The sequence below is a fragment of the Leopardus geoffroyi genome, chromosome C3, assembly GCF_018350155.1.
Source record: "Leopardus geoffroyi isolate Oge1 chromosome C3, O.geoffroyi_Oge1_pat1.0, whole genome shotgun sequence".
Classification (NCBI taxonomy): Eukaryota; Metazoa; Chordata; class Mammalia; order Carnivora; family Felidae; genus Leopardus; species Leopardus geoffroyi.
In genome coordinates this window covers 71959637-72025392 of record NC_059338.1, presented here as the reverse complement: position 1 = coordinate 72025392, position 65756 = coordinate 71959637, and the positions used below count along the sequence as shown (strand labels likewise).

The following is a 65756-nucleotide window of genomic DNA, read 5'->3' as shown; positions in this document are numbered from 1 at the left end:
CCTGCCTTCTGCCACCCCCCTCCTCCTCCTACTGCGTCTCCCCGCCTCTCTTGCAGCTAAAGCTCCATGTTGTATGGGGATTAAGTAAGGTCACAAGGGGTGAGCCGGCACCCAGCCCCATGCAGCAGGACAGTGCACTTTGGCTGTGCCAGCCCCCCACCCCCAAGCCTCCGGGGCACTTCCCAGAGCGGCCCCCTCCCGAGGCACTTCTCGTTTGCAGCCATCCAAGGTCTGTCGCTCCTGTGGGACCAGGAGCCCTAGGAGCACCACAGGCCCAGGGAGGTCGCCCTCCACCTTGGACAAGGCAGTCACACCCTTCTCTGGCTTCACCGCTTGGTGTGAGGTGGGCAGAGGCTTAGCCTGGCGCCTCGCCCTGGGGTGGCTAAGAAATGGCCACAGGTGGGGAGGGCGGCCCCTGCCCTGGGCAGGCTCTGCCTTCCGGAAGCAGACGGGAGGACAGAGGGAGTGGCGGGGTGCAGCCCTGTGGTGCTTGCTGGCCGCGGGGAACCCGTCCGTGTTGACAGTGGGCAGTGGAGCCTCCGCCTTGCCAGCCGAAGCGATATAAAGCCACCCCGAGGTCCACGCCACCGCTGCCCGCTGATGACCATGAAGGCTGTCGTCCTCACCCTGCTGGCCATCGGCCTGGCCCTGCAGCCAAGTGAGACCTCCCCCAGCCCGGGGCAGGGCCACGGGAACAGGGCTGGGGTGGGGGCAATCCAGGGAGACCGGGGGGCCCTCAGAGACAGCACCCACCCGGAAGGACAGAGAGAGAGGAGGTGGAGGAGGGGGACAGGGAGCAGGGAGGTCAGGTGGAAGGAAGCGGAAGCGGCGGCAGGAAGAAGGGACTTTTGTCCTTGCCCGCGTCCCCCTCTGGGGCGGCTCGCAGTGCAGCCAGGATGGACTAATGGCTCACCCAGAGCGGGCAGGGCACGCGGGGGCTCTTCTCCTGACCGCCGTGTGCAGGGCCTGGCGCTCGGAGGGCAGACGGACAAGGGAGGCACTGAGAGCCTGCAGAGTAGAGAGGAAGCACAGGGGCAAAAAGCCTCAAGTTAGGAAGTGCCACAGAGGCAGGAGGGAAGAGTGAACCGGGAGAGGGCTGAGGTTTGTCCTCAGAGGACCCAGGTCCCCTCCCCAGGCCCAGCCCTGGGGTCCACTGTGGGCAGCAAGGACAGGAGACACCCGGCGAGGGGGGGGGGCAGGTGTGGGCCTTCGCTGCTCTGGTCTGGACTCCAGGCCTAGCTCGGTCTCTTCCCATCCTGGGTAATCGCCAAACCTCTCAGAGTCTCAGCTTCCTCTGCTAGAGAGTGGGGATCATGACAATGGCCCGACAGGCTGCTGGAGGTCAGCTGGTGTGTGTGGTGCCCGAGCATAGGGCTGGCAGCACGGGGCCTGCTTGCAATTGGGTGACTTGGATCCCAGCTCCACCATTGTTTTGATCGGAGGAAACATCGTGTGACAGCTGGGGCCGCTACTCCCAGGGACAGAGCAGGACCCAGCCCGGGGCCCATGCCGATCACACAGCACCAGGGAGGCCTGGGAGGCTGGGTGGGGTTTGCACAGGCTGTTAGGGACAGCGACGGAAGGACATGAGCAGGTCCGTCCACCCTGCGCCCACCTGCCCCGTGCCCAGCTGGGCTGGCTGCCAAGTGGGGTGAGCCAGCTCCCACGCAGGGGTGCGTCACCCCCTTCCCTCTTGGACCATAGGCTTTTTAACAGAGCTTTAAAACCCGGAGGGGTGGGCTGGGGCACTACTGGTGGATTCCAGACGCCATGACAAGAAGCGGGCACCGGAGCCTCCCCGGGTGAGCTTTGATGGGCGTAGTGCCCTCCCCGTGAGGATGTCCCAGTTTGCGGCAGGCTCTTGTGCCCTTGCACGTTCCCAGCAGCCTGGAAAGTGTGACAGACGAGAAAACGAGGCTCCTTCCCGCTCTGTGGGAGGGCAGCCTCTGAGCACGCCCCCACCCCCCAGGCGGTGCCCTGCAGTGCTACTCCTGTGAGGCCCAGGTGAGCAACCAGAACTGCCTGCACGTGAAGAATTGCACCCACTCTGATACCCAGTGCTGGACCGAGCGCATCCGTGAGTGGCCCTGCTGCCCCCCGAGTCCTCCGCGTGACCTTGCCCAGATTCCCCCCCACCCTCCCACCCTGCCCCGGGCTGGGTGTGGCTCTGCCCTGCCTTTTGCCATCTCCTTCCCTGCCTTGGTAGGGACTCAAAGCACCTGGGTTTAGGTCTCTGCCACTGAACTGCTCATCCTCTGTGCACCTGGCCACTTGTTCATCTATCCACCCATGGATACAGCTGCTCTGTCTCCCATCTGTTCATCCCCCCCCCCACCTATCCCTTATCTGTCTGTCCACCCATCACCCTTCATCTGTCCATCTACCATCCATCCATCCACCCACCCATCCATCCATCCCTGCATTCATCCATCCATCCATCATCCATCCATCCATCCTCTTGTATCTCCTACCCATCCATCATCCATCCATCCATCCATCCATCCCCCTGTATCTCCTATCCATCCATCATCCATCCATCCATCCATCCATCCATCCATCCATCCCCCTGTATCACCTACACATCCATCATCCATCCATCCATCCATCCATCCATCCATCCATCATCCATCCCCCTGTATCACCTACACATCCATCATTAATCCATTCATCCATCCATCCATCCATCATCCATCCATCCATCCATCCACCCCCCTGTATCACCTACACATCCATCATTCATCCATTCATCCATCCATCCATCCATCATCCATCCATCCATCCATCCACCCCCCTGTATCACCTACACATCCATCATTCATCCATTCATCCATCCATCCATCATCCATCCATCCATCCATCATTCATCCATCCATCCATCCTTCATCCATCCATCCATCCATCCATCCACCCCCCTGTATCACCTACACATCCATCACCATCCATCCATCCATCCATCCATCCATCCATCCATCCCCCTGTATCACCTACACATCCATCATCCATCCATCCATCCATCCATCCATCCATCCATCCACCCATCCCCCTGTATCACCTACCCATCCATCATCCATCCATCCATCCATCCATCCATCCATCCATCCCCCTGTATCTCCTATCCATCCATCATCCATCCATCCATCCATCCATCCATCCATCCATCCATCCCCCTGTATCACCTACACATCCATCGTCCATCCATCCATCCATCCATCATCCATCCCCCTGTATCACCTACACATCCATCATTCATCCATTCATCCATCCATCCATCCATCATCCATCCATCCATCCATCCATCCACCCCCCTGTATCACCTACCCATCCATCATCCATCCATCCATCCATCCATCCATCCATCCATCCTTCATTCATCCATCCATCAATCCATCCATCCATCCCTGCATTCACCCATTCATTAGGCATGTCTAGTGCCCAGCAGAAGGTCTGGCTGCCTTGGGCATGTGGATACAGATGAGCCCAAGTGCCTGCCCTCGCACTGCTGGCAGTCTTGAGGCAGTCACCCGGGATGACTCTAGAGTTTCAGAGTCAGGACAGGAAGAGGGCTGTGGGAGCTGGGACAAGGCCGGGTGGGCGAACACCCAGGACCCAGCCCTAGCTGAGCGGCCCCCATTCCCAGGTGCTGTTGGCTTCCTGACCGTCATTAGCAAGGGCTGCACCTCGCACTGTGTGGATGACTCCCAGAACTACTACTTGGGCAAGAAGAACATCACGTGTTGCTCCAGTGACCTGTGCAATGCCAACGGGGCCCATGCCCTGCAGCCAGCTCTTGTCACCCTGGCACTGCTCACTGCTCTCGGTGGCCTGCTGCTCTGGGGCCCTAGCCGGATGTAGGAGGCAGGAGGACCCCACTGTGTCCCAGGGGCCCCAGGGCACTCTTCATACACACCTGGTCCAGTCGAGGCCCCTCCTGGATCCTAACTCGGGTCGGGCCATGCCCCTCTGCCCTTTCTAGCCTTCCATGGCTTCCTAGGACCCCTGCCCAGCTCCCACTGCCCAGCAGGCTGGGCTGTATTGATGCGCGACAGCCTGCACACGGCCCACACAACCCCCACATTCCAACCCACTCCTTAATCCTCGCTTAGGCATACTCTTCCTCCAGGAAGCCTTCCCTGACCACTCCCTCCACCTCTACCTGCTGAGCCATGTCCCACTCATAGGGTCACCTGTAACCAGCAAGGAACAGGCACTCAGGAGGGCCCCACAAAGGCTGAGATGAAATTGTACTGAGTAGAATTAGGGGCAGGGAGTGAGAGGTCCTGGGACCCCCAAGAGATGGGGTGTGGAGGGGGTTCAGCTCCCAATGTCCCTGGGAGTCCTGGAGCAGTAACCCCTGCACCCAGTAGGCCCTTAATAAAGTCCCATTGACTTAGCTGCAGACAGCTCTGTTCTCGCGCGCCCCCGGGTGGGAGTCAGGGTTGGGGTCCAGGGCTGTGCTGGATGCCACCTGGATCCACATCCGTGGGCTGTGGCCACGTCCGTAGCCAGCCACATGGGGTGGAGCCCAAGCCTGGGAAGAAACAATGTCAGACACCGGGAAGGGAGGACACAGCTGCAGAAGGTAGGGCGGCATCCCTGGGGACCCCGTCTCTTGCTGTGTGGCCTCACTCAGATCACTCGACCTCTCTGAGCCTCAGATACTTACCTGGGACCCCCCTCTGCTGCGAGCGTTGAGGATCCACAGGACTCAGCGGTTTCTGGGTGGGAGGGGCTGCTACTGTGTGAGGCCCCCTCGGCGTCCCCGCCCTGTCCTTTCCCTCTGTCTGTTTCCTAAATGTTTTATTTTGTCCGCTGTAAGTTCTCCACACCCACGGTGAAAAATTCAAACTATGCAAAAGGGTCCCCAGCGAAGCTGCCCCCTGCCTCCTGACCTCAGGTCCCTCCTGTCCGGGAGCGGGGTTCCTTTCACAGTGCTTGTGAGCCTAGGGTCCCCGCCTCACCTTTTCAATTCCTGAGAAAGCCCCTTGGGAAACACAGGGGCTGCCTCCCTGCCCCTGGGGCTCCAGCGCCAGGACCTGTCGGCCACGTGGGGTGGGCTGTGTGAGCGGAGCCAGGGCGGGAACCTGCACAGGGGGGCGCTTCTGGCCAAGATCCCTACTGAGTGGTGGGTGAGGCAGGATTAGAGCCAGGCTTCTGGAGCTCTGGGGTGGGCTGGGGCAGGGCCACACTGACTAACAAGTCCAGGCCGGAGGCCCAGAGTCTCCCTGTGCACGTCCCAAGTGACCTCCAGTGCTGGTCCTCCCCGCTTCTTCCTCGCCTCCGGGGCCCAGCTCAGATCCGGCTCCGCGCAGGCTCTGGCCTCTCCCACACCCGCCCCTCTGGGGCCCCAGGCACGCTCAGCACATAGACCTGGCTTGGCTCCGGTCCAGGGTCCAGGATCCAGGGTCCAGGGTCCAGGGTCCAGGGTCCAGGGCTGGGGCTTTGTTTCCTGAGAGGGCACCATAGAACTGGGTCGGGGCGGGGGCAGGGCTCCTCAGGCAGAGCTTCAGGCCCATGAGGGTCTGGCCCGGGCTGGAGTTTGGGCTTGTCCACCTTGGCCAGGTGACTGTAGAGGACACTGGTGCATCTGTCCTGCCAGTGGTTGTGGAGCGCCTACTACGTTCCAGGCGCTGTTCCAGACACGCCAGAATCAGCGGTCTCCCACGCTGGGATGCATTTTCCCCAACCTCCCTCCATGCCCTAGAGACACCCCTGCTCACCGAGCTTACCGGACGGGGGGGGGGTGGGGTCAGGTGAACAGGGTAAATACAGAAATATGTGCCATGTTAGCAGGTGGAGCTCGAAAAGGAATAAAGAAAGCACAGAGAGGATCTCAAACACCAGTGTGACCGGGGCCACGGTAGGGCCTGGAAGTCCGGAGGGACAGGCCTCCGTCCACCGAGCAGGGAAGGGAGCCCACGGCGACCCACATGTCAGCCACACCCTCAGGCAGGGGTCCTCCTCCGGGGTGAGGCTCCGGGAAGTGAGGCAGTGCCCCAGACCCCCAGACCCTGTCCCGGGCTTCTGGGTTTGAAATATTTGGGCCAGGGTGAGGGGAGAGGGACGGCAGGCCCTGAGAAGTGGGAGACCTCGCTGGGTCCTCCATTCCCCGGACCGGGGACTCCTCTGACCTCCTGAGCCATTCCCAAGTTCGTGTGGCCTCAAACTGAGAGCCCGAGGGGGCCAGCCTTGCCCCTCCCTCTCTCCAGGACAGAGGGAAGGGCAGGAGTCCCTCCGCACACGCAGCGCGTTGGGGCCTCCTCCTGCTCCCCTGGGTGGGGACGGCAGGGGGTCCACCTGCAGAGGCCCAGGGCCCCTCAGCTGCGGGCCCACGGCAGGGTCTGGTCGGGACCCCCACCTCCCTCTCCCCACACCGCCTCATCTTCGTAAACTAGGGAACGGCAAGAAAGAAGAGCGTACAAGACTCGGCTCCCCAAACCCTAGGATAACGTGGGTCACCGTTTTCCGTCTTCGTGACGCGTCGCGTGCAAACACGCGCAGATGCACACTGTGAATCTGTGCCCGGGTCATGCTTCACACGCTCCCCGACAAACTGCTTTCTAAACATGTTATCTTTCCATAGTAAGGAACAGAGACCCTCACGGCTGCACCTGTGGCTGAGGTGGTCCCCTGGACAGACAGACTTACGTTAGCTTTTAAGATGCCATTTCCCAAGGGGCGCCCGGGGGGCTCAGTCGGTTAAGCGTCCGACTTCCGCTCAGGTCATGATCTCGCGGTTCGTGGGTTCGAGCCCCGCGTTGGGCTCTGTGCCGACAGCTCGGAGCCTGGAGCCTGCTTTGGATTCTGTGTCTCCCTCTCTCTCTGCCCCTCCCCTGCTTGCCCTCTGTCTCTTTCTCTCTCTTTCTCAAAATTAGATAAAAAACATAAAAAAAAAAAAAGGTGCCATTTCCCGAGCACTCTCCGTGTTAGGGACACTGTCCGAGCCTTCTGCGGCTGTCACAGTAGGAGATAATATAGCACACATCCCCGTTACCAGAGGCCAGGTGCGTTCTCATGGGTCTCCCGTGCAATCACTCATCGATTCTCACCACCACCCGGTGAGGCAGGGCACAGAGACGTGAAGGAACTGACCTGAGGCCACACAGCTGGCGCCTAGCCATCCTCCCCTGTGCACTCGGTCACCTAGGTCAGGCCTCCAAGGGCGCTCCCTGAGCGGTCATCTCTGACCCTAGCAGCACACTCAGCCCCAGGCTGGAGGTGGTCTGGCGCAGCCCTCCCTTCCCCGGAACGCAAGTCCCAGGCCCGTCTGCCTGGCCCCTCTCGGGCTGGGATTGACGCCCCCAGACCAGGTTGCTGATGTCTCCACCCTCAACCACTCGGGTGTCTGTAAAGACAGTACTGGGTGGGCAGGGCGCGGTGTCTGTCAGCGGCCTGGGTGCTGCTCTGTGAGCCCTGCTCCTCCCTGGCTGGACTTGGGGTGCAGCAGGGGCTCTACTGGAGGGGGCGCAGGGGTCACATGTCAGACCCTCTGGCAGCGGGGGAGTGGGGCCCCACCTTTGTCAGCTGTCTCCCAGCCCCTCCTCCCTCTTTGCCTCTCAGATACGAAGCCAGAGCAGAGGGGTTCCAGGTCTGATGCCCAGGAGTCCCTGACCTGCCCTAGACCCCCAACAGTCTGCCATGACCACCACAGCACGCCCGCATCTGGTGCTGATGCAGCCAGACGTGGGCGGCTAAGAAGAAGTTGGTTCCTGGGGAGCCCCTGGCCAGCATCGATTGTGCTGGCCCTGGGTTTGGGCCATCAAAGTGACCTCCTGGCCTCGGGGTCCAGCGGGGAGATGGCAGTCCCTGCTGACATAATCGAGCGTGCGTAAAGGCACAGTGAGACCAGGGTTCTGGGCATCTAGACTGTCTGGGGGTCAGGGAAGGGGAAGATGGAAGGGGAGGGTCCCTGGCAGAGGGAGCCCCGGCTGTCAGAGGATGGGGGCAGGGGTCTTGTAAGCATCCCCCACCCCCCCGTTCTATTGTTTACCAACCTTCACTGACATTTCCAGAACAGGCTTCTAGAAGCAGGCCCCCGCTGTGGGGTGGGACAAGGGGGGTGACCAGGCTGCATTCACAGAGCAGCTGCCAAGGGGGCTCGAAGGACACCTTCATCCCGAGAAGCTGTCCCGCCTCAGGGACAGATGGTGTGGAGCTGAGCCAGGGCAGGGACAAGGCTGAACAATGCGTGGGGAAGGCCTTTCCTACCCCCAGGCTTTCCTGGGGCAGCTGGGTCCGCCCTGAGAATGAACTTCCTGTCCCCGGAGTATCCAAGTAGATCCAAGGACCCAGGAAAACCCAGATCCCATTCTGCCCAACTACTGGCCCCAGAAGCAAAGCCAGAAATGCAAAGAATTCTGCCCCGATGGTGCCCCAGGGAAGGGAAGCCACCTGCCATTGTGGCGCTGGCGGTCGACCGGAGCCCAGCCGGGTGTGGACTGGACCAAAGCCCTCTCGGTGTGGCCGCTGGGGGTGCTGTTCTCAGAGCCGCCTCCACCTCTCCAGGGCCCCAGCGCGGACTTAAGGAGGTGGCCTCCCAGGTCACTGGCAAGCTGGGGGCGGGCTTTGGAAAGCTGGATGGACCTCTTCCGGGCTTTCCTGCCCAGTGTTGCCGAGAAGGGGACAGAGAGGACGCTGGAGTGCCTGCTGCACACTGCTGGGTCCACATCCCATGTGCTCGTGACACCTAATGAGGCCCCTGTCGAGCCCTTTACATTTGCAGAGTCTTCTCCCCCCATTGCGGGCGTTATATGCTCCCTTTCTGAACGGGCCAAGGATGGGAATGCTTGGGAATGAGTTTGAGATTCCAAGGCCCTGGGGGTGGGAGTGGTGCTGGTGGGGGTAATGAGGTTACCAGCTGGGACTGAAAAGGCTTAGGGGCCAGAGTGTGATGCGCCCTGAATCGGCCGCATGCGCGCTGGGGCTGGGGCGCCCTGCAAAGGTGGAGAGCGGATGTTTTGGAGCGTCGGAGGGAGGGTCGGTTTCCAGGACAGTCTTGAAGCAGTGCCGCTGCGGACGGCTGCGTCCACTTCTTTTGCAAAGTCCTGCAACTTGGGCCGGGAGGTACTGGAGCCTTTGCCTCTGCTCAGATCAGGGACCGAATCTTCGACGGCTGGGGAGAGACAAGAGGGCTCGCAGCGAGCTGGGGGGCGAGACGCCCCAGCTCGCCCTCTCCTGCGCCTGCATCGCGGGCCGCGACCGCCAGATGCCGCTGTGGAGCGGCGCGCAGCGAAAGCGAAAGCGGGGCGGGAGGCGCGCGGACTTGGTGGGGGACGGACCACTGAGGGCGCCGGGGGGGGGGGGATGCTGGCGCGGGGAGGGCGGGGCCCTGGCCTGCGGCACCAGCCGCCTCCGGCGCGTCCCTCCCCAGCCGGCTTCGCGAGGTGGTTCGCTCCGGTAGCTCGGCTCTCGCCGGTTCCGGCGAGCGGGCGAGGCGGGGCGCGGGCACCGGCGCGGCGGACTCCAGCGCAGCGCGCCCCGGTCGGCACCGGCGCCGCGGGTTCCGCCGCACCCCGCGCCTGCCGCCGCGATGCTGGGGCTGCTCGTGGCGCCGCTGGTCCTGGCGCTCGTCTACTTCGCGCTGCTGGACGGTTGGTACCTGGTGCGCGTGCCGTTCGCCGTGTTGCGCGCGCGCCTGCTGCAGCCGCGCGTCCGCGACCTGCTGGCCGAGCAACGCTACGCGGGCCGCGTGCTGCCCTCGGACTTGGACCTGCTGCTGCACATGAACAACGCGCGCTACTTGCGCGAGGCCGACGTGGCGCGCGCCGCGCACCTGACCCGGTGCGGGGTGCTGGGGGCGCTGCGCGCGCTCGGGGCCCGCGCTGTGCTGGCCGCCTCGTGCGCGCGCTATCGCCGCTCGCTGCGCCTGTTCGAGCCCTTCGAGGTGCGCACCCGCCTGCTGGGCTGGGACGACCGAGCGTTTTACCTGGAGGCGCGCTTCATCAGCCTGCGCGATGGCTTCGTGTGCGCGCTCCTGCGCTCCCGCCAGCATGTGCTGGGCACCTCGCCGGAGCGCGTCGTGCAGCACCTGTGCAAACACAGGGTGAGCACCTTCTTCCCCCCTCCCCGGGCCCGGGTGCACACCCTCCGCGGGGCCCTGAGGGTTCCTGGTCCCTGCCTCCTCCTCTAGGGAAGGCCACCCCCTTAGGGTGCTCCTGTCCCGCTGAGTGCCACACTCCAGCCCTTACTTTTGGACCCAGGGCCTCACTTCACTGATGGCCATTCTCCCTGGGAGCTCTCCCAGGGTCCCTGAATCCACTCCTCATACACGTTCTTAGCGTGCTCCCCGCCTGCCACTTCTTAAGCTCGCCTCTCAGGACTCCATGTCACCCCATGCGTACCCGCCCCCCCCCCCCCCCCCCCCCCCCCCCCCCCCCGCTTTTCCGTCAACAGGGAAGCCCTGACCAGGCCTCTCCCGGGGATCTAAGTCCTGATGCTGCTGTGTGGCTCAGAGTGTGTAGCCACCTTCTCTGGTCCTTGGTTCTCAACAGGCGGGATGGTGTCTGTGAGAGGTTACTTGGAGTTCCCAAGGACCCGAGGACACCCCCTCCCCCGCCCTTTGCACACAGCTTGGAGCTGAGGGCTTGGGTCACCACCACCTGGGTTTGGGGTTGGGGGACTGAACTCACAGAGCTGCAAGCCCTTCTGCCTTTTCCAGTTGGCGAGAGGGCCGCAGTGCCCGTGTGGGGCTAAAGGACCTCCCCAGGGCCTGCTCCTTCCAGCACAGCCCAGCCTGGCTACCGCGGCGTGGCAACGGGGCCCTGGGGACGGCAGCCCTGGGGACGGCAGCGCGCCACCACCGGAATGGTTTCCAGGGCAGGCTCTGGCCTGAGGCGGCGTCCCGAAAACTTGCCTCAGGAGCTTCCGTGCCAAAGCCAGGGCCTGCCCCAACCCCTGGGTGCTCTAAACGAGGGTGCTGCCCTCTCTGGCTTTGAACAGGTGCCTCCTGAACAAGGGGGGACACGGTCTCATGTTAATCGTGAGAGCGTGGTCTTTCCCCCATACCGGAGGTGGGGAAACTGAGGCTCACAGAGGCCATGGGCATAGCTCCCTGGTTTTCTGTCTCTGGACACCCCCCAAAGGTCCTGGGTATCCCCCACCCCATAGGGACAGAGATGCTCCGTACGCCCTTTCACATGTAAGGAGGCCGGCGTGGGGAGTCTCTGGTCACGAAGGCTTTAAGTCGAGGGACTGAGAGTTGGGACTAAAAGAGGGAGTCTCTCCTACAACAGAGGGTGCCGGGTGGCCGGTGGGGGCTGGAAGTGACTTCCAAGGGAGCCGATAGCGAGGCTCAGCAGGTGTGCCCGAGGATGCCCAGCCACAGATGGGAGGGCCAGGGCATGGCCAGGAGGAACCCAGGTGCCTAGGCTAGGTGAGGTGGGCCCCAGGCAGAGCCTACACGGGTCAGTCTGAGCCCAGTGTCTGGGCTGAAATGCTCCAAGTCCGGTTTCACCACCGCTGGCTGGGAGGAGAGTGATCCCAAAAGCCTGGACATTGAGCAGAGCTCCCCTCACTCCGGGGGAGGCCAGGGCTGCCACTCTACTTGTCCCCTTTCCCCTGGGAACACCCCAGGCCCACCCCCGAGACCTGTGACCTCTCAGGCCTGGCCCGGCAGCCTCTTGCCTCCCCATGATGGCTGGCTGCATGGGAGTGGAGGGGGGGCGGGGGGATCGCAGCAGTGGGCCCAGAGCTTCTGGTCCAGCTTCTCGTGGTACGCTGGAGAAGAGAGGTTCACGGCAGCCCCCGTCCAGCACTTTCCCAGCAGAGGGTGGCTGACAGCCACCCTTCCACTCCCCTGCTCCAGACTCCTGAGGCCTCTGGCTGCTCCAGGTCACCCGTCACCCCTCTCCAGCCAGCTGGCCTCAGAGGGCTTTGCCTGGGTTCTGGGAACACACGGACGGCTCCGGTGTGGCCCTGTTGGGGAGACAGGCCTGAGGAAGGAGGATGGTGTCTCGAGACAGGAGGATGAATGGCACTGGGGGCCTCAGGGAGGGCCACCTGTAAGGGGAGGCGGAGGACACGTTCCAGGGGGAACAGCGTGAGCAGAGGCCCAGAGGTGTGAAGGCCATGCCCTGGCTGGCCACCCCTCCCTGCACCCCTGCTCGTTCCCGGGGCAGTGGGGCCGTGGGAATGTCACCCCTCCCTGCGCCCCTCCTCGTCCCTGGGGCAGTGGGGCCGTGGGAATGTCACCCCTCCCTGCACCCCTGCTTGTCCCCCGGACAGCGGGGCCACGGGAATGTCCCCCTGTCGCCCTGCAGGTGGAGCCCCCTGAGCTGCCAGAGGACCTACGGCACTGGATTGCCTACAACGAGGCCAGCAGCCAGCTGCTCAGGGCTGAGAGCGGCCTCAGTGATGTCGTCAAGGACCAATGACCACCACACCCTGCCCACCAGCCTCAATGTCGGGGCGCTTGCCTGCCGGTCCCTGCCTGCCAGGGCCAGAGGGTGCGGGATGGACCCGCCAGGCCCACGTCTCCCAGCTGGAGCGGTCCACGACCAGCCCTGTAGGCCCAGCACCGCCCCCGCCCCCCCCACCGCCCCAGCCCGCTCAGGCCTCCCCCTCCGCCCATTACTGATGTCCCCCTCCCCCATACTGTGCTGGGCACGGGATGGGGGTGACTCAGATGCCCTGACATAGCTCTGCCCTCAGGGTGGAGGTGACGGGAGAAGTGGGAGGCCCAGGACCCTTGGCGCGTGGGCTGTGGGGGGTGGGAGTTCGGCCCCACCCTGTGGGTGAAGCCAGTCTGGGGCCCCATGGTGTAGGTCAGAGCTGCCGGGGCCCCAGAGCTGCCTCCTTCCACCCTGTCCCGGAACCCCGCCGCCAGCTGGAGCCAGGAGCGCAAGGATGCCCCCCGATTCCTTGCCTGCCCCCCACGCTGATCTCTGCCTTACAGCTGCAACGGGAAAGCTGCAATGTTTCTGTTTTATTTAAAGAAACCCCAAGATTAAAGGGTTTTTAATGTCAGTGTGCTGGGGGAAGACCTCATTTCTGAAGCCCCCACCCCCCAGGGAAGCAGCGGGCCCCCACAGGTGTTTTCTGGTGTGAGGGCTGGCTAGGCTTCTCGGGGTCCCACGAACTTAAGGACTAGGTGGGCAGGGCAGGACTGGCCCCTCTTGCACAGAGCATGGAACTGAGGCCAGGAAGGATTTGCCCCATTCCCCCTGCAGACCCTGGTGCTCTCCTTGTCCCCGGCTCTTGGGGTTTGCTGTCCCGTGTCCCAGTCTGCGGATGGCTGGTGCAGATTTCTGGTTTGGTCCCAGGGTCCAGTCCGTGATCCTCCAGAGTTTGGGAGGCTAGGCCTCAGACTCGGGTTGCTGGGGCGGGGAAGTGGGACAGCAGGTGGGGCAGAAGGTCAGTGGACCTTAATGGGTGGGACAGTACAGGGGCCCTTCTGCAAGCCCCTCAAAGAGGACAGGAAGTGTGGCCACCGGGATAGAAGACAGTTGAGTGATGGCATGGGCCACGTTGTGCTCTGACCACTTGCTCAGGAGGGCCCCCGTCCGGGGGCCCAGAAAAGAACAGGTATTTGGAAAAGTTGGGTTTGCAACACGGCATTTGGAGATGGGGGAGTGATGCGGCCCGGCTGAGATCATGTGGCTGGCGAGGCCGGGCCTCCCACCTGCTTGAGCAGCCGGCCTGCAGCCCGCGAGGGTGTTTGGGCTTCTGCAGGGAGTGAAGGGCCGGGGACATCCTGGGGCAGAGGAACTTGGGGGGGTCCATACAGGTGTCAGGACAGATTCCCCACGGGGACTGTGGACGGGAAGCTGTGCACAGTGGGTCTGGGTCCCAGCAGGTCCATCCGGTGGTGGTGAGTTGCCAGCTGGCATCCCGGGGCAGGGCAGGGGCTGGGGAGGCAGGACGGGTCTGTGTGTCTGTGTGAGATGTTCAAGGTGGTGGGGCATCTGGGCTGGACGTCCCTGTGTCCCGGGGGCGCGGTAGTTTCTTTGTCCGCTCAAGGGAGATACACCCCAGCCAGATGGGGGCAGAGGGGAGGGGAGGCTCCCTCTCGCTCTTTCTGTTTGGAGAAGGTCTGACCACAGAGGGGTCCTTGCTGACCAGGGGACACGCGTCCAGGGCACAGGGCTGGCCAAGGTGGGGCTTGGGCTGCCCCACCCTCCCCACCTAGGAACTGGGTGACCTTGGGGGGGGTATCTCTCCTCTTTCTGCGTTCTTTGTGACCCCACACACCACCTCCTCAATCCTCAGGCCCCAAGTGTCAGCAGCTGGTGCGGCCACCCCAGGGCCAGCCCTCCCGGGGCCCCACCTGTGGCCTCCCCAGCTCCTGGGGGTCCGGGGCGGGACACAGGGATGTGCAGATCTGACCTCAGGTGTCCTCAGGGCTACAGACAGAGCAAGGGCTTTCCTTGGGCTCAGGTCATTTGGCAGCTCCCGCCAGGGGAGGGCAGGGTAGCCCCGTGCTTAGGTGGTGATGGGGCAGGGGTGCCCTCTGTTTGCCAGGCTGGCACTGTGTGAGGACCCCGTGGGTGCACCTGGCCAGCCACCTGCTTCCTCCAGGGGTGGGGTGGCTGTGGAGCCGGGTGCGCAGGCTCACCCCCCACCCTCCCCGCACCTTGAAGAGCTCAGAAGCTGTATCCCTGCTGCCCCACTGGAAGCTGAGGCCAAGAAAAGGCTGTAGTGATGTCTCGCTTTGTCCCCGTGGTCCCCGAGGGGTCCGGGCCCCTTGCCTCCAAATCCCGGGCCTGGTAGAGACTCTCTGGAAGCCTGGCCATAATGCGGAGTCTGGAAAGTGCCCAAGCCAGAGGGCAGAGAGGGGAATTGGAGCCTGGAGAGGGGCAGTGACGCCCTGGGGTCATTCAGGCCCCAAGGCTGCCGATGTGCAGTGTACTGGATGTGTCTCCTGCCTCCACCTCCGCACAGTGCTGCCGAGCCAGGCCGTGGCCCGCGGGTTGGGGGCAGGCCTCAGGAGGGGGAAGCAGGGGTCTGAGGTTCGGCGGCGGCCGAGGCTGCTGCTGCCCGGCTGGCTGGCTGGGGGCGTGGCAGGGAGCCCAGCACTGGCCCTGGGTGTCTGGGATGAGCTGGCACGTCTTCAGTGCTCCATGGGCATGGTCTCTCACTCAAGCTGTCCCCCGGGGCCAAGGTCATGGTACACCCAATGTCGGGGGGCGGGGTGACTGAAGCGCGTGGAGGTGTGTGGGCGTCAGCTGGCCCAGAGGCACCCCACGTGCACTTCAGAAGGCCTGGACCGATCGGGCAGGCAGCCTGTGCCCCCCTGTGCCCTCTGCCCAGCATCCCCTGCTGCGGCTGCAGCACCCCCGTGCCGAACATGTGGAGCGAGACGTACCCACCCTTGACCTCAGCTTCCCTTCCACCCAGGGGGCAGGGGTGGGGGCGATGCCCCCCAGGGTCTCGGGGGAGGTTCTGGGGGTGGGGACAGATCTGCCTTGGGCTAGGGAGCCTGTCCTGGTCTCCGGGGCCGTGGGACTGGTTTGCAGGAAGGCCGGCCCAGGATGCGTTTCTCCTCCCAAGCCTCCGTTTCCCCTTCTGTGAAATGAGGCCAAACGGCCCTGGATGAGAAAAGGTCCAGGTGCCCAGAATGGGCCCGACTCAGCTCAGCTCCCCCGTAGGCCAGCTCCGGGGGCTCTCGGCACCCGGGAAGGAAAGAGGTCGTTTCTGCCCTGACTTTGTTTATTTTCTGCAAGTGTGGGGGGTGGCGGGCAGGGAGGCCCCTGGCAAGGCTCTCACCCCTTGAGTCCCATGATTAACCGGAAGCTTCTGGAAGCGTGCGGCTACGGGTGGCCTCTGGTGGTGGCAGGCCCTTCAGGGAAGGCGTGGGGCCCCCAGCGGGGCCAGGGCCCTGACACCGAGCCTGGTGGCCTGCACGGAGTTGCACAGATCGCGGAAACAGCAGTAGACAGCGCGGGTGCTCCCCATGCTGTCGGGGTCGGTGGCAAAGCAGGAGTTGGAGCAGGACCGGGTCACCAGGGGCATCTGGTTGAAGGGGTACTCTGCCAGGGCGGGCAGGTGTCAGCGCCTGCTCCGCCACGGCCCGGTGCCCTCCCCGGCTGCCCCGACCTCCACGCCCTTGACCCTGCGGCCCCCAAACTGATGGCTGGGCCTGGAAGCCGTCCGTGCTCCTGTCCCGGCCCTGAGGTGGGAGCCTGGGGCCCCGGGGCCGAGGCCGCCCTCGTGCGGCACCACAGAGGCAGGCCGTGGGGGCTCCGCCTCGGGGCCCCACCCCCAGTCCTGAGGGCCTTCTGGGGGAAGGTGACCGCTGCGGCCCCCCGGCCTGTTGGGGGCCAGACTCACCGGCCTCCATCAGCACCAGCGTAGTCATACAGGCCGTGGCCTCCGGCTTGCAGCGAGTAATGTTCTTGCACAAAGGAATGGCCGTGGGCTGCTCACATGTAAAGCATCTGAAGGCCTCACCTGGGCGAGGGATGGAGCAGACGTCGTCGCCTGGCCTTGAGACCCATCATGGAGGAGGCCACGTATGGCCTAACCCCTGGGCCGTACCCCAGGTGCCCCCTGGCGTGTCTCCCTCGCCATCCCTGTTGGGGGACGCAGCTCGCCTCGCCGCGACCCTGCAAGGCCCGGGGCTCCGACCCGTGGACTTGAATGCTGCACTCCTCTGTTGTGCCTTAGTTTTCCCGCCCGGAGAGTAGGGCTTCGAAGCCCGTCCCGAGCGAAAGCTCTAGGATCCAGGAGGCTCATTTAGGGGGAGGGAGATGAGCCCAGTGGGGGGTGTCGGAGGCCCCCCTCCCCGCAGAGGAGGCACCCACTCACCAGCGTGCAGGCAGGAAGCTGCAAGCAGCAGCAGAAGCTGGAGCAGAGCCCCGCACCGGGCCATCCGCCCCATCTGCCGTGCTCGGCAGCGGGGAGCGGCCGCCTCCGTGGGCACTTATACCCTGCCCTCTCTGTGGTTCCTGCCAGGTGGTGGCGGGAGTGTGTGAGTCAGCAGGGTGGTGCGGGACAGGGCGGAGGTGGGAGGCAGCACAGCGGGTGGGCGGGCCAATCATTCACAGGCCGTGGGGACCGGGACCCCTCTTTGCTCTAGCCACCTGGTGCTGGCCCACAAGCACCACACAGGTGCTGAGCCCCCTGTGGTCCAGACTCAGGTGTATGTCACGCCCAACCAGGGCCAAGGCCAGTGTCCTTTACACCCAGGTGTCCCTCTCCCTGGCGTAGGTGCCCACCAGACCAGAGGTCCGGAGGGAGTGGGGAGTCAGGCCGCGTGCAGAGGAGGGTGAGTGCCTGCCTGGTAAGGTGTAGGGACCGTGTCAGGTCGGATGGTCTGGGCCCCCCAGGCTCCTCCCAGGGCTGATGGGTGTGGGGCTCCAGAGAGGCCCCTCAATCACTGCCAGCCCCTTCCCTGCAAATGACCTTTAGACCTAGCCTGGGCTTCCCTCAGTTTTAGGCCCCAGACAGCAGGGCTCTGCCCACCCCTCAGCGCCCCCGCCCCCGCTTGGCCTGCCAGCCTCCTTCACTGCCCACTCCCCACCGCAAATCTTCCCATACCCACTCCTTTGCCTGTGCTCGGCCTCTCGGCGGGCACCCTCTCTGGTCTCCCAATCCCAGCCCCATATCTTCCATATGCTCTAAGGCCCACTGAGCTGCCTCGTCCATAGGTCTTCCTGGTGTTCCAGCCTCTCTGGTTTCTCAGTCCTCTGAGGACCTGATGGATGGATGGACAGGTGGATGGATGGGTGAATAGATGGCTGGGTAGACGGGTGGGTGGGTGGGTGGATGTGTAGATGGTTGAGTGAGTGGATGGATGGATGGATGGATGTGTAGGCGGATGAGTGGATGGACAGGTGGATGGATGGGTGGGTAGATGGATGGGTGGGTGGGTGGATGTGTAGATGGTTGAGTGAGTCGATGGATGGATGGATGTGTAGACAGATGAGTGGATGGATAAGTAGATGGATGGATGAGTAGATGGGTGGGTAGATGGATGGATGGGTGGATGTGTAGACGGATGAGTGAATGGGCAGGTGGATGGATGGATGAGGAGATGGGTGGGTAGATGGATGGATGGGTGGATGTGTAGATAGATGGATGGGTGGGTGATGTTTGAAGGAGTGGATGGGGGGGCGCCTGGGTGGCGCAGTCGGTTAAGCGTCCGACTTCAGCCAGGTCACGATCTCGCGGTCCGTGAGTTCGAGCCCCGCGTCAGGCTCTGGGCTGATGGCTCAGAGTCTGGAGCCTGTTTCCAATTCTGTGTCTCCCTCTCTCTCTGCCCCTCCCCCGTTCATGCTCTGTCTCTCTCTGTCCCAAAAATAAATAAACGTTGGGAAAAAAAAATTGAAATATACATACCTAAAAGTGCACAAAACTTAAATATTAAAAAAAAAAATGAAGGAGTGGATGGGTAGAGGACAATGTGTGAATGGAGTGAGGGAGATAGGGGAGGGCAGTAGGTGAGTGGATGGATGGGTGAGTAGATGGGTGGGTGGATGTGTGGATGGATGGGTGAGTAGATGGGAGGGTAGATGGATGGATGGGTGGATGTGTAGACGGATGAGTGAATGGGCAGGTGGATGGATGGATGAGTAGATGGGTGGGTAGATGGATGGATGGGTGGATGTGTAGACGGATGAGTGAATGGGCAGGTGGATGGATGGGTGAGTAGATGGGTGGGTAGATGGATGGATGGGTGGATGTGTAGACGGATGAGTGAATGGGTGGGGGGGTGGGCGATGTTTGAAGGAGTGGATGGGTAGAAGGCAGTGCGTGAGTGGAGGGAGGGCGATGGGGGGAGGCAGGAGGTGAGTAGATGGGGGAGTACCCGGCAGATGAAGGAGTGTGACTGTGTAGCAGGCAGAGTGGTGGAGGGTGGGTGGGCCCTACTGTAGGGTACGGAGTTACATCCCAGTCTCCAGAAGGGACAGCATGCTGGGAGGAGCTTTGGCTGGCACTCAGGAGGCCCGGGTTTTGGTCTTGGATTTGCTGCTGACTCCGTGTGTGGCCTTGGGGTGACTCCCTTGCCCCGCTGTACTTTGCATTCCTGTTTGTAGGATGGGCCCAAGGACCCAGGGCAGTTTCGAGGGCAGGCATGAGCTGGCCTTGTGGCCGAGGAAACAAAGGGAGGGCGTTACTTGGAAGGAAGAGACCACGGTTGCTGCAAACCACCAATTGGGCCACACTTGGCAGGTGCAGGCACAGGCAGCAGCAGGGGCAGCCCTTCCCCAGGGCTTGGTCCACAGTCGCGCCCAGGATGTTGCGAGAGGAGCCAGGGAGTGTCTGGCGTGGAGCCTGGCAGCTCGAGTGGGTCCCGGCTCCACCTGTGTGACCATAAGCCCCTCTGACCCCCTTTCTTTCACCTGTAAACCAGGCGGAGCGTCGTCGGCCTCGAGGGCAGCCGTAAAGACGAGGGAGTGGTGGTGGATGTGGCATGGCAGAGCCCCTGCCCAGGCAGGGAAAGCCTGGGAGATGTGGATGGCAGAGAGGGTGCTCTGCTGTCCGCAGAGGCGGGAGAGGGAGGTGGGGCACAGCCAGGACAGGGGCGCACAGCTTTCCCGTGTTTGGCTGGAAGGCTGTGTGTGTGCGTGCACACGTGTGCGTGTGTGTGTGTGTGTGTGTGTGTGTGTATCGAGTCTCAGCCCAGGCTGTAAGTCTCAAGTCCCCACCACTCTCCTTACTTTTGTGAGACACGCGAGAAAAGCCAGGTGAGGGGTGTGTTGAATAGATGTGGACAGCGCCTCCTTCGTGACAAAGTCGGAGCTCAGAGTTAACCCCCAAAGGGAGGCATCTGGTCAGCTCTTGGCCGTTCTTGACCTCCGAGTTCCCTGCTGTTCCTGGAGTCTGCCTGGGCTCTCTGGAGGATGGTGGTCATGCTACGTGGCCAGTCTGTGCTGGCCACTTGGGTGGGGCTTGCTGGGCTTTGGGCGTCCTGTCCCCCAGGAGCTGGCTCAGGACCACAGAGCCCCTGAGACTGCATGTCATATCACAAGAAGCAGAGGTCTGGGAGTCCTGGGGTCCTGGGGATTTGGGGCCTTCAGGCCCTGCGTCTCCTCTCTCAGAGGCCCGGGGTGTCCTTCACCCCAGGACAGACCTGCTTCAGGTCCTGGCTGCTGCCGTCCCCCATCCAAGAGCAGGAAGCCCCGGGAGGGGTGATGGCTGCTTGTGAGGGCTCTCTGGGCTCGGGGCCACGGGCCCGCGGGGAGCGCGCTGGCACACTAGACGGAGGCCTTCCCGGCCCCATCTCAGCGTGGCGGGACGCTGGTGCTGTGTCCCCTCGCAGGACTGAGCCAGGTCACCAGGGGCCCAGGAGAGGCCAGTGGAACCGGTGACTGAGGGCCCTCCCCTCCCCTTCTCACCTCCCTCAGGTGTCCCTGGGGGCAGGTCAGCACTGGGGCCTGCCTTCCTCAGGCACGGGGCCCTTGCCGTGTGTGCCCCAGGACCACACGTGTGCGCACAAACGTGTGTGTGTACGTGAGAGCATCGAGTCCCAACACAGGTGCAGGCCTGGGGGTCCCTGGGGACCAGAGGCCTGGCGGACAGGTGACTCCTGGGAAGATGTCTGGAGGATTCTGTGCTGGCCCGAGGCCACGGCGGAATGAAGGTCCCCTCCGCATTGGAGTTGGGCCACCCTGGGCACCCAGGGAGCGGGGCCTGGCGAGCCTGGAGAAGGCAGAACGTGCCTGGTGGCCCTCTCTGCCACCCAACATAGGGGACCATGCCAGCACGGGCAGGGAAGGGCCCTGCCTGGGGGCCAGGTGAGCGGGCGGTGGGTGCTTCGTGGACTGATACCCGATCCCAGGTTACTCTTCCTGCCCGGGGCTTCCTTCCGCCTGGCCTGCCCTCCTCTACCCAACCAATGTCTCAGTCATCCAAAGCCTGGCCTTAAGGGCCCCTCCTCCAAGAAGCCATCAGTGACCCAGCCCTGGCAGGCAGGTGCTGCCCTGCCTGCGGGGTCCCCCTCTCTGCCCCACCCCAGTCAGGCCTCCTCCCCCACAGGGTTTGCGTGGGTGTCACAGGCCTAGTGACCGTCCTCGCTTACCATGTCATGGGACTTGGAGAGGAGGCCCCTAGAGACAGCCCAGAGGCAGACCGGGAGGGGAGGGGAGGGGAGGGGCTGGGGAGGGACCGCGGGGGACACAGGACGAGGCTGACGGAGCCGGAGACGCAGCTGTAGGCCCCCCGGCCCCCCGTGGGCAGGGCACCCAAAAGCAGACACAGGACGCCCGGTGCAGGGGTGGTGCTTCTTCAAGAGCGGTTGGGGCTGGCTTGCAGGGGTGTGGGGGGGGGGGGGGGGCGAGGGCTCTAGGGTCCAAAGCTCCAGAGCAGGAGGAGCGCCAGCACGAAGGCCAGGCTGCGGCGGCCGTCCAGGGCGGGTGCCCCGCCCACGTTGCACAGGTCGTTGTTACAGCAGGACACGGGCCGCGTCTGGCCGATGCCGTCCACGTCCGAGGGCACGCACTTGCTGGAGCAGGACTTGGTCACCGTGGAGTCCCCCAGGAAGGGGTACACTGTGGGCCACGTTGGGTGCCCGGTCAGCTCCCGAACCCCAGGGCCCCCAGGCCTGGCCCCGTGACCCGGGGTGGGGGTGGGGGTGGGGGTGGGGGTCACTGCTGCACCTCAGTCCCCCTCCTCTTTCCTTCCGCCACCGTGGGGGTCCTACGTGCCAGGGACACAGCGGCTGACACGGGGATTCCCGGCTGGATGAGGCAGTTCCTCTCCAGGTGCCTCGAGCAAGGCTGAAGGTGCGTTTCCGTTAAAGGAAAGAGGGGTGGCAGGGGCGGGGTGGGGGGGCGAAGTCCTTCCACCAAAAGCCCTTTTTGCAAACGGCTGGGGCCGTGGCTGCGCGCTGTGCACGGGGCCCCCACAGCTGGCCAGGGGTGACACCCGGGAGGCAGCTCTGACCCTGGGACCCCAGCCCTGCCCCGCCCAGCACCCGCTGACCTATCTCCAAGGAGTAGAGGGTGGTCTTGCACATGGTTTCGTTGACACCGCAGGTGGCGATGGTGACACAGCTGGACACACTGGTGGGCTCGTGACAGGTGTAGCATCTCAGGGCCCCCACTGGGTGAGAAGCGGCAAAGGACTCGTCAGGCAGGCCCTGCCCCTCCCCAGCCCTCTGTCCTGGAGGCCCGGGTTCAAGGGGGATGACGCTACCCGGGGGGTGCCCGCCCACCGAAACTCTGGGAGGATTCAGGAGGTTTGGGCAGGAGGTTGGGGACAAAGTGCCCCCCCAGGGGAGGCGGGCTGAGGTGGGGACCAGGCAGCTCTGGAGGCGTTGAGGGGGGGCCTGCGGGGTCAGGGAGGGCCTTGGTGCGGCAGGACACCCCCTCGGGGTCCTCATCAGCAGAGAGCAGCACCTGACCGAGGGGTGCAGTGGGGCCTTGGGAACAAGTGAGGAGGGGTGCGGGCTGCGTGCATCCACAGGGATCGGCTTAGCAGAGGCGGGGAGAGCCATGGCCCCAGGGGCCAGGCAGGTCAGGCAGGGGGGGGCCCCCGGGTGTGCTGCCCTCCCCTCCTCTGCCGGGTCCCGTCCCACTGCAGGAGCCCAGCTGGGCCTGGCCGCCCAGCCCAGTGAGGCTGCGGGGCCCTCTCCCCCACCATGTGGCCCTCTGTCTTCAGGTTGACCTCAGTTTCCCCTCCGCCCAGCTCCTTTCCTGGTTGGGTGTGGGGGCCCCGAGGGCTGGGGTGTCTCCCCTAGCTGGTCTCTCGGACCTCCCAGATCCTTCCTGGTCTTCCCAAGACGCCTCCCAAGGCCCGCCTCCACCGTGGCCCCGGAACCAGGGAGCATGATTCTGACGGTGCCCTCTGCGGCCCGAGGCCCCCAGTGACAGGCAGGTCCCCAGCTGGCACCCGGGGCCTCTGCTGCCGCCCCAGCCCACCCAGCCAGTCCCAGCCCTGGGCGCAGACCCTTTGGTACTGCACCCACATCTCCCTCGCTTGGGCTGAGGGCCCTGCCCTTCCCTCCGCACTCGCCCCCCTCCCCGCCCCGCCTCACCTCTGCTCGGGCCCCTCTGCCTGCACCCCTCACCGAGCTCGCCGCTGCAGGCCGCCAGCACCAGCACCAGCAGCACCGGCCGTGCCCCCCTCATGGTCCAGTCCTCACGCCGCAGCCACTGCTCCCTCACCCTCGGCCTGCCCTCGGGGACAGCAGACACCGGCGCAGCCACCCGACCGGTCAGCCGAGCAGATTAGTGCGATTGGGTTTCCTGTTGGCGGCTGGGGGTGGAGACCCACCCCCCGCCCCCTGGGGCCCCTCCCACCGCCACCCGACACCCCACTCCTCCCGCCCTCCCTGTCCCCTTCCCCACTCCCGTACCTCCCACAGCCTGGGGCCCCTCCCTGCCCCTGATGACCCCTCCCTGCCGTTTGGGGGCCCTCACCTCCTTGTGACTCCCTTACCTGGGCCTCCCCATCTTCTCCTTCCTCCCCCATTCCTGCCTCTGCCCGGCACCCTTTCTGCCTTGGGTCCCCATGCCTATCTCCAGGGCAGAGTCCGGGTCTAGTGGCTCTGGGTTCAAATGCTACCAGGGTGCCCCGGGACGCCCCCTCGTGGGGCACAGTGATGGGGGCGGACTGCCGCCTGGACAACCAGCCACAGTGGACTCGGAGGCTTAAGGGGACAAAGACAGGAAGGTGCCGGGTCAACAGAAGGTCCTGGACGGAGGTTGGAGGTGGGGAAGGGCCAGGGTCGCCTTGGGGACGCTAATCCTGGTGTCCACTGGAGGGGCGGGCACACCTTGATCTCTAATGGGGCCAAAGGGTCTGCCCCTCGGGCAGGGCTCACGAGGCCCCAGCGCAGGTCAGGAAGTTGATGGGAAGGGCCTTGCCCAAGGCTCGGACAGGACTCAAGTGTGGCTCCAGCCACTGCTCCCCCCATATACTCACATGCACACACGTGTGCCAGACACATGCACATGCACACACTCGTGTGCACTCTCGTACACACACACATGCACTCACAAACCTGCACACGCGTGCACACTCACATACACAGTGCACACCCACGTGCACACCCACGCACACACTCGTGTGCACTCTCGCAGCGCACACATGCACTCACAAACCCGCACACGCATGCACACTCACATACGCAGTGCACACCCACGTGCACACACACGTGCCAGACACATGCACACGCACATGCACACAGTCGTGTGCACTCTCGCGCGCACACACATGCCCACTCACAAGCCCGCACACACGTGCAAACTTGCACACACATACATACGTGCAAACTCACGCGCGTATGCACGTGCACACGTGCACCCCCGAGGGTGCCTGCACGTCAGCCTCCACAGGATGTACTCCGCCTGGGACCCTGTCACACCCTCCACCAAGCCCACAGCAGCTACGGGGAACGCTGGGGTGGGGTGGGGAGGGTTGCTGACAGGTTCCTCGGCCTCTTGCCGGGCGGTCAAGGCCGCGGTGCCCAGACTCACTGGGGCCACGCTGCAACCCCACCCACCTCCTCCGTCTTCTCCCACAGGGTCCCAAGCCTGGTCCCTCCTAGACTCTGCCTCTGCTCTTCTTCCTCCCGCCAGAGACGCCTCTCCCTTCCCTCCCCTCCCCCCTTCTCTCCTGTGGTTGAAATTCTGTCTGGGGACTCCCCCCGCCCCCACCCCACCGCCTTTCTATGGTCTCTGGACTTTCCTTTGAGATGGGCTCCAGGGAGCTGGAGGCGCTTGTGTGTCCCTGGCGGGGACTGGCGGGGCCTGAGTTCGAGGTGCGCGGTGACCCTTAGCACCGGGTGCGTGTCGGCCACTTCACCTGCTGGGTTGTAGCGTCCTCGCTGTGGCCCTCCAGGCACACGCCACCACTGCCTGTACTCGGGACACAGGGTCGGGGCTCCCGGCCTTGGCGGGAGCTGTCCTGGGCGGGTCACCTAGCGTGGGCTGGGGAAGCCGAGACGGCGACCGGGCTTGTCTGATTTGACACTTCACCACACCGCACAGCTGCAGCTCGGCGCTGATGCTGGATGTGGCTAACCGGATCAGACACCGGCCGCACACACCCTAGGCTCCTCCTGGTCTAGCCCAGTTCCTTTGCTGCAGCCACACCAGCCCAACCCCTCGGCCTCGGACCCGAGGGCCCCGCCTGTGCCCTCCCTCCTGAACACACCCGTGGCCCCCGGTGTTCGCTCCTCCCGCGGTTTCCGCCTGATCCCTGGGCAGCCAGGCTGAAGCCGGCTGCGAAGTGTCAGCTGTCCACCTAGGTCGGGGAGGGATGTGACCCGGGCAGGGTCTGGGTGGGCTCTGTCTAGGATGCCAGCCGAGAGGCCTCCAGCCACCTCTCCGTTCTACCAGGAGCCTCCAGGTCAGGGCCCGGTGTGTGACCGGGGTCAGGGTTCTGGGCGTGACCAGCATCAGGGCTCAGGGTGTGACCAGAGTCGGGGCTCAGAGCGTGACCAGGGTCAGGGCTAAGAGCGTGACCAGGGTCAGGGCTCAGAGCGTGACCAGGGTCAGGGCTGAGGGTGTGACCGGGGTCAGGGTGAGCGTGTGACCGGAGTCAGGGCCCCTCTGCTGTTGCCCCATCTGCGGCATGGCCTCCCCTCCGGCCTGCCTGTGGGTGACCTCTTCTGGGCAGTGTCTTCGGGCCCCAGGAAGGCAGAGGGGTGTCCTGGCCCAGGCTCCTGCTCAGCGGTTCCCCTGTAAGCCGATGTTTCTACACCGTGAAGGGAGTGCACAGGGTGCAGTTCTCCCCAAGGCAGGCCCGGAACCCTCGGTGCCGTGCCCTTCCTGAGGCCCCCAGGGGAGGTGCCCTGACGCGTGGGCACATGTGTGCTGGTAGGCACCAGCATGCGTCCACGCCGCGGCGGGGACCTTCCACTGCAGCCACACCCTGTGGGTCGTGTGCTCGGAGGCACAGAGCTGGGAACCTTCGTGTCCCCCCCCGCGCCACGGGGCTCCTTGTCCCCCTGGTCAGGCTCTCTTCTCCCCGCTCTCCATCACCACTGACCCTTCCAGGAGATTCGCAGGAAGGCAGAGCTGGCAAATGGCCACTGTCCATTGCAGGCATTGGTGAATGACCCATCTGCTCTCCGACGAAAACCGTTAGACGTCAGTTGTACCTCCAGACTCAGAACCCCTGCCTGGGAAGCCTGAAGGTCTTATCGGGTGCTTACCCAGCCCTCGGTGGGCCCCCACGTTGGGGAACCTGCCTTAAACCAACCACGGGAGGCGGTGGCTCTGTGGGGGTGGGCACTCCCTCCCGTCCACAGGAGTCTGAGTGACATCTCAGGGGCCAGCATTCAGCAACATTCTTGGGGCATCTTAGAGTTTCATGCACGCGGCCGACTTGCCCTGGGGAGCACCCTGCATGGCGCGCGCATGGGGCTGGCTTCCAGCCTTTCCCTCTCCTCCCGCTTCTGTTTCTCCCCTGCATTTAAAGTGCCACTTGTTTTTACGTTGTCCCTTTTTTTTTTTTTAATTAAAAAATTTTTTTAATCTTTATTTTTGAGAGAGAGAGAGAGAGACAGGGCAAGCGGGGGACGGGCAGAGAGAGAGGGAAACGCAGAATCCGAAGCAGGCTCCAGGCTCCGAGCTGTCGGCACAGAGCCCGACGCGGAGCTAGATCCCATGAACCGCGAGATCATGACCTGAGCTGAAGTCGGATGCTTGACTGACTGAGCCGCCCAGGAGCCCCTCGTGTCGTTCTGTTTAGATTTGTGTGGAATCATGACGCTTTCTCAGTCTGGATTTTCAATCTTGTTTTGATTTCCGAAATCCTCCTTCTCTTGTTAATTTGTAAGAGCTTTTAATGCATGTGCTTCTGATGGCACGCGATTCACCCACTGCAAGCGTTTTCGGTGTGCTCCCAGATTTGTGCAACCGCCCCCCGTCAGTGTAAGACTTTCCTCACCTCAGAAAGGGACCCACCCGCCTCCTGGCCTACTTGCCTGCTGTGGGCATTTTGTGGAAATGGACTCACAGAGGAGGTGGTCTTTTGCATCCGGCCTCTTTCCCTCAGCCTGACACCCTGGGGCCCGTCCCCGCCGTGGTGGTGCTTCTGGAAACATCCCCGCGCCTGGAGAGTCCAGTCTGTCTGTCCCCTCGTCCGCTGAGGCGCTGGGCGTGGCTTCCCCATCTGGCTCTTGTGACGACGCTGCCGTGAGCGCGGTGTGAACGTGTGAGTGTTCATCTCTCCGGGTGTGTGCCCCGGGGATGGAGTTGCGGGGCGTGTTGTGACCGTGTGTAACTGCTCGAAGAACGCGTCTTGATTTTCTATGCTGAGCCGTCTATCGTGTTGACAATCTCTCTTTTGACATTTAAAGCTCGGGTTCAGTGGGACCGCCTCTCGATAGGAGGGGAGCGGAGGCCGGGAGCCAGCGTGGTTTTCTCCCGCGGGGTCAGCTTCCCTCTCTCCAGCCTGTGACCGCCGTGGTGGCCACGGTCAGTCCCGCCTGGGGGCTCGTAGGGGCCTCTCCCGTGGGCCGAGGGCCCTCCTTGCGCCTCCGTGTGGGGTTGCTCGCTCTGCTAGGACGCTGTCGCCGCGCTGCACCGGCTTTTCCACGTCTTCTTGAGAACGTGGGAGAACGTGGCCGGGGTAAGAACAAGGAAAGGGCCGGGCGGCGAGCCCGGGGGGAGGTAGGGGGACCCGAGCTCCACTTTGCGGCCCGAGGCTGGTGGGAGCCATGATTAAAAGTGTGCCAGTGTGTGTCTCCGTGTGTGTGCGTGTGTATGGGTGTGTGCACACGTGGGGGTGTGGGTTAGTGTGCGCGTGTGCACCTGTGGTGGGGGCTGAGTCCAGCCTCACCCTCTCACCCGGCTGCTCTGTCCCTTCCATCCTCTCCCCTGCTTCCCCCAAAGTCCCCGCCCCCTGCCAAGGGCCCCTCCCCCTTCCTCAGACCCACGCAGTGCCACCCTTGGGTCCCCTGGCCCCCCTGCGCGGCCCCGGGATGCTCCTGGAGCGCCCCCCGGCCCCAGTGCCCCATCTCAGCTGCGGGGGGAGCAGGGTCTGCCTGGGGGCCGGGGCGCGGCATCGGCTCTGTGAGCAGGGGCAGCGGCTGCGGGTGGAGGGGCGCTCAGTCATGGTTGCAGAGGCTGAACTGGCAGCAGACAATGGACACGTGGGGGCCGAGGCCCAGGGTAGAGATGTCGGGGCAGCTGGTCTGGCACGACTTGGTCACCATAGGCAGGTCGATGAGGCTTAAGGGGACCCCTGGGGTGGACGGAAGGCTCCCTGAGCCTCTGCACTGCGCGCCCCCTGCCCCACCGGCCACCAGCGCAGCCCCCCTCCCTCGGGCCCTCTCCGGGGCTGAGGCCAGGGGGTGCTCCCCCCGCCTTGCTCCTGACTTGCTGGGAGCCTGGACCAGGTCCGCCCCCTCTGAGCCTGGCTTTCTTCTGGGCAAAGAGTCCACGGCTGGCCCACCCCACACGCGCCCCACTCACGGGTGGCGATGGTGACGCAGTAGTTGGAGTTCCGTGGGCATCTGAACGCACGGGTGCACCCTCCGAAGTCCTTGCACTGGTGACACATCAAGGCTTGGGCTGCAGCCGCGGGCGGAGGGACAGGTGGATGGACAGACGGGGACACAGGTGTGGGCAAGTCCTGCCTAATAGCACCCGCTACTCCTACCCAGCGCCCCACTGTCATTCTCAGGGCCCTAGCCCTGCATCCTGGGGTGCCGACCTCTCAAGACCTCCCAGATGGGGGGGTGGGGGAAGGTCACCATGTACGAAGCATCAGCCCAGGGCCGGGCAAGGTCCCGAGGCTCCAGCCTGTGGGACCGCGCTCTTCACGGGAAGCGGGGGCCAGGCCTGGGACCACGACTGGATGGGTGCTACGACTGGAGGCCGCTCTTCTGAGTCCCCCAGCCAGGAGAGCACTGGCCCGGGGTGGGGGCAGGATGGGGTCCTCTGGGCTTGCTCTGTGACATCCCAGGGGAGTGGAGCAGGGCCGCACCCTGAAGGAGTTGAGAGTTGGGGGGAGTCTGGGATGGAGGGAAGGTGGTGAGGGCTCCCCAAGACACGACCGTGCCCATTTTCACCTTGGGGGGGGGCGGCCTGGGCAGACCCCATTAGGCCCACCGGCACCTTAGTTCAGGTGGCTAAAGTGACAGGGCCTTGCCGGCCTCTGTGGGAAGCGGGGACCAAGGGTGGCAGGTGTGCTGGGCGGTGAAGGGCCGGAGGGAGGCCCGAGGGAGGCGGGAGGGAAGCCAGCACGGCTCTTTTCCGTGTCCCGTTCTGTGAGGACATCACTGATTCTTCTGGAACACTGAGTTCACTCCATCAATGTCTGCCGCTCTGCCCTCCCACGTGGGCACTGCGCGGGGCCCCACAGCCGCTCTGCCTGCCTGGCTGTCTGTCCTTTTGTCCCCCTCCTCCCCACACTTCCCGCCCCCCCCTCCCCGCCTGTCCTTCTCTGGTTCCTGAGCTTCTGTGCAGGAGGTCGAGCCATGGCACCCGGCCCTGCCCTGGCTGCCCGCGCGTCTGGGCACAAACACAAGGCCAGAGCCACAAGGCCCGCACTGCCCCCACTCGCCGTGTGCAGGCTCGGAGCCCCAGGACGCTCGCACCAGAGTCCAGGAAAACACGCTCACCGCCCCCCTCACTCCCTGGTCAGCCCTTCCGGCCTCGTCCACCCATCGCCCTGGCTCTGCCCCGGGTCGGCACACTTTCAGGCCCGGGTCCTTGACCGTGGTGGTGCACGGCACACTTGAGCCAAACCACATACCCACGGGCACTCGCACGCACACCCGGGCAGGGGCTCCCGGCCCCCTCCCGGCCTCACCCTCTGCTCCCCCCCCAACCCCGGGGGGCTGTGGGCGGCGCCCTCCCAGAGCCACAGAGCCGGAGGTGGAGACAGGATGTGTCCACCGTGGCGGGGCGCCCACCGTCAGCCTACACTCGCCCGCCAGCCCCACAGAGCAATCTGAGACCCCACATGTGACCAGGAGAGGTGACGTTCCCGTCACAAAGCCCAGCAAAGCTGCTTGAAGCCACCCTCACATCAGGCCTGAGGACGGTGTGGTACGTTGCATACGCCGCCACCTAGTGGACAGACAGGGGAGTGTCACCGGCAGACCCGGGCAGTCTGGGTCTCCAGGGCGTCAGCGAGAGAAGCAGCTCCTGCCTCCTGCTCTCCTCTGCTCACCCCCCACCCCCAGATGCCTCCCTGCGCTGCCCATACTGTGCCTTCTGTTCTCCGGCAAAACAGGCCCAGCTTATTTGCCACTCCGCTAGGGAGGCCTCCTGCGGTTCCGGGCAGAGTTGATGGCCCCTCGTCTGACAGGCCCACCACGATCTGCTGACGCCTCTGCCCCAGCCTGGTGATGGGGTCCCTGCCCCCACGTGGTCTCACTCAGGGCTGGCTCCCCATCCCCGCTGCCTCCGACGTGACGGACACGAGCGGGCATTTCGCCCACTCTTCTGACCCAGAGCATCCCTCACATAGCACCCCTCCTCTGTACCTAGTGGGACTGAGGAGAACTTTGTGGAGGGAGGGAAAGAAGGAAAAAGGAAAGGAAGGAAGGAAGGAAGGGAGGAAGGGAGGGAAGAAGGAAGGAAGGAGGGAAGGAGGGAAGAAAGGGAAAGGGAGGAGGGAAGGAAGGAAGGAGGGAAGGAAGGAAAGAAGGAAGGGAGGGAGGAAGGAAGGAGGGAAGAAAGGGAGGAAGGAAGGAAGGAAGGTGAAGGGAGGGAGGGAGGGAGGAAGGAAGGAGGGAATGAAGGAAGGAGAGGAGGGAGGGAGGACAGAAGGAAGGAAGGAAGGGAGAGAGGGAGGGAGGGAGGGAGGAGGGAAGGAAAGCAGGAGGGAAGGAAGGAAGGGAGGAAGGAGGGAAGGGAGGAAGGAGGGAAGGAAGGAAGGGAGGGAGAGAGGGAGGGAGGACAGAAGGAAGGAGGGAAGGGAAGAAGGAAGGGAGGAGGGAAGGAAGGGAGGAAGGGAAGAAGGAAGGGAGGGAGAAAGGAAGAAGGGAGGAAGGAAGGAAGTGAGGGAGGGAGGGAGGAAGGAAGGAGGGAATGAAGGAAGGAGGGGAGGAAGGAAGGAAGGAAGGTGAAGGGAGGGAGGGAGGGAGGAAGGAAGGAGGGAATGAAGGAAGGAGGGGAGGAAGGAAGGAAGGAAGGAAGGTGAAGGGAGGGAGGGAGGTAAAGGGAGAGAGGGAGGAAGGAAGGAGGGAATGAAGGAAGGAGGGAAGGAAGGAAGGAGGGAAGGAAGGAAGGAGGGGAGAAAGGAAAGAAGGAAGGAAGGGAAGAAGGAAGGAGGAAAGGAAGGAAGGAAGCAAGGAGGGAAGGAAGGAAGAAAGGAAGGTGAAGGGAGGGAGGGAGGAAGGAAAGAGGGAGGAAGGAAGGAGGGAAGGAGGGAGGAAGAAAGGAAGGAGGGAGGGAGGGAGGGAAGGGAGGGAGGAAGGAGGGGAGGAAGGAAGGGGGAAGGGAAGGAGGAAGGAAGGAGGGAATGAAGGAAGGAGGGAAGGAAGGAAGGGGGAAGGGAGGGCGGAGGGAGGGGGAAGGGTGGCCAGGTGTGCAGGCTTCCGGGTGTGTGTCGTCTTCCGATCGGTGCAGCAGGCAGGACACCTCCCACCCTGCCCCTGTTGGCTCTAAACCGGGACTGGCGTGCGGACTGGGGGGAGCGCACTTCCCAGGGGTAGCAGGGAGAGGGCGCCGACCATGATGTGGCCTGTGGGGCTCCTGTGATCCACTGCACCTGGGCTAAGCCAGGGGAGGGAGGAGGGGCCTGTGGGCGGCCCCTCCCAGATGCCACCCCGACTCCCCCCCCCCCCGCCCCCCTGACCTAGTCCCGGCGGTGACAGACTTTCCCCGTGTGGAGCTCAGGTCCCCAAACCCCTGTCCTTCGGCACTGGTGACCCAGGAGCAGTTCTTAGGGGTCATAGATGAGACCCGGGCCCCGAGCCTCACATACGTTCCCCGCCGGACAGAGGGCTTGCACAGGGCCCGGGCATGGTCGGGAGGGTCCCAGCAGGTAGAGACACTGGCAGACCCCAGAGGGTGGTGGGTGGAGCCCTATGCCCATGCCAGGGGCTGTCCGGACACTCCCTCTGTCCATCTCATTTAGGGCCATGGCCGCGAGGAGGGTGCCAGCCCAGATGTGGAAACAGAGGCCTGGCCAGGTGAGGGCTGGGGGCCGGGGGCCGGTCGGGGTTGGGTCAGGGGCCCAGATGGGTTCGTTCGGGCATCTGGGTGGGAGCGGAGATGCCATCCACCTCGGGCGGGAGGAAAGATGATGAGGCCGGGTGTGCGCAGCCCCATTTGAAGGAGATGTCCCCAAGGAGCCCTGAGGCAGGCATCCGGCCCGAAGGGCCTGGAGCCGACCAGCCGGGGCCAGCGATGGCAGAGGTGGGCACAGCCGAGTGCGGAAATGGCCCGAGTGAGGTGACTGGACCCAGATGGAAGCCAGAGTGAGGAAGCAGAGGCCGGGGTCCCAGCAGGAGGGACTTAGGAGGGGGCCCGGAGAGGGTGGGCCCAGGAGACAGTGCCGGCCAGGGAGGAGGGCCGTCAGACTCAGTGTGGGGGGATCGCTGCTGAGTTGGAGAGGCCTGTGGGGGAGGTCGGCGGGGGAGGGGTGTCGAGCTGGGGCAGGGCACAGAGAGACGGGCAGTTCTTACAGGGCACAAGGACAGCGCTCGGGGCTCAGCTGATGGGCCTGTGGGTCCCGGAAGGGGCTGGGGGAACTACCGGGTGCTGCCCACGGGCAGAGGGTAGGAGCTGGCTGGTGGGGCGGGGCCGGTGCCCCAGAAAAGGGGGTCAAGGGGGCAGGAACCGGGGTCCTCTGAGGTAGGAAGCCACATCCCGGGGCTCGGTGGTGGCTGAGGCTGGGGGACCGGCTTAGAGCAATGGTGGGGAGTGGAGGCGGCACCCGGGACTCACCCAGCTCCAGGCTCAGGGCGGCAGCCAGCAGGAGCCCGAGGAGCAGCCGCATGGTGTCCCGGAGAGAGGCTGGTGCCCCGGGCAGCCAGGCTGCCATCTTATACCTGCCGCTCCCACTCGCCTGCCAGCTGACTCAGCCACGGAGCCAGGCTGGGGCCCACGCGGCGCTGGGCCACCCGGCCCCCAGGCTGGAGGGCGAGCCCCGTTTACCGCATCAACCCTTCCCTGTCCAGCAGGTAGGATAATCCCGGTCGTAGGGCGAGGATCACGCCAGCCCACCCGGCAAGGAGGCACAGGCAGCACGTGGCCTCTCGTGTCCCGCGGGAGGGTCACCCCTCCCCCTAGACACGTCGAGGAAGCGGAGGCTGCCCGGCAGGAGCCCTGACCAGCGCTGCCCCCGGGGTGTCAGGTGACCAGCTTCCCTCCAAAGGGCTGAGCATGTGCCTCCTCAGCCGGCCGCCTGTCCGGTGGGCCTCTGCCCACGAGTGGCAGCTGGGAGCCGCCCGCCTGGCCAGAGTGCTGAGGGCTCGCGTTCGCTGCCGTGGTCACGCCGCAGGGCCCAAGACCTGCGGCTGTTTTCCCCTGCGGTGGGGGGAGAGCAGAAAGGTATTTGAAAGGGTCCCGTGACGGGTGACACCCGACAGCAGCCAGACATGCCAGGGTGACCCACGAGCCACACCGCTCTGCTAAGAGCTGTCGGGGCTGGGGCACCACGGGGGCAGTGCAGGTGGCTGTCCGTGGGGAGCCGGCCCCACCGTCCGGGGATCCCCGTGCGTCTGCTCTGGCTCCCGGGTGGCTTCTGTCCACCCCTCTAGCTTGTGGGCTCCTTAGGGCTGGGGGCTGGAGGGCTGGAGAAGGAGCCAGAAGACTGGGGTGCTAGGTGGGTTCCTGGGGTCCCGCCTCCCCCCACCAGCGTTCTCTAGGGGCCCCTCTCAAAGGGTGGGATGGGTGAGTTGCTGGGCCCGCCTCCTTCCCGTCCTGCTTGGTCCCCTCCCGCCGGTCGTCCCCTTGCCTGTGCCAGTCCGGGCTCCGACGTCGACTGGATGAGCCAGGGTGAACAGGAGTCTGGGACAGACAGAGCCGGCGTGACCAGCCATGCCAGACCCAAAAGGTGGACCTGAGCTCAGACCAAGGTGGCTGGGGAGGACAGAGAGCAAGGCAGACACATTTATTCATCCATTTATTCACTCACTCCGTGAGATATGGAGCGGACCCCTCGGGTGCAGAGTGTAAGCAGAGGAGGGAGCTCTGGGGTGAAGGCGGATGCTTGTGCCGGTCAGGGTCAGGGTCAGGGTCAGGGCTAGGAGTTAGCATTAGCATCTGACAGGGACACGGCCCCGGGAAGTGTGACGAAGGGAAGGGACGCCACCCGTCAATCCATCCGTCTGTCCGTCTGAGGCCTCCTGTGTGCTGGTCACTTACACCCACAGCCTCGTTAACCCCCACGAGGCCTCAGCTCGGCGGGGACGGTCGTTCCCATTTTATCAGTGAGACAACGGAGGCTCAGAGATGTGAACGGGGAACTCCCGGCAAGTTCAGTGGTGGGAGCTAACAAAACGCACTGAGAGGGCACGAGGCAGAAAGAGGCCTCTCCCTTTCTTTGTACCCTTTCCAGAGGTTTAGAAGCAAGAACAACATACACGCTCACGGAACAAACCAGCCGCTGTAAAGGGGATGACGATGCGGTTGGTGCCGCCCCCTGCCCCCCGCCCAGCAGGGCACCTCAGCCCTGGACGCACACCTTCCTGACGCCTTCTCTCCGTGCAGGGCCGGTGTCTCTAGGGGGGCGCCCACAGCCCCAGCTTCTCAGCTGTGCCCCAGGACAAGGCACAAAACAGCCACAGGAGGGGGCACAGCACAGCCAGCACAAGGGACCCCCAGGCTGCTTTGAGACGCCACAAAGACCTCTGAGGAGCCCGAGCATCTATTCACATCCAGGGGGTGCTCGATTCTGTCGGAAGGATCCTGGAGTCACGTTGGCGCCCCTGCGCTCTCCCCCGTTGGCGACGCCAGCCCACAGCCTGGGACACAGACTGCGGGCCGGTCGCCCTGCTGCTGGTCCTCACGCCTTCTCAGATCTCTGGTTCCACTTTTCTCCTGCGAAGCTTTCCTGACCCTAAACTCTTGTAATTACTTCACAGGCTAAGATTGTTTTCCGTTTACAAACCCACCTCCTGGGCTTCGCCCTCTCAAGCTCCCAGCTGCTGGGAGAAGACAGTGCGCAGTGGGGCAGGCCTGTGGGGGTCGGGCGAGGTGGCCAGCCAGCCTGCCGGGCGGGCCGCCACATCATTGCTCCATGCCTCAGTTTCCTCACCTGCAAAGGTGGCACGATAATGGCTTCCACCTTGCAGGTGGTCGTGGAGCGCTCAGAGCCACGACCACAGGGAAACCAGACAGATGTGGGTTACCATCCTCGTCGGCGACATCCCCACTGGCATTTCCCACTGGGGCCTGGCCCAGTATTGGTTGAGGGCTTTCCGGGGGCTCTGTGCTGGGTTTCAGAGACATCCGGGCCAGGCAGAGCCCTATCTGTGGCGGTGGAGGGGGTGGCATGGTCCTGGGGGACCTGGTGCGATGTTGTGGGTGTTGGCCTTGGACCAGGTCACGGTGGAGCACGGGCAGAGGGGTGCAGAGGGCAGGTGTGGGCACCCCCATACCATGGCAAGCCCAGCTCGCTGGATCCCTGCTCTCAGTGACCCCAGAGCCCACAGGGGGACACGCGAGGCTCTAACTTCATCCCCCCTGTGATGGAGGAGGGAGGACTGATCCCGTGTCCCTCCCAGCTCTGGCCTACGATGCCAGCTGGCCCAGGATGAAGGTCTTACACAAGCGATTTAACGACGGCTCCCAAGCCTCTCCCACTGAGTCAGGAGGTCAAGGCTGGCGGTCTGGCTTGCTCCCAGCCTCCCCAGGGAAAGGCTCACACAGGATCGGTCCTCGGGGGGAGGAGACACCCAAGTCTCCTGTGGGGGCTGAGCCCTTGACCTCACACTCCTTGGGGTACAGCTCCTTCCTGCCTCTTGGCCCAGGATGAGACCCATCTTCCCAGACCTACTGGGAGGTCCAACCAGGTCGGCCTGAGGACCCCTACCCAGGCTGGCCCAGGCTCTCCTCGGGTATCCTGATCCCTTGAGATCTGGAATCACAGCTTGGAGCTCTCCAGGTTGAATCTCTAGCACAGGCTCCCCGATCAGGGCCATGCTTCGGGGCAAGGGCTTCTGAGTCCCGGGGACTGTCCTACCACACAGGCATTTGTTGTAATGCTGCCAACTTGGGCCCAGCCAGCTTTGAAGGGACTCCTGGGCCCCTCCAGAGATGCTGAGCTGGGGACACTGGTTAGGTAAGGACGCTCAGGCCCTGTGTGACCTGGGCCACAATGTCGCATGTCCAGTCTGACTTCACTGGAAGGAGGGCCAATGTTTCCTGGGCCACCCTTATCCAGGATTGTTGTTGCTGGGTGACTCTTGTTTCCTAAACCAGGCCAGGGATGGGGTTCACCTAGGCTGGGTACCCTTTAAATAATGCCAATTCTTGGGCCCCCGAGAGTCCCCAATACCCCACTGGGTTGGGGGCACCTGGAGACCATTCCCCAAATCAAAGAGGGAGCTCTTTAGCCCGGGGAGGACTTCTCTTTCTCCCCTTGGGCAGAGTCAGAGGGTGAAGGGTCCCATGGAGACCCTCAGGCTGGTGGGCTCAGCCTCTGGGCCGGGGCCGGCTCACCGGCTCTCATTCAGCCAGGCCCGCGGGCCAGAGCAGGTGGGGACCAGCCACGAGTGGGTGTGGACAGTGGTGCTTTGTATTGGAAGGTGCAGAGGGACTTCCGGGATTCTGGAGGGAACCTGGTCATCTGAATCTCAGACCCTGCTTCCTCCAGCCTCTGTCCCCCAGACCTCCTCTTTCTCTTCTTAGGAACATGCCGCCCACCCCCAGCCCCGCCCACACACCCCTCCACCCCAGGCCAACCGGATAGGTGCTGCTGCTCAACCCACTCCGTGAAGGGGCAGGCGAGGGCTGAAAGACCAAGCTGTTTGGCCCCACCTTCTCCCTGCCAAAAATAGCCCCCGGTCAGCTCTCAGGCTCCACCAAATATAGCCTGCCTGCCCTGCCCCCAAGAGCCTGCAGCCTCAGGCCAGGGTGGGGCATGTGGCAGGTCAAGGGTTTGGCCTGGCAAGAAGGGGAAGAACCTCTCACCAGGCTTCTGGGGCTGGGGACCTCAGGGCTCTCTTCAGAACAGGCCCGCCCCCTCCCCTGCCCAGGGCCGCCTGGAGACACAGGACTTCCTGGAGACACAGGACTTCGCTGCACTACTCCCTGGGACGGCTGACAGGGACAAAGGCCTTCCTCACATGCCCACAGAGACAGCCCTCGTGCGCCTCCAGAAAGCCCTTCTTCCTAGGGTGCCCCCCACCCATCCTGGGTCCCTACTGTCCCCCACCCCTCCACACCCTTACTGGGCAGACTGCGGCAGCTGCCAGGAAGGTGGGCCAAGTCCCCTCAAATCAGTGTTCCTCAGCCAACTGAGAACCCCAACCGAGCAGCACATTTTGCCAGACACCCCCCTCCTTGGGCAGAGGAGGGGCGAGCTCTCCCACCAAGGCCAGACAACTTTGGGAGGGCTGGTCCCACATCAACCTTTTGAGAATGAAAGTCCTGGTCTGGGAGGAGGCCCCAGGCCGCGAGCCCCCCGAGTCCTGAAGCTGACGGTCCTGGGTGTGGTGGGGGGGGGGGCACCAGGTGGGTGGGGGACGCAGGTGAAAAGGTGGGGCTGTGCCTCTCAGAACTCGGTCCTTGAGTGGGTCTTGGTGGGGGGCAGGGATTTAGAGCAGACCCCAGACAGTAGCCAGGAGGATGGGGGCCAGGGCCAGGGCCCCCGGCACGGCGAGGCCAGCGCTGTTGCAGAGGTCATACTGGCAGCAAGATGTGGTGGAAGCATGTTTGGAGTAACCGTCGTACACGGTCTCGAAGCAGCTGGGCACACACGACTTGCTCACCTTCATCCTGGTCGGCGTGTAGTCTGCACGGGGGAGCTGGGCTAGGACCCCACGTTGGCCCGACTCTGACATGCAGGGTCTTTAGGGCAGGCTCTCCCTCAGCCAGGTGCTCCCAGAAAGAACCCCAGGGCAGGTGGGGCCTCCCTCCTCAGTCCCCCCCCCCCGCCCGCCGCTCCTAGGGGCAGGCAGAACACCCCCTCCTGCTCCCCGGGGGCACCCCAGTGACTCACAAGTGCGTGTGGTCATGCAGTAGGTGACCATGGCCGGGCAGCGCATGGGATTGAAGCAGTTCTCGCCGTTGTAGGCGCACACGTGGCAGTCCAGAGCCTGGGCTGGGAGCCGGGGGATGGGGTGGGAGCTGGATGGGTGTCGCACAACGGGTGGGGGGGGGGGGAGGCCCCTCCTCCAGCCCGGCAGGCCCCAGGTCCCATCCCCTCCCCCCCCCCCCCCCCCCCCCCCCCCCCCCCCCCCCGGGGCACAGCTGGAGGCAGAGGTGGTTTTTAGGAAGCCTGGCCGCCCTCCCCACTCCCGGCCGTCCTGCCCCCAACAAGGGTCTGTCCATCCGTCTCTTCTCCATCTTACCCCGAGGGAGGCCCACCAGGGCCACGAGGAACAGGGTGAGCAGGGGCGCCATGGATGGAGGCGAGAGGACAGAGTGGCAGTGGGGAGTCAAATGGCAGCTGGTCCTTGATTTCAACTCAGGCTGGGTCAGGGGCGGGGCACAGAGCGGGTCAGACAACCCCCTGCCCTCCCCGGCTCCCGGTTTACTGGAGGCACTGCGGCCCTGCACAGAGGAGGACAAAAGAGGGTGGTCACCCAAGGGGACCCGGGCAGGGGTGCTGGTGGGAAGGTTTCCTGAAGAAGGGGACCCAAAAAGAGAAGGAGGCGGGGGGGCGGGGGGGACAGTCCAAGTGGAGAGACTCGTGTCTACAAACAGATCTGTCTTGCAGGTTAAAGGGGTGGTGCGGGGAGGAGGGTTCATGCAGGGGGCCCACGGAGCCTGCCACACAGCTCCTCCTCACCGAGGGCCCTGAGTACAGGTGAGCGGCCAGGGCACCGCTAGGCCCCAGGGTGGGCCTCTCCTCACTGCTTCCCCTCTGCTTTGCCCCTGGGGTGTCCTTGCGTGGGTCCCCCACTTCCGCTACTTTCAGGGCCGAGGCGGGGGCCGCTCTCCCGGGAAGACCTCCGGAGCCCAGTCTTACTTGGGCTTCAGGTCTGAGTCCTGGCCCGGCGGGAGCTCCTGGCAGGAACAGGCTCTGATCAGCCTGTGGGGAAATGCGCTTGGGGCGACCACGCGGCAGGAGAGCAGGAGGAACTTCCCGGTCCCTACATGGTGCTCGGGATGGACACGTCCAACCTCTGGCTGGGGGGTGGGGGGAGTCTGGACTACGACTTCCCTCCCCTCCCCCTGCGGGGATTCTCGTGGCCCAGCGTCCCGTCCCAGGGGGCCAAGCCTCCGCCCCTCCGGAGAACAGCAAACCAACCCGTCAACCCAGTTCCCAAGAGTCACCCTCAGGGTGCGGAAGGCCGGAGTGAGAACTGGCCTGGCTGCTCCGCTTCCCGCCCCTTGCCCGCGAGCCCCGCCCCGAAGACTGCGGTCCCAAGCAGAGTGGGGGAGGTTTCGGGATAACCTAAACCGTGACCTTCAGCACGCTGAGCCTCCGCTGCGCCCAGGACTCACCCGCGGCCGCTCGCCAGCTCTTCCCTGGGCCTGAAGGCTCGGCCGGACGGGCGCCCCGCAGTGACCACGCCGGAATGCCCCTCCGCGGCCTCCAGAAGCTGCCAGCCAGGCCTGACATCGCCGCAGGAGGCCCCGCCCCAGCCCGCCCCCGGCCTGCTTTGCACCGGCCCCAGCCCCGCCCCGGTCCGCCCCCGGCCGGCTTTGGACCCTCCCCGACCATGGGCCCCGCCCCGGTCTGCCCCCGGCCGGCTTCGGACCGGCCCCAGCCCCGCCCCGGTCCGCCCCCGGCCGGCTTTGGACCCTCCCCGACCATGGGCCCCGCCCCGGTCCGCCCCCGGCCGGCTTTGGAACCTCCCGACTCCGCCCCCAACTCTATTTCATCTAGGCCCCGCCCAGGCTCCGCCCATCTCCCCTCCCCCGCGCCCTAGGTCCGCCCAGGCTCCACCTATCCCCTTTCCTGCCCCGCCTTAGCCCCGCCTCGGTCCCGCCTTCAGCCCCGCCCAGTCCCGACCCCGCCCTAGGCCCGCCGCCTCTCCGCTCAGGCTCCGTCCAAGGTCCTGTCCAGCTTCGTCCCTCCCGCCGCCTCCGGGTTCCTCTTTCCCCGTGGACTCGAACCCCACCCAGCCCTGGCATCGCGGAGAGCCAGCCACGCCCAGATATGTATGCTGCCCCCCGGTGACATCCACGCGATCCCCTCAGATGCACGCTCACCGCTCAGGGACTATCTCCATGGGATCTGGCCGCTGTCACCCACCCAAATCTTGGGTTTCTCCCTGCTTCTGGCAGCTTGTCTTCGCCTGCTCACCCCCGCCATCACCGGGCCCCTCATTCCTTGAGCCCAGTTCAACCGAGCTGCTGCGTGGAACAACCGCCCCCCCCCCCCCCCCCCCCCCCCCCCCGGGAGCGCAGTGACCCCTGGACCCGGCTCCCTATTCAGTCTGCCTGCGTCTCCACCTGGCCCTGCCTTCCCTGTTGAGTGACTTCTGCGTTTTACCTAGCATTTCTGGGCTTCCGTCCCCACACCTGGTCCCATCTAGAAAAGTGAAAAATCAAGCCTTGAAAGGATCCCATTATTTCACGGACCCCTCCCACCATAATAATATCAGTATTAAATAATTGTGGTGTTTTTTTTTTTTTTTTAATATACAACTTTCTCAACATTTAGTTTTCTGCTGTTTTGGGCAAAATTTAGGATTTTCATGGGCCCTAAACTTTTCATTTTTTTCTTTAATTTTTGTTTTGTTTTGTTTTCGTGTTTATTTATTTTGAGATAGAGAGAGACAGAGCACGAGCAGGGGAGGTGCAGAGAGAGAAGGAGACAGAGAATCCCAAGTAGACTCCACGGTGTCAGTGCAGAGCCCAACACGGGGCTCAACCTCATGAACCATGAGATCGTGACCTGAGCCGAAATCAAGAGACGCAGGCATAACCGACTGAGCTACCCAGGCGCCCTTTTCCATTTTTTTCTAATGTGAAACACACACACACACACACACACACGGTTTTTTTGACCATAAAAGTTTTTTTTTTTTCTTTCTTCATTTGAAGGAGATGGAGTACCTCTGGATCCAAGCAGGCCACCTCTCTGGGCAGATTGGGTGTTTGGTCCCCCTATTGGCCAATAGTCTCCGAGAGGCCCCATGTCCCATAAATATTCTCATCCTCACGAGGCTCACACTCTAACGGAGTAGCGAATAAACACATGGGTCAAAACCAGAGCATGTCACTGGCTTCAGCATGAGGCCGTGATGAATTGATAAGAACGGGTTTATGGCCCCGCCTTAAACGACTAAAATATGGAGTGTAAACAAAGCACTGGTTTTTGGACATGGTGTGACAGGCAAACAGACACGGCGATTCTGGAGGAAAGGGACTCCGGTGAAGGGAGGGGCTGCAGGCCGCAGCACTAGGGGAACCAAAGAGAGCCCACGGTCTCCCTGATGGAGGAAACAAGTGGAGAGGCGGGGAGGCCAAGGCAGCTGGAATTTCCAGGGCAGAGCCCGGATGGAGAACTGCCCAGGAGAGAGCTAGGAGGTGGGCAGAGGGTTCCATGCACACATTTGAGGAACTTAAGAAGAGGCAGAAGAAGCCGCTGAGAGGGGGCAGGCAAACCAGTCCCCAGAGTCACACAGGCCCTGGGGGTCACCTGCGTGAGTGGGGAGCAGAGACCTTGAAAGTTGGGGCCACCGGACAGAGTGCTCAGAAGGAAACTGCCCTAATCGTGGGGCCTGCTTGGGCCTAGATTACAGATCACACTGAGTTCCACCTGACCGAGCATAAGAGCAAGTCTTGAAAGGGTCCAATTGTCTCCACTAACTTGATTGCATCCTGAGACAGAACCCAACATTATTTAAAAGAGAAAATAAGCCAGCATCTTACAATGTAAATTTCATCTAATTAAATACCGGATAGTCAATTGAAAACCCCAGCAGGCATGCCAGAAAGGAAGGAAAGGTGACCCGTGGTGGGGAGAAGACAGTCCTTAGAGCCATGAGCGCCACCGCTGGTCGTGTCCGTGGGCAAGCACATGAAAAGAGACACTGTATTTCCCATATTCAAGCAGACAGAGGAGGGCACGGCTGTGTCGGGGAGCCTCAGGAAACAGAGAAAACACAAACGGAGCTTCTAAAGATGGAAAAATAGCCGGGTGGAGTTAACAGCCCACTTGGGTCTGCAGGGCAAAGATCAGCGGACTTGAAGACTAAGCATGAGGAAGAGGGTCCCAGGACACAAAGAATGAAAAGGGACAGCACAGTGGGGGTCTGTGTGTCGCTGGAGTCCCAGGAGAGGTGAGGAAGAGAAAAAGGTTTTCAAAGAAACAATGGCCAAATTTTTCCGAATTCGTTAAAAACTGTACACCCATGGAACCCAGAAACTCAATGAACCCCAAGCACAAGAAATATGAAGAAAACTAGGCCAAAGCACCCCGTGTGCAGGTGCCGTGGCAGCGACAAAAAGGAAACACTGAGGGCCCGGCAGACTGTGCGCAACGACCAGGGTGACCAGCCCTCGAGTGAAGAAGACAGAAAACCCAAAGCAGACAGGGCAGCATTGCCCACCTGGAAATGCCAGAGGGGCGGCTGCAGAGCCCTCCTGCAGGGCAGTGGAGGGGGGGTCTGCAGGCAGAGGGAAATTATGCGGCGCCCACACACATCCACACGGAGGAATGGAGAACACCAGAAATGGGAAAAAGAAGGTACTCATCTTATTTTTAAATGACTTTATCATTATTATTATTATTAATGTTTATTATTTTTGAGAGAGACACAGAGCATGAGTGGGGGAGGGGCAGAGATCGAGGGAGACACAGAATCCGCAGCAGGTTCCAGGCTCTGAGCTGTCAGCACAGAGCCTGATGTGGGGCTCGAACCCATGAATGGTGAGATCATGGCCTCAGCTGAAATTGGACACTCAACCGACTGAGCCACCCAGGTGCCCCTGTCTTATTTTTAAATGACTTTAGAAGATAATTGGCTGCTTAGAGCACAAGTAGTAACAATATATTAAGAGATCTTTAGCAAATGTTGAAGTAAATTGTGTGACAGTGGTAGCACTCACAGCCCCAGACGGGAGAAGGAAGTGCACTGTTGTGAGTTTATTGCCTGCATGTGAAATGGCACAGTTCTTGAACACAGACTGTAATAAATTAAAGATGTGCACTATGAACACTAAAGCAACTGCAGAGAGAGAGAGAGAACAAGGAGATAAAATGGAATCAGAAAAAAGTAATCTGTTCGTCAAAGAGAAAGTAGAGGAAGGGGGAGAGGGAAAAAGCGTGGGGCCAAGGAGAAGACAATGGGAGAAGAGACTCAAAGCCACCTGCACCCGAACCCCACTCTGTGGTCGAAACTCTCAGTGAGGAACAGAGACAGAGCCACGTATGTGCTGTCCTCAAGGAGCCCGCTGTACGTATACAGACACAAACAGGCTGAAGTCAATGAGAAAGAGACACCATGTTAACTCTGATTAAAAGAAAGCAAGAGTGCCATATTGATATCAAAGTGGGTTTTGGAGTGGAGAATATAACCAGCAAGGAATGGGGACACTACATAACCTTGATGGGTTATGTAGGGCACAGAGCAAGTGTTTATGTGTTTATGCCCCTAAGTGTTTATGCCCCTAAGTGTTTATGCCCCTAACAATTGAACTTCAAACACATGAAGTACAGTAGCCTGGCAGAACTGAAGAGAGCAGAGGAAGATTGGGATTACAAAGGTTTCAACACTCCTTTCTCAACGTCCCAGGGCAGAAGTGGACACAATCCTAAGGACAGAAGGGAAGTGAGCAGCACGACCACCCAGCGTGGCCTGGTTGATGTCCTGCTGGGGGTACACACCTTTCTGAGTATGCACAGAGCATTTGCCAAGATGACCTGTGCTCTGGGCCGTGAGACACAGCTCAATGCATTTACAAGGATTGAAACCATACGAACGGTTTCTTTAGACAACAGTGGGATTCAATTAGATCCTGAGAACAGAAAAATATTTGTAAGCTCCCTCAAATATTTAGAAACTGAGCAACACATTTCTAACTAATCTATGGGGTTGCTGGGAGAACTGGACAGCAAAGTGCAAAGGAATGACACTAGACCACCTTCTTACACCACACACAAAAATAAACTCAAAATGGATGAAAGACCTAAACCTAAGACAGGAAACCATCAAAACCTTAGAGGAGAAAGCAGAAAACAACCTCTTTGACCTCAGCCATAGCAATTTCTTACTCGACAGATCTCCAAAGGCAAGGGAAACCAAAGCAAAAATGAACAATTGACTTCATCAAGATAAAAACCTTCTGCACAGAGAAGGAAACAACCAGCAAAACTAAAAGGCAACCGATGGAATAGGAGAAGATATTTGCAAATGACATATCGGATAAAGGGCTAGTATCCAAAATCTATAAAGAACTTACCAAACTCAACACCCAAAAAACAAATAATCCAGTGAGGCAATGGGCTGAAGACACGCATAGACACTTTTCCAAAGAAGACATCCAGATGGCCAACAGACACATGAAAAGATGCTCAACGTCACTCATCATCAGGGAAATAAATAATCAAAGCCACACTGAGATACCACCTCACACCAATCAAAGTGGCTAAAATGAACAAATCAGGAAACAACAGATGCTGGCGAGGATGTGGAGAAGCGGGAACCCTCTTGCCCTGCTGATGGGAATGCAAACTGGTGCAACTGCTCTGGGAAACAGAGTGGAGCTTTCTCAAAAAATTAAAAATAGAACTACCCTATGACCCAGCAATAACACTGCTAGGAATCTACCCGAGGGATACAGGAGTGCTGATGCCTAGGGACACATGTACCCCAATGTTTATAACAACGCTTTCAACAATAGCCAAATACGGAAAGAGCCTAAGTGTCCATCAACTGATGAATGGATAAAGAAGATGTGGTTTATACATACAATGGAATACTACTTGGCCATGAGAAAGAATGAAATCCTGCCAGCAGCAACATGGATGGAACTGGAGGGTATTATGCTAAGTGAAATAAGTTAGTCAGAGAAGGACAGATATCATAGGTTTTCACTGATATGTGGAACTTGAGAAACTTAACAGAAGACCATGGGGGAAGGGGAAGGGGAAGGGGAAAAAATAGATACGAACAGAGAAGGAGGAGGCAAACCACAAGAGACTATTAAATATAGAGAACAAACTAAGGGTGGATGGGGGGTGGGTGGGGGAGAAGGGAAAATGGGTGATGGGCATTGAGGAGGGCACTTGGGATGACCACTGGGTGTTGTATGTAAGCCAATTTGACAATAAATTATGTTCATTAAATAAATAAATAAATAAATAACCTGTGGGTCGAAGGAGAAATTTGAAAGGAAATTAGAAAAATTTCCAGTCCGACAAAAGTGAAAGCACAATACAGCAAAGTCGGGTGCAGCTACAGCAGCTTCGGAAGGGAAGTGTCAGCACCAGCGCTCACATTAGAAAACCGGAAAGGTCCCAACAGGACGACCTCCACCCCACCTTCAGAAACCAGAATGAGAAGAGCAAAGCAAAGCCCAAGGAAGCAAAATAAAGGAAATAACAACAGTAAAAGCCCACACGCACAAATCGATGACACAGAGAAAGAAAAACTATGGGGAAGATCAAGCAAACCAAAAACTGATTCTTTGAGAATATCACTACAATTTTTAAACCTCTGGCCAGACTGATCAAAAAGAAACAGATGAGGCCAAGCACAGAGCAGGAATGAGAAAGGGGGCATCGTGACAAGTCATAACCACATTATGCCAATACATCTTACAACTTAGGTGACATGGGACAGCCCCCTCACAGGCACAAGCCAGCAGTGCTCACTCAAGAGGAAAGACATAACTTATTATCCCTCTATCTTTTGAAGAAATGGGATTTGTAGTTTAAAAGCTCCCTCCCCCAACAAAACTCCAGTGAATTCTACAAAGCATTTAAAGGAAGAATAATACTGATTCTCCATAACCATTTCTGGAAAATCAGGACCCACTGATTAGGAGGCCACCATGGCCCTGATAACCAAACCTGACACAGACATTATAAGAAAAAAAACTATAGACCGGCATCTCTCACAGACATAGCTGTAAAAGTTATGAACAAAAGTATGGCAAATGAATCCAATAATAGAGAAAAGGAAATACAAAATGACAAAGCACAATTCTGGTTTAACATCTGAATATCGATGAGTGTGATTCACGATATGCACAAGACGACCACCTGCATAGATTTGGGAAAAACATTTGACAAAATCTAACATCCATTTCTGATTAAACAAACCAACCTCTCAACAAACTAGGAATAGGAGGGAACTGCCCTAGCCTGATAAAGGCATCTACGGAAATCCTACAGCTAATATATTCAGTTTGGAAAGACTGAACTCTATCCTCCAACAGCAGGAGCAGAGTGGGGGCCTCTGATGGTTCTTATTCAGCTGCGTACTGGAAGCCCATCCGTGAAATGAGGCAAGACAAAGAGATAAAAAACACAAAGATTTGAAGGGAAATAAAACTGCCCCTATTTTTCAGGTGACAGGCCTGTTCGACATAGAAAATTTTAGGGACCCAGTTTTTCAAGATGGCGGAGCAGCATAGACGTTTTCAGCTTGTCTGGTCCCTGAAACACAGCTAGATGAGCACCAAACCATTTTGCACACTTAGGAAATTGATCTGAGGATTAACATAACACTCCGCATAACTTGAGCCACAGAACTCAGCAGGGACACGGCGCAGAGAGGTGAACTGGGGGAGAGAGAAGCCCTGGAGGGTAGGGAGCTGTATTTGTGGAGAGAGGACAGAAAAATGGGGGAGAGTACAGGAAAAGCACTCCCCCCAAAAGTAGCTGGAGAGAAATAGAAAGAGTGGAAACACCCACAAGTGACTGAAGAAGAAAGGGAGAAAGGAGAGGGTTTTAATACTGTTAAACTCCATAAACAGGGGAGAGCAGAGTCAGAAATTCCACAGCTCAATACCTGAGGGTGCTCTGGCCGGAAGGCCGAATCCCCAGGAGCAGGCAGCGAGGTCCTTGAGGTCCTCGGGGTCCTTGGGCCACATGGGGAGAAGAGGTTCCCCTGCTTGGAGGGCATTTGGTAGAGGCCATACAGCCTCCCCACAGGCAAGGGTCCCAGTGGACTCGGAGAACAGCCACCTTTGCTGGTACTGGCACAAAGACGCCAGGGTGCAGTGAACACATGGTGCCTGCCATGTGTTGTTACCATCACCTCTGAACCTCTGCACAAACGTTCTCTGGGGCAAGCTGGCACCCAGCCATTGCTCAATGAGAGGGTTGGACCAGGTCCAAGCCGCAGGGTTCTCAGAAGTGAAGGATTGGGAAACACAGCCCCATCTGAGATAAAATTCAGGAGGGAGGTGCCACCTAGCAAGCTGATGGCTTGGACGTGGACAGAATAGAAGTGAGGAGTAGACAGAAGCCAAAGACAAAAGAGGGGTACTTGATTGAGGGTCAGTGAGAGCACAGAGTTACTGTGCCAGAGACTAGGAAGCTGGGTGAAGCCATTTCCACCTCTCCAGCCCATGCACATATGCATGCACAACCTGATCCACCCCAGTAAGCTAAGCAGTGCCACCTAGTGGAGAATTGAGCCATTACACCAAGTCCCACCCAAATGCGACCTCCAAGCACATGCCCTAGAGGACCAGAACGAGTCTCTCCACCTGCTTAGTGTACGGACTATAGAGTGCTTCATGGTTTCAGTTCTAGGGGAAACTGGATACAACATCATTTGGGGTTCATTCTGTTTGCTGGTTCATCTATCTGTTTTTGTTTGTTTTTTGTTTCTGTCTTTGTTCAAATTGGGTTTTTTCTTTGTCTTTTCTTTTTCTTGGATATAGAAAGAGAAAAATCATTTTTTGTTTTCTTTAATTTTTTTTTAAATTATTTTTACTGTTTTTAATTTTTTTTGTAATTTTTTAATTCTATTTAACTTTCTTCATTTCATTTTATTCTATTTTATTATATACTTTTTAAATTTTAAACGTTTTCTTACATTTTTCTTTCTTTTTGTTTTTTTCTTTCTTTTCTTTCCTTTTTTCTCTATTCTAACAAGCTTCTTTCAACAACCAGACCAAAACACACCTAGGTTCTAGCTTCCTTTATTTGACTTTTTGTGTTGTTTTTAATTTTTTTATTTTAATTTTTTATTTTATTACTTCTTTTTCTTCTGCCAAAATGACAAAATGAAGGAATTCACCCCAAAAGAAAGAACAGGAAGAAATGACAGCCAGGGGCTTAATCAACACAGATATAAGCAAGACGTCTGAACTAGAATTTAGAACCATGATAATAAGAATACTAGCTGAGGTTGAAACAGGCATAGAATCCCTTTCTGTGGAGATAAGAGAAATAAAATCTAGTCAGGAAGAAACTAAAAATGCTATAACTGAGATGCAATCTTGAATGGATGCCACAGCGGCAAGTATAGATGAAGCAGAATAGCAAATCTGCAATATAGAAGACAAAATTATGGAGAATAATGAAGCAGAAAAAAAGAGGAAAACTAAGGCAAAAGAGCACAATAAAAGAATTAGAAAACTCAGTGACTCATTAAAAAGGAATAACATCCAGGGGCACCTGGGTGGCTCAGTCGGTTAAATTTCCAACTTCGACTCAGGTCATGATCTCCTGGTTCATGAGTTCAAAGCCCACGTCTGGCTTTGTGCTGTGTCTCCCTCTCTCTCTGCTCCTTTCCCCCGTCTCTCAAAAATAAATAAACGTTAAAAATAAAATAAAAAAGATTCTGTCTCTTTCTCCCTCTGCCGTCTCCTAGCTTATGTGCTTGTTCTCTCTCTCTCTCTCTCTCTCTCTCTCTCTCTTAAAAAAAAAGGAATAACATACAAATCATAGGAGTCACAGAAGATGAAGAGAGAGAAAAAGGGGCAGAAGGTTTATGTGAGCAAATTATAGCAGAAAACTTTCCTAATCTGGGGAAAGACACAGACATCAAAATCCAAAAAGCACAGAGAACTCCTATTAGATTCAACAAAAACTGACAATCATAAAAGCACATCATAGTCAAAGTCACAAAATACATAGACAAGGAAAGAATTATGAAAGCAGCAAGGGGAAAAAAATTCCTTAACCTATAATGGAAGACAGGTCAGGTTTGCAGCAGACCTATCCACAGAAACTTGGCAGGCCAGAAGGGAGTGGCAGGTACATTCAACGTGTTGAATTGGAAAAATATACGGCCAAGAATTCTTTGTCCACAAAGGGCTCTCATTCAAAATAGAAGGAGAGAGAAAGTGTTTCCCAGACAAACAAAAACTAAAGGAAATCTAAACCAGTCCTGCAAGAAATTTTAAGGGGAATTTGCTGGGTGGAGAAAAGACAAAACAAAACAAAAAAGACCGAAATCAACAAAGACTAGAAAAGACCAGAGAACATCTCCAGAAACTCCAACTCTACAGGCAATACAATCACACTAAATTCATATCTCTCAGTAATCACTCTAAATGTCAATGGACTAAGTCCTCCAATCAAAAGACATAGGGTATCAGAATGGATAAGAAATCAAGACCCATCTATAAGCTGCTTACAAGAGACACATTTTATTTATTATTATTATTTTTTTAAAGACACATTTATTCAGCGTCATGATCAGACTATTACATTTAGCAATCAACAGCATGGGTGCAAAAAAAAAACCCTACATTAAAAGCCTTTGTTGGAATGCTTTACACTTTCCACACAACAAAAACTAAAATAACCTGTTATACAATTAGTCACAAATACAGTCCTCGAGTTTTTTGCCCATATACATGAGTGTTGTCTAAAACGTGTCTTCTTTGTAGCAGCTAGGCCCTGCCACCACTGTGCTTGGCTGAATTCACAAATCTGTTGTAACCTGTAGCTTCCCTGTCACTTCTCTGGCTCTCCTCTCCTGCTAAGCTTTGTTTCCTGGCAGTAATTAAAACCTTCTGCCACTGCCATAGCTACTGCTGCTGCTGGAACCGCCATAGATACCTTGGTTTTGTGGTGTGGCAAAGTATTGGCCTCCACCAACATAGGGGCCAGAGCTTCTGCCTCCAAAATTTCCTCTTTTCATGGGCCCAAAACTTGAAGATTGATTGTTGTAGTTGCCAAAATCATTACAGCTTCCACCACCTCCAAAGCTGCTTTCATTGTTACCAAATCCATTATAGCCATCCCCACTGCCACCATATCCACCACCATCTCAACTGCCACCAAAGCCACCTCACCCACCGAAGTTTCCGCCACAGCCAAAGTTGTCACTCCCACCAAAATCACCTCCACGACCACCACCAAAGTTCCCAGAACCACTTCGACCTCTTTGGCTGGAGGAAGCACGAGCCATCTCTTGCTTAGATAAAGCTTTCCTTACTTCACAGTTGTAGCCATTCACAGTATGGAATTTCTGAATGACAGTCTTGTCTACAGAGTCTTGGTCGTCAAATGTTACAAAAGCAAAGCCTCTCTCTTTGCCACTGCCTCGGTCAGTCATGATTTCAATCACTTCCATTTTCCCATACTGTTCAAAATAATCTCTTAGATGACGTTCTTCAGTGTCTTCTTTAATGCCACTGACATAAATCTTTTTCACAGTGAAGTGGGCACCAGGTCTTTGAGAATCTTCTCTCGAGATGAGACAGCCCTCTGGTTCTACAACTCTTCCATCCACCTTGTGGCCCTGCATTCATGGCTGCATCCACCTCTCCCACAGTGGCATAGGTGACAAACCCAAAGCCTCTGGAGCACTTGGTGTTTGGATCTCTCATTACCACACAGTTCGTAAGTGTTCCCCATTGCTCAAAATGGCTCCTCAGACTCTCATCGGTTGTTTCAAAGCTCAAACCTCCGACGAAAACCTTCCGCAGCTGTTCAGGCTCTTTGGGAGACTCTGACTTAGACATGACGGTGGTGGGAGAGGAGACTTTCACGATGATTACTGTGGCGTCCACAGGCAGAAAACCAAGAGACCCATTTTAGACCTAAAGCACCTTCAGATTGAAAGTAAGAGGATGGAGAACCATCTGTCATGCTAATGGTCAACAAATAAAGTTGAAGTAGCCATACTCAAATCAGACAAACTAGATTTTAAAGCAAAGACTCTAACAAGAGATGAAGAAAGGCATTATATCATAATTAAGGGGTCTAGCCACCAAAAGATCTAACAATTGTAAACATTTATCCCCCCAATGTGGAACGCCCAAATATATAAATCAATTAATCACAAACATAAAGAAACTCATTGATAATAATAACATAATAGTAGGGGACTTCAACACCCCACTTGCAACAATGGACAGATTACCTAAGCAGAAAATCAACAAGGAAACAATGGCTTTGATTGACACACTGAACCAGATGGACTTAACAGATATATTCAGAACATTTCATCCTAAAGCAGTGGTCACACATTCTTCTCGAGTGCATGTGGAACGTTCTCTAGAATAGATCATATACTGGGATACAAATCAACCCCCAACAAGTACAAAAAGACCAAGATCATACTGTGCATATTTTCAGACCACAACACTATGAAACTTGAAATCAACCACAAGAAAAAACTTGGAAAGACAACGAATACTTGGAGATTAAACAACATCCTACTAAAGAATGAATGGGTGAACCAAGAAATTAAAGAGGAAATTTAAAAGTACATGGAAGCCAATGAACATGAAAACACGACAGCCCAAAACCTCTGGGATCCAGCAAAGGCAGTCATAAGAGGAAAGTATACAGCAATCCAGGCCTTCCTAAAGAAGGAAGAAAGGTCTCAGATACACAACCTAACCTTACACCTAAAGGAGCTGGAAAAAGAACAGCAAATAAAGTCCCAAAGCAGCAGAATACAGGAAATAATAAAGATTAGAGCAGAAATCAATGCTATCGAAAACAAATAAACAAACAGAACAGAACAGATCAATGAAACCAGGAGCTGGTGCTTTGAAGAATTAATGAAATTGATAACCCCCTAGCCAGACTGATCAAAAAGATCATGGAAAGGACCCAGATAAATAAAATCACGAATGATAGAGGAGAGATCCTAACCAACACTACAGAAACACAAACAATAATAAGGGAATATTATGAGCAATTATATGCCAACAAATTGGGAAATCTGGAAGAAAGGGACAAATCCATAGAAACATGTAAGCTACCAAAACTGAAACAGGAAGAAATAGGAAATTTGAGCAAACCCATAACCAGTGAAGAAATTCAATCAGTAACCAAAAATCTCCCAACAAACAAGAGTCCAGGGTCAGATGGCTTTCCAGGGGAACTCTACCAAATATTTAAAGAAGAGTTAACACCTATTCTTTTGAAGCTGTTGCAAAAAACAGAAATGGAAGGAAAACTTCCAACCACATTCTATAAGGCCAGCATTACCTTGATTCCAAAACCAGACAAAGACCCCACTAAAAAGAACTACAGACCAATTTCCCTGATGAACACGGATGCAAAAATTCTCAACAAGATACTAGCCAACTGGATCCAACAATACATTAAAAGAATTATTCACCATGACCAAGTGGGATTTATTCCTGGGATGCAGGGCTGGTTCAATATCCACAAATCAATCAGTGTGATACATCACATTAATAAAAGAAAGATTAAGAACCACATGATCCTCTCAATAGATGCAGAGAAAGCATTTGACAAAATACACCATCCTTTCTTGATAAAAACCCTCAAGAAAGTATGGATAGAAGGATCATACCTCAAGACCATAAAAGCCATATATGAAAGACCCACAGCTAATATCATCCTCAATGGGGAAAAACTGAGAGCTTTCCCCCCTAAGGTCAGGAACAAGACAGGGATGTCCATTCTCACCACTGTTATTCAACTTAGTATTGGAAGTCTTGGCCTCAGCAATCGACAACACAAAGAAATAAAAAGCATCCAAATCAGCAAGGAGGAAGTCAAACTTTCATTCTTTACCAATGACATGATACTTTATGTGGAAAACCTAAAAGACTCCACCAAAAAACTGCTAGACCCAATCCATGAATTCAGCGAAGTCACAGGATATAAAATCAATGCACAGAAATCAGTTGCATTCGAATACACCAATAATGAAGCAGCAGAAAGAGAAATCAAGGAATTGGTCCAATTTACAATTGCACCCAAACCCATAAAATACCTAGAAATAAACCTAACCAAAGAAGTGAAAAATCTTTACATTGAAAACTATAGAAAACTTATGAGAGAAATTGAAGAAGACACACACACACACAATGAAAAACATCCATGCTCATGGATTGGAAGAAGAAATATTGTGAAAATGTCGACACTACCCAAGCAATCTACATATTCATGCAATCCCTATCAAAATAACACCAGCATTCTTCACGGAGCTAGAACAAACAATCCTAAGATTTGTATGGAACCACAAAAGACCCCGAATAGCCAAAGCAATCCTGAAAAAGAAAACCAAAGCTGGAGGCATCACAATCCCAGACTTCAAGCTGTACTACAAAGCTGTCATCATCAAGACAGTATGGTACCAGCACAAGAACAGACACTCGGATCAATGGAACAGAATAGAGAACCCAGAGATGAACCCACAAACATATGACCAACTAATCTTTGACAAAGCAGGAAAGAATATCCGATGGAATAAAGACAGTCTCTTCAGCAAGTGGTGTTGGGAAAACTGGGCAGCGACATGCAGAAGAACGAACCTGGACCACTTTCTTACAGCAGACACAAAAATAAACTCAAAATGGATGAAAGGCCTAAATGTAAGACAGGAAGCCATCAAAATCCTCGAGGAGAAAGCAGGCAAAAACCTCTTTGACCTTGGCCGCAGCAACTTCTTACTCAACACGTCTCTGGAGGCAAGGGAAACAAAAGCAAAAATGAACTACTGGGACCTCATCAAAATAAAAACCTTCTGCACAGCAAAGGAAACAATTAGCAAAACTAAAAGGCAACCGACAGAATGGGAGAAGATATTTGCAAATGACATAGCAAATAAAGAGTTAGTATCCAAAATCTATAAAGAACTTACCAAACTCAACACCCCCCCAAAACCGAAATAATCCAGTGAAGAAATGGGCAAAAGACATGAATAGACTCTTTTCCAAAGAAGACATCCAGATGGCCAAAAGACACATCAAAAAATAATCAACATCATTCATCATCAGGGAAATACAAATCAAAACCACATTGAGATACCACCTCACACCTGTCAGAATGTCTAAAATTAACAACTCAGGAAACAACAGATGTTGGCAAGGATGCAGAGAAAGAGGATCTCTTTTGCACTTCTGGTGGGAATACAAACTGGTATAGCTACTCTGGAAAAGAGGATGGAGGCTCCTCAAGAAATTAAAAATAGAACTACCCTGTGCTCGCTTCGGCAGCACATATACTAAAATTGGAACGATACAGAGAAGATTAGCATGGCCCCTGCGCAAGGATGACATGCAAATTCGTGAAGCGTTCCATATTTTTTTGAAGAAGACCAAAGCAGGAGGCATCACAATCCCAGACTTTAGCCTCTACTACAAAGCTGTAATCATAAGACAGCATGGTATTGGCACAAAAACAGACACATAGACCAATGGAATAGAATAGAAACCCCAGAACTAGACCCACAAACGTATGGCCAACTAATCTTTGACAAAGCAGGAAAGAACATCCAATGGAAAAAAGACAGTCTCTTTAACACTGGTGCCGGGAGAACTGGACAGCAACATGCAGAAGGTTGAAACTAGACCACTTTCTCACACCATTCACAAAAATAAACTCAAAATGGATAAAGGACCTGAATGTGAGACAGGAAACCATCAAAACCCTAGAGGAGAAAGCAGGAAAAGACCTCTCTGACCTCAGCCGTAGCAATTTCTTGACACATCCCCAAAGGCAAGGGAATTAAAAGCAAAAATGAACTACTGGGACCTTATGAAGATAAAAAGCTTGTGCACAGCAAAGGAAACAACCAACAAAACTAAAAAGGCAATCAATGGAATGGGAAAAGATATTTGCAAATGACATATCGGACAAAGGGCTAGTATCCAAAATCTGTAAAGAGCTCACCAAACTCCACACCCGAAAAACAAATAATCCAGTGAAGCAATGGGCAGAAAACATGAATAGACACTTCTCTAAAGAAGACATCCAGATGGCCAACAGGCACATGAAAAGATGCTCAATGTCGCTCCTCATCAGGGAAATACAAATCAAAACCACGCTCAGATATCACCTCACGCCAGTCAGAGTGGCCAAAATGAACAAATCAGGAGACTATAGATGCTGGCAGGGATGTGGAGAAACGGGAACCCTCTTGCACTGTTGGTGGGAATGCAAATTGGTGCAGCCACTCTGGAAAACAGTGTGGCGGTTCCTCAAAAAATTAAAAATAGACCTACCCTATGACCCAGCAATAGCACTGCTAGGAATTTACCCAAGGGATACAGGAGTACTGATGCATAGGAGCACTTGTACCCCAATGTTTATAGCAGCACTCTCAACAATAGCTAAATTATGGAAAGAGCCTAAATGTCCACCAACCGATGAATGGATAAAGAAATTGTGGTTTATATACACAATGGAGTACTATGTGGCAATGAGAAAGAATGAAATATGGCCCTTTGTAGCAACATGGATGGAACTGGAGAGTGTTATGCTAAGTGAAATAAGCCATACAGAGAAAGACAGATACCATATGGTTTCACTCTTATGTGGATCCTGAGATACTTAACAGAAACCCATGGGGGAGGGGAAGGAAAAAAAAAAGAGGTTAGAGTGGAAGAGAGCCAAAGCATAAGAGACTCTTAAAAACTGAGAACAAACTGAGGGTTGATGGGGGGTGGGAGGGAGGGGAGAGTGGGTGATGGGTATTGAGAAGGGCACCTTTTGGGATGAGCACTGGGTGTTGTATGGAATCCAATTTGACAATAAACTTCATATATTGAAAAAAAAATAGAACTACCCTATGACCCAGCAATTGCACTGCTAGGCATTTATCCAAGGGATACAGGTGTGCTGTTTTGAAGGGACACATGTACCCCAGTGTTTATAGCAGCACTATCAACAATAGCCAAAGTATGGAAAGAGCCCAAATGTCCATTGATGGATGAATGGATAAAGAAGATGTGGTTTATATATACAATGGAGTATTACTCGGCAATCAAAATGAATGAAATCTTGCCATTTGCAACTATATGGATGGAACTGGAGGGTATTATGCTAAGTGAAATTAGTCACAGAAAGACAAAAATCATATGACTTCACTCATAGGTGGAATTTAAGATACAAAACAGATGAACATAAGGAAAAGGAAGCAAAAATAATATAAAATCAGGGAGGGGAACAAACCATAAGAGACTCTTAAGTACAGAAAACAAACTGAGGGTTGCTGGAGGGGTTGTGGGAGGGGGGATGGGCTAAATGGGTGAGGGGCATTAAGGAGGACACTTTTGGGGATGAGCACTGGGTGTTACACACAGGGGATAGATCACTGGAATCTACCCCTGAAATCATTTTACACTCTATGCTAACTAACTTGGATGTAAATTTTAAAAAAATAAATACTTTAAAATATTAAAAAACAACAACTCAAGAAAACCCTTCTAAAACTATGTTGGTTTAGCAAGGTTGCAGAATAAAAGGTTAATGAGCAAAAAATTCATTGTATTTCTGTATTCTTACAACCAACAATTGATCATTGAAAATACCATTTATAAAGAGCATCCCGTGCAATACTTAGGGATGATGTTGACAAAAGATGTGTAAAGCCTGTTTGCTCTGAAAGCTGCAAAACACTGCTGAAATACATTGCTAAGGGCGTCAGCAGATGGAGAGGTACGCCGTCCTCACTGATGAGCAGACTTAATAATAAGATGTAGGGGTGCCTGGGGGCTCAGTTGGTTGAGTGTCCAGCTTTGGCTCAGGTCATGATCTCACGGATTGTAAGTTCAAGCCCCCCATCGGAGTCTCTGCTGTCAGCATGGAACCTGCCTTGGATCCTCTGTCCTCCCCTCCTTTCTCTGCCCCTCCCCCATGCGTGCTCGTGCGCGGTCTCTCTCTCTCTCTGTCTCTCTCTTTCTCAAAAGTAAACATTAAAAAATAATGAGATGTAAATTCTCCTTGAACTGATCTATGGATTAGGTGCAGTCCCAGCCCATATCCCAAGGGCATTGTTCATGAGGAAACTAGGAGGCTAACTCTGAAATGCATATGGAAATACGAAGGATCTAAAATCGCTAAGACCATTTTGAAAATGAAGGTGAAAGGTAGAGGTGTCACACGATCCGAGTTTCGGCCTTAATATACTCACAACAGTGTGGTAAGGGCGTCAAGACGGACATACAGACGGACGCACCCGTCAGAGTGTCCACGGTTAAGGACCCACAGCACTTTGTGTCCGCGAGCGTGTGGAGTGGCCTGGAGCCCTCTTCCGCTGCCGGTGGGGATGGGGGAGAGCAGCCTCTTTGGAGAGCAGTTTGGTGGCCCCTCCGACGGAAGAATCCCCCTATCACCTGCCCCTGGATTCCACTCCTGGGTTGTACCCAAGCCAGGTATAAACATCTGTCCACGCAAAGACCGAGGCGATTGCCCACAGCGACATTCCTCATGAGGCCTCAGGCCTGGGAACCTCCCAGATGTCCATCAACAGGTGCGTGGGTGGAGGGACCACGATGTGGCCGTATAGCAGAGTCCTGTGGGCAGCAGGAGTGAATGACAGAGACCCCCCGCAGCAGGGATGTGTCTCTGGATCCTGCTGAGGAAAGAAACCCGAGACCAAAGAGTACGTGCTGTGAGATTCCATTTTATCCAATTCTAGAAAACGTGGGCTGATGCACATGGGGCGTTTCCAGGCTTGGGGGTTGGGCGGCGAATAGCTCTGTTACAAACAGAGCACGTGGTGGTTGCCAGGGGCGGGGCCTGCAGGGGAGGACCGAGGGGGTGCGCAAAGGGGTTGCAGGCAGCTTTGCGGGTGATGGGCTGCTCACTGTCTTGGTCGTAGCGGTGACTTCAGGGGCACAGAGCATGTAAGTCTCATCACGGTGTGCACCCTGGGTGTGTCCACTTTATCGTCACTTCAGGTGTGCCCTGACCGAGCTGAGCAAAGACAGAGGATGTTGGATGGTGACGAAGCCATGGGGGTTGGGGCGGGACACAAGTGGGCAAAGCTGGGGACGTGGGTGTAGCTGATGGTGGCACCCGTGTGAAGCTCCTAATTTAGGTGATGTGATGGAGACACAGAGGCAGGCCGAGCGGGCGTTACCCCCCCAGCAGGTCTGGGCGCCAGGGCCCTCAGGCTCCCCGGGCCCTGCTCCCGCTGGTCCCTCAGCCAAGCACCCTGCGGGGGCCCCGCCAGCCAGGGCTCCTCCTTGCCGGCACCCGAGTCGGGGCTCTGTCCGGCCCAAGGTGAGGCCTCAGAAGGTGGTGGCCGCCTGGCAGGGGGTGCAGGCCTCCGAAAGCTCTGGTCCTCCTAGGAAGGGGCAGGCTGCTTGCTTGGGCATCTGCGGGGGTGCTGAGAACTCACAGGGACACAATGATCCAGTTGCCCAGATCGGGGCAGCAAACCTGGAACCCGGGCAACGGGGCCCAGATCCAGGCAGTTGGGCCAAGGTAAGTTTACCCACATTGGGTTGACCGCATCCAGGTGAGCTCAACAGCCCCCTTTGCCAGCCTCCCTAGGATGGAGGTGGTGTGTGGTGTGTGTGTGTGTGTGTGTGTGTGTGTGTGTGTGTGTGTGTGTTCTGACCATTTGGGTCACAGGCCTTCTGCCCTGTGCCCCCCACCCAAGCCTCCTCCAGGAGCGTCCTCTCCTGGGGCTGCAGAGAAGATGCCTGGGGAGGGTTGTGTCTCCTCTGAGTTGGGGGGGGGGGGGGCGGTGACACTGGTATTTCAGGAGTCCTGCACGAGGCCAAGATGGGCCCTGGGTGACAAGTCCCAGGCCCTGGGGGCCTGCGAGGCGGGATGGCCTCCTCCTTCCCCCCTGCACTCCTGAAATAGGAAGACACAACCACACTGGTTTTCGATCATTTGTTCCTGTGCAGAGGTTCAAGTAGAAAAATAAATGGAAACCCAACAGAATGAATGTAAAGTCAGAAGGGACACGTGCATCCTCTCATCTGGAGGGCGGGGCTCCAGGCCATCAGCTCGCTGGCTGCGGCCCCAGACCCTCCGAGGGGGCCCCCAGCCCAGGACGCGGGAACCTCCCCCGTCGTGGCGAGGGAGGGGCTGCGGAATCTCCCAGTCCGGGAGAGGAAGCGAAGCGACGGGGGCCTGGAAGTCCCCGGGGGGAAGGGGATGGGCAGGTCACAGGCTGGGGGCCGAGAGGAGAGCAGCGAGGAGGAGGCCGAGGGCCAACGCCAGGCCGGGGGCGGGGCCGCTGAGCGGGCTGCGGGCGGGGGCGCTGCTCTGCAGGCTCTTGTTGCACAGGTCGCCCTGACAGCACCGGGTGGCCATCACGCCACTGCTGACCTGGCCCTGAAGGTTGTGCGTGGGCGTGCACGACTCCACGCAGTCCTTCTCCACCAGGTTCCCCAGCAGGGGCTCCACTGGAACGGATGGGCACAGTCAGACTGGGCAGCTCCCTCTGAGCCCCCCGCCCCCCCCCCCCCCCGCACGTCTGGCCTCCCCAGCACCCCAAGTCCCAGCTCCCGGCCCCCACCACCCCCGGCCGACCCATCACCGACCCGTCCCCACCAGCCTGCTGGCGTCGGGGCCCCTGAGCAGAGCTCTGGGGTGCCCTGCGGGGTCCCCTTCCCTGGCTCCGTGCTCCCGGGTCACTCACGCTTGGTTATGGTCCTGCAGTAGCGTGCGCTGGCTGCACAGTCCTGAGCTTTCTCGCAGTTGGTGGAGCTGGAGCACACGTGACAGCGGAGAGCAAGGGCTGGGGGGGGCGAGGGGCACAGGGGTCACTGTCTGGACCGAGCCCTCTGCCGCCCCTGACCTGCGCCAGGCCCCTCCTACACCCCAGGCCTTGCCAGGGCTCCTGTCTCCCCGGAGGCAGGAGGCAACAGTCCTTGGCTGCCCAGAGCCTGGGACGCCGGGACCCCTTGTGCTGGGAGGAGGGACTGTGCTGGGCCTATCTAGAGAGCTGGCGGTGCTGGGTACACGGGGGACCCTTCCCCAGGAACATCACAGAGCTCTGAGACTTGCTAAGAGCAGCTCACAAGACACGACTTCTGCCCCCCCCCCCCCCCCCCCCCCCCCCCCGCCGCCAGAAGCTGCCCCCAGCGGGCGGAAGTGGCCGCGAGGACCTGAGTCAAGGCCCAGGGCTTCAGCCGGACCACGCTGAGCCTGTGGGAGGAGGGGCTTCCCGGGGACCAGACAGTCAGGGGCTGGGTGACCCGAACACTGGTCTTTCCCCAGGGGAGGCATCTCAGCACCGCTCCCAGCCTCTCTCCCTCTGCGTGTCTGATCCCATGGGCTGATTAGAAGATGCTGTGATATTTTAAATCTGATTCCACTAAGACATGGGTTCATTTTGTTTGAAATTCAGTCCAGGATTCCCTGAGCCCAAAGGCCGGTAACCTCAGGCTTCCAGAGTGTGTCCCACAGACCCAAGCTGCCCACCCGCCCCAGCCCTGCACCCTGCCCCTCACCCACCTGGCCCCGCGGCAACCGCCAGTGCGACGAGGAGCAGCAGACCTGGCTTCATCTTGGGGTGTCTCCGGGAGCAGTGGGGGCCCCTCCTCTCTGGAGGCCTTATAGCTGGGGTAGGTGCTGGTGGGAGGGACCAAGGCGGGCAGGTGGCCAGGCAGTAGCATTCCACCCGCCCCACCCTGGCTGGCCCACACCCACCCGCCCAGTGCGGCCTCCCCTGCCACCTGGAGGGACCTCTGCCCCTGGCTGCCTGCCCCCCAGGGCAGGGGGCTTCCCTCCCCCCACCTCCGGGTGAGGGACAGAGGCCTCCGCTGGCTCTGCAGCTCACTGCGTCCTCTTCCTCTCTCCAGCTCTCTGTCCGACCCCCAGATCATTTTGTCTCAGACCTGTCACCTCCTCCCTTGCGACCCCCACCCTCAGATAAGGTCAACAGGGTCACAAGCCTATGCAGGTGCCCTGTGGGCGCCCAGGGCTGTGCCCCCCCCGCGCTGGCCCTGCCTTCCTGGGCTCGGGGCTCAGGATCGCTAGGCCCACCCATGGAGCCCTGGGCAAAGGACCCCACGGAAGGAAGGCACCTTGCTGAGATGCCAGGACCTCGGGGTAGTGAGAGGAAGAGGAGCAGGGTGGGCCGCGGGGTCGGCGTGTGGAGGCTGCATGTGCCTGCAGAGAGGTGAGCATGGGACCAGGGGCAGGACCTGGGGCACCGGGGGAGGGGCAGGGGCACGGCTGATGGGGGAGGGGACGGTGCCGAGGCAGAGATTCAACTCGCTCTCCAACTGGGAGAAACCGAGGGCCCCTCAAGTCTCCAACAGCCCTTCCTTCCACCCTCCCACCAAGGACTCTGTCCACTGTGCCCCAGCCCTCCCGGAGGAGCCCCAGCCTTCACCCTCCTCCAGGACCCGTGGCTGTCCGTCTCTTGCTCTGGTCCCGAGGGCAGTGAGCTCTTCCAGGCCAGGGGCTGTGGGTGCCCGGCAGATCCCCCTAACTTCACCTCACAGTGCTCGCGGGGACCGGGGGGGTGGAGGGGCTTGGCCCTAAGCACAGGGGCCGCCCTCCCCCCCTCCCCCACCCCGTAGGTCTCCTTGCCGGCCCTGGGCCCCCGCTGCTGCTCTGCTAGGCCAGCTGGACCCTGCTGGGTGGTGCCGGTGGGCCCTCCGAGGCCTCACCCTGTCCCTGCCCTGGCAGGCCGAGCCGACTGTGGGTGCGGGTAGGGCCAGAGCACAGGCAGAGATGAGCCCTCCCCCTGCCGCAGCCCCCATCCCGCAAGTACTGGAGGGCCTGCTGCAGGGAGGGAGGTGAGGCTGGAGGGAGGACAGGGTTCAGGCTGGGGAGGTCTGGGACCCCTTGGCCCTTCCTCCCAGCGTGGCCCTGGGCGGGCCAGCTCCGGAGCTGGGCCTCCCCTCTCCCCTGCCACGTGGGGTAAAGTCGGGGCTACATCTGGTGCCAGGGGTCCAAGGACGTGCTGCCTGACACTCTGTGCTGCGCTCCCTAAAGAAGTTACTGGACCTGGTGGGAGTGGCCAAGGGTGGGGGGTGGTGTGGCTTCCTTCCAGGACCCTGGGGGACGCCGGGAGTCCCACAGGCTGGTCCCAGCCTCCCTGAGCCTTGTTTAGCGCAGCTGGGGTGTCCCCTGACAAGGCAGGTGATGCGGGGGGCCCCATGCCCACATCCCGAGAGAGAAAGTCACCCCAAGCTCTGAGGCCTTCCTGAATTCATTCCACAGCCATTCATGGGCAGATGGAAGGCAGGGTCCTGGGAAGCAGGATATAGGGCTTGGGGAGGGGGTGGTGACTGGCAGACGGGGAGGGGTGACTCACTGAGGCCAAGGGGCACGGAAGCTACTGGAAAAACAAGTTTGGGGGCTTGGATTTCCTGTAGGGCCTGGTAGAGCTACAGGGTCCAGGGGTGTCGGGCAGACCAGGACTGGAAGTTTGGATGTGAGGCCCGTGGACAGCAGGGTCCCCTCCCCTGGGGCTGGAGGGGACCCTGCACACCTGGCCCATCCGCACAGGGCACCTCAGGCTTCACTGTGGCCATGTGCTCTGGAGGCAGGGACAGACACCTCTGGGAGCAGACGTGGCGGCTAGGCCCTGGTTCCACGGGAAGAAAGCCTTTGTCTCTGGTGAGGCGGCCAGTGAGGACAGGTGGACAGTGGACAGGACAGCCCACCAGGGTGTGAGCTGCCTGTCCTGGGGGCCTCCTAGCAGAACCATCAACAGCAGCCTCAGACACAGTTTGCTTGGGGGAGAAAGTGGGCAATTCCCATGGCGGGAGCTTTCTGAGAACTGGGAGTCATTGGAAGGGCAGTCAGGGAGGACTTCCTGCAGGTGGTGACCTGATTGCCCTGATCTTGGAGGCAGATTTCAGGGGAGAGAGGAGTCGTCATGGCCCTTTAAGTTGGCCCCCTTCCAGCATCCTTCTACTGGTGAGGAAGTGAGGTCCCAAGAGGGCCCCGCGGGCTCCAGCTAGGTCACCCTGGCAGTGGCGTGAAACCGGACACTCCTGTGTCCATGGCCTCTCCTCCTGTCCCCCTCATCCTCTGGAGAAAACTGCTACTTTCCAGAACTCAAGCCCTCTCACCCAGTCCGTGGAGCCAACAGCAACAACGGCTAGAAGAGGTCGTTGGAGGTGGCACAGGAGGAGGGTGCTATCAGCCCCCACCCTCAGCCCTGCCTGCTTCCTGAACACAGCGGGCCAGGAGGCCAGGCGCCGGGACAAGCCCAGACCTAGTGTGCCTTTTCTGCTCACGCCCCCCGCCCCACAGGCCCCACACCCTGCCTTCCACTGCTCCCCACGTCTCAGCCTTGGAATGCAGGGAAGGACAGGAATCAAGGCCTAGACCACCAGGCCATGGGGGTCCCTGGGGTCGCACAAAGGGGTGAGTGGCCCAGAGAGGGAAGCAGCGCGGCACAGGGGCCACTCCAAGCGTTCTGAAAATGCAGCCGGGGAGGCCCTGGGGCCCTGCCTTGGGCTGAAGGTGAGCTTCCGCGTGGGCAAGTCAGGTTCCCCCACTGGGTGCACCCCCAAGCCTTGGGGCCTGGGGACAAGCCTCCTTCAGTTTCAAGTTACATTACAGGCGGGTCCCACGGCTGCACACAGGGGGACACTGCACCTACCCACTCACTCCCTTGGCTAGCAGTGCCCATTATAGACCCTGCACTCTGGGCACAACAGGGACAGACAGGAGAGACAGGGCCAGCCCTTGGGACCCCAAGATGAGCTGGGGAGACGGTGCACAGACAAGCGTACCCCATGTGAGTGGGAAGTCAAGGAGGCCAAGGGAGGGGGGTCTCCTGAGGATAGGGCAAGGACAAGGGGGTCAGGGCCTGGATCTGGTTCCCGGTGGCCTCTGGCACGCCATAGCCCTTTCCTGTCTCTGCCCCTTCCTCCCCAGTAGGGCTGAGGTGACTCCCTTGTGAGTCAGCCAGTGGAGGGATACGGTGCCCCCTGCGGCCTTTGTGCCTCCTTCACACGCCTGCACACACGCATGGGGCCTCCCTCGGATGACACAGAGAGGGCCTTGTCCGTGGTCACCCAGTCAGCAAGTGGGAACCAAAACTGGGCCCACCCTCCACTCTGTCCCTGCTGGCCTGGGGCTCTTACCCCACACCCAGGGCTCCCTGCTCCTCCCTCATGTGCAGGAGACTCATCCTTACACACAGGGCCACAGGCCTAGACATGGGTCCCTCTCACCTGCCTCCCAGGGCCTGGCATGGCCCCGCCTGTTCTTCATCATCTCCTGGGACCATGGCCACCAGTGTGGGGCCTCCCTTTCCCGCTCTGCCAGAGTGCAAATCCGGGGAGCAGCCACATGGGCAGCCCTTCCCTGCCTTGGGGTGCATGCAGCCTGTCCCCCAGGAATGCCTGGACTGGAGCCCTAGGCTCCCGTAGACCAGGAGAGACACGCCAGTTCTCAGGCCTGGTGGGCCACTCCCCTGCAAGAGGCCCCGCACGGCTCCTAGGACCAGCCCCGGGTCCCCCAGCAGAGGTCTGACGTGGGCCCTGCCTATCGGCGTCTCCGGCTGTGTCTGTGAGAGGCCCTGGGATTCAGGGGACCGGGTGATGGGGGAAGCTCTCAGAGTGGGGAGTGAGGGCTGTGTCCTTCCATGAAGTAGAGGAAGAGAGCTTGCCGAAGGGCACGGGCACCGAGCCACAGAGCCACAGCAACCTGGGGACCTCGGAGTTCCATGGCTGCAGGCTCTTAGCAGTGTGGGCTTGCAGAACACGCAAACCTGGAATTGCAGAAGCTAAAGCACCTGAGATCCAGGTGCCCTGGAGGGGGTTTATTCTCTGCATGTTAGGATAAGCTCCCTCTAGGGTTTGAGAAAAAGAAAATGTGCTCATGTTCTACCCCTAGGTTCTCCCTTCTGCTGTGCCACTGCTCACTGCTCCTCCTGCTATAGCCTGAGCTTGCGGCCTTAAACCCTTGAGCTCCATGATGGCATTGGGTGTAAGTTCCAGGGTAGTGAACACCTACCACCTACATAATCCACCCATCTGTAGTTTACCCATCCATCCATCCATCCATCCACCATCCATTCATCCATCCATCCATCATATACTCATCATCCATCCATCCACCATCCATCCATCCATCCACCCTTCATATACCCATCATGCATCCTTCCACCATCCATCCATCCATCCATTCATCCATCCATCCATTCATCCATCCATCCATCATATACTCATCATCCATCCACCATCCATCCATCCATCCATCCATCATATACCCATCATCCATCCATCCTTCCACCATCCATCCATCCATCCATCCATTCATCCATCCATCCATCATATACTCATCATCCATCCAGCCATCCACCATCCATCCATCCATCCATCATATACTCATCATGCATCCTTCCACCATCCATCCATCCATCCATTCATCCATTCATCCATTCATCCATTCCTCCATCATCCACTCATTATCTGTCCATCCATCCACTCATCCACTCATACAACTTATGTATCCTGTAGGAGATAGTTACAGTGATGTCTCTTTCTCCTGTCCCCTCGTCCCTTTCTCATTCACATACACACCTACCCCCTGACAAGAGAAAACAGTAACTCTCAAAGACTGTGGAGTGAAACCCAGTGGGGCCTCTGAGAGGCCCTAGATCTACAACTGGTTGGCAGGCAGCTCTGGGATTTGCGACACCCAACATGCACACACGTTCCTTTTACTTAAGATTATATATGATTTGGGGGTGGCTTTGAGAGGACATCATTGATCCTAACACTTAAGAGAGAAATAAACATCTTACGTGGATCATGTGCCCTGTCAGTCTGTCTGTG

At 58.5% G+C, this 65756-nt stretch overlaps 7 protein-coding genes, 1 long non-coding RNA gene, 1 other non-coding gene and 1 pseudogene across 12 annotated transcripts; 4 read left to right on the top strand and 6 right to left on the bottom strand.

Annotated features, from left to right (window-relative positions):
* Positions 1-485: 485 nt before the first annotated feature.
* PSCA (prostate stem cell antigen) lies at positions 486-4396 on the top strand. The gene is made up of 3 exons (XM_045455795.1): positions 486-658; positions 1970-2077; positions 3638-4396. The coding sequence occupies exons 1-3, from the start codon at positions 601-603 to the stop codon at positions 3850-3852; spliced, it is 381 nt and encodes a 126-aa protein (XP_045311751.1). The 5' UTR covers positions 486-600; the 3' UTR covers positions 3853-4396.
* Positions 4397-9356: 4960 nt separating this feature from the next.
* Positions 9357-12960, top strand: THEM6 (thioesterase superfamily member 6). Its single transcript, XM_045453458.1, has 2 exons — positions 9357-10039; positions 12255-12960. The coding sequence occupies exons 1-2, from the start codon at positions 9527-9529 to the stop codon at positions 12366-12368; spliced, it is 627 nt and encodes a 208-aa protein (XP_045309414.1). The 5' UTR covers positions 9357-9526; the 3' UTR covers positions 12369-12960.
* Positions 12961-15624: 2664 nt separating this feature from the next.
* On the bottom strand, positions 15625-16865 carry SLURP1 (secreted LY6/PLAUR domain containing 1). The gene is made up of 3 exons (XM_045455794.1): positions 16741-16865; positions 16264-16383; positions 15625-15962 (listed from the first exon to the last, which is right to left on the bottom strand). Exons 1-3 carry the CDS (start codon positions 16811-16813, stop codon positions 15775-15777), a joined length of 381 nt encoding a protein of 126 aa, XP_045311750.1. The 5' UTR covers positions 16814-16865; the 3' UTR covers positions 15625-15774.
* A 4279-nt stretch (positions 16866-21144) lies between these two features.
* On the bottom strand, positions 21145-23119 carry LYPD2 (LY6/PLAUR domain containing 2). The gene is made up of 3 exons (XM_045455793.1): positions 22946-23119; positions 21859-21978; positions 21145-21425 (listed from the first exon to the last, which is right to left on the bottom strand). Exons 1-3 carry the CDS (start codon positions 23004-23006, stop codon positions 21220-21222), a joined length of 387 nt encoding a protein of 128 aa, XP_045311749.1. The 5' UTR covers positions 23007-23119; the 3' UTR covers positions 21145-21219.
* A 4652-nt stretch (positions 23120-27771) lies between these two features.
* SLURP2 (secreted LY6/PLAUR domain containing 2) lies at positions 27772-32846 on the bottom strand. The gene is made up of 3 exons (XM_045453457.1): positions 32736-32846; positions 28305-28403; positions 27772-28074 (listed from the first exon to the last, which is right to left on the bottom strand). Exons 1-3 carry the CDS (start codon positions 32830-32832, stop codon positions 27938-27940), a joined length of 333 nt encoding a protein of 110 aa, XP_045309413.1. The 5' UTR covers positions 32833-32846; the 3' UTR covers positions 27772-27937.
* LOC123585380 lies at positions 31396-49607 on the top strand. Its single transcript, XR_006706125.1, has 3 exons — positions 31396-31406; positions 42206-42213; positions 49497-49607. It is a non-coding gene; the product is annotated as an uncharacterized LOC123585380 (long non-coding RNA).
* LOC123585376 (ly-6/neurotoxin-like protein 1) lies at positions 33899-39561 on the bottom strand. 4 transcript variants are annotated; one of them, XM_045453451.1, is made up of 5 exons: positions 39408-39561; positions 38929-38966; positions 38309-38510; positions 37957-38058; positions 37689-37805 (listed from the first exon to the last, which is right to left on the bottom strand). In XM_045453451.1, exons 1-5 carry the CDS (start codon positions 39523-39525, stop codon positions 37768-37770), a joined length of 498 nt encoding a protein of 165 aa, XP_045309407.1. In that variant the 5' UTR covers positions 39526-39561; the 3' UTR covers positions 37689-37767. The 4 variants fall into 4 exon arrangements, with proteins under 4 accessions (XP_045309409.1, XP_045309406.1, XP_045309408.1 ...); XM_045453453.1 differs by lacking the exon at positions 38929-38966 and having other exon boundaries at positions 33899-37749; positions 39408-39551; XM_045453450.1 differs by lacking the exon at positions 39408-39561 and having other exon boundaries at positions 33899-37749.
* A 98-nt stretch (positions 49608-49705) lies between the features above and the next one.
* Positions 49706-50807, bottom strand: LOC123585375 (annotated as a pseudogene).
* Positions 50808-54238: 3431 nt separating this feature from the next.
* Positions 54239-54345, top strand: LOC123587151. Its single transcript, XR_006707190.1, has one exon. It is a non-coding gene; the product is annotated as a U6 spliceosomal RNA (small nuclear RNA).
* Positions 54346-58881: 4536 nt separating this feature from the next.
* LY6D (lymphocyte antigen 6 family member D) lies at positions 58882-60576 on the bottom strand. The gene is made up of 3 exons (XM_045453454.1): positions 60460-60576; positions 59642-59740; positions 58882-59405 (listed from the first exon to the last, which is right to left on the bottom strand). Exons 1-3 carry the CDS (start codon positions 60509-60511, stop codon positions 59164-59166), a joined length of 393 nt encoding a protein of 130 aa, XP_045309410.1. The 5' UTR covers positions 60512-60576; the 3' UTR covers positions 58882-59163.
* Positions 60577-65756: the final 5180 nt, after the last annotated feature.

Excerpts from the sequence above, each read along its gene's own strand:
- PSCA (XM_045455795.1), top strand. The coding sequence starts at position 601 with ATGACCATGAAGGCTGTCGTCCTCACCCTGCTGGCCATCGGCCTGGCC. Across the intron at positions 659-1,969 it reads CGGCCTGGCCCTGCAGCCAA|GCGGTGCCCTGCAGTGCTAC; the intron begins GTGAGACCTCCC and ends CCCACCCCCCAG. Across the intron at positions 2,078-3,637 it reads GTGCTGGACCGAGCGCATCC|GTGCTGTTGGCTTCCTGACC; the intron begins GTGAGTGGCCCT and ends CCCCATTCCCAG.
- THEM6 (XM_045453458.1), top strand. The coding sequence starts at position 9,527 with ATGCTGGGGCTGCTCGTGGCGCCGCTGGTCCTGGCGCTCGTCTACTTC. Across the intron at positions 10,040-12,254 it reads AGCACCTGTGCAAACACAGG|GTGGAGCCCCCTGAGCTGCC; the intron begins GTGAGCACCTTC and ends GTCGCCCTGCAG.
- SLURP1 (XM_045455794.1), bottom strand. The coding sequence starts at position 16,813 with ATGGGGCGGATGGCCCGGTGCGGGGCTCTGCTCCAGCTTCTGCTGCTG. Across the intron at positions 16,384-16,740 it reads AGCTTCCTGCCTGCACGCTG|GTGAGGCCTTCAGATGCTTT; the intron begins GTGAGTGGGTGC and ends TCCCTCGCCCAG. Across the intron at positions 15,963-16,263 it reads GCTGGTGCTGATGGAGGCCG|AGTACCCCTTCAACCAGATG; the intron begins GTGAGTCTGGCC and ends CCGCCCTGGCAG.
- LYPD2 (XM_045455793.1), bottom strand. The coding sequence starts at position 23,006 with ATGAGGGGGGCACGGCCGGTGCTGCTGGTGCTGGTGCTGGCGGCCTGC. Across the intron at positions 21,979-22,945 it reads GGCCTGCAGCGGCGAGCTCG|TGGGGGCCCTGAGATGCTAC; the intron begins GTGAGGGGTGCA and ends CTTCTCACCCAG. Across the intron at positions 21,426-21,858 it reads CCTCTACTCCTTGGAGATAG|TGTACCCCTTCCTGGGGGAC; the intron begins GTCAGCGGGTGC and ends CGTGGCCCACAG.
- SLURP2 (XM_045453457.1), bottom strand. The coding sequence starts at position 32,832 with ATGGCAGCCTGGCTGCCCGGGGCACCAGCCTCTCTCCGGGACACCATG. Across the intron at positions 28,404-32,735 it reads CGCCCTGAGCCTGGAGCTGG|CCCAAGCCTTGATGTGTCAC; the intron begins GTGAGTCCCGGG and ends CCGCGGCTGCAG. Across the intron at positions 28,075-28,304 it reads CTGCGTCACCATCGCCACCC|GGGTCCCCTTAAGCCTCATC; the intron begins GTGAGTGGGGCG and ends CGTCCACCCCAG.
- LOC123585376 (XM_045453451.1), bottom strand. The coding sequence starts at position 39,525 with ATGTCAGGCCTGGCTGGCAGCTTCTGGAGGCCGCGGAGGGGCATTCCG. Across the intron at positions 38,511-38,928 it reads GACTCAGACCTGAAGCCCAA|GGCCGCAGTGCCTCCAGTAA; the intron begins GTAAGACTGGGC and ends TCCTCTGTGCAG. Across the intron at positions 37,806-37,956 it reads CTGCATGACCACACGCACTT|ACCCTGCATGTCAGAGTCGG; the intron begins GTGAGTCACTGG and ends CCTGCCCTAAAG.
- LY6D (XM_045453454.1), bottom strand. The coding sequence starts at position 60,511 with ATGAAGCCAGGTCTGCTGCTCCTCGTCGCACTGGCGGTTGCCGCGGGG. Across the intron at positions 59,741-60,459 it reads GGCGGTTGCCGCGGGGCCAG|CCCTTGCTCTCCGCTGTCAC; the intron begins GTGGGTGAGGGG and ends CGCCCCCCCCAG. Across the intron at positions 59,406-59,641 it reads CTGCAGGACCATAACCAAGC|TGGAGCCCCTGCTGGGGAAC; the intron begins GTGAGTGACCCG and ends CATCCGTTCCAG.